The 60,948-nt window shown below is 42.1% G+C and overlaps 3 protein-coding genes across 4 annotated transcripts; 1 reads left to right on the plus strand and 2 right to left on the minus strand.

Moving 5' to 3' along the window:
• The first annotated feature begins 2,661 nt into the window (after positions 1-2,661).
• LOC128695425 (uncharacterized) lies at positions 2,662-11,097 on the plus strand. The gene is made up of 3 exons (XM_053786019.2): positions 2,662-3,181; positions 8,948-9,079; positions 10,262-11,097. The coding sequence occupies exons 1-3, from the start codon at positions 3,130-3,132 to the stop codon at positions 10,510-10,512; spliced, it is 435 nt and encodes a 144-aa protein (XP_053641994.1). The 5' UTR covers positions 2,662-3,129; the 3' UTR covers positions 10,513-11,097.
• Positions 11,098-11,241: 144 nt separating this feature from the next.
• On the minus strand, positions 11,242-30,235 carry LOC128695261 (arylsulfatase B). Its single transcript, XM_070095499.1, has 12 exons — positions 30,096-30,235; positions 26,557-26,782; positions 26,151-26,314; positions 25,332-25,435; positions 24,296-24,483; positions 23,902-23,978; positions 17,273-17,438; positions 15,015-15,112; positions 14,695-14,831; positions 13,962-14,135; positions 12,876-13,540; positions 11,242-11,802 (listed from the first exon to the last, which is right to left on the minus strand). The coding sequence occupies exons 2-12, from the start codon at positions 26,774-26,776 to the stop codon at positions 11,630-11,632; spliced, it is 2,166 nt and encodes a 721-aa protein (XP_069951600.1). The 5' UTR covers positions 26,777-26,782; positions 30,096-30,235; the 3' UTR covers positions 11,242-11,629.
• LOC128695423 (arylsulfatase B) lies at positions 30,111-51,797 on the minus strand. Of its 2 annotated transcripts, none has more exons than XM_053786018.2 (12): positions 51,641-51,797; positions 48,597-48,777; positions 48,193-48,356; positions 47,374-47,477; positions 46,181-46,356; positions 45,808-45,878; positions 44,791-44,956; positions 44,182-44,279; positions 43,862-43,998; positions 43,130-43,303; positions 42,044-42,708; positions 30,111-30,248 (listed from the first exon to the last, which is right to left on the minus strand). In XM_053786018.2, the coding sequence occupies exons 2-12, from the start codon at positions 48,769-48,771 to the stop codon at positions 30,235-30,237; spliced, it is 1,944 nt and encodes a 647-aa protein (XP_053641993.2). In that variant the 5' UTR covers positions 48,772-48,777; positions 51,641-51,797; the 3' UTR covers positions 30,111-30,234. The 2 variants fall into 2 exon arrangements, with proteins under 2 accessions (XP_053641993.2, XP_053641992.2); XM_053786017.2 differs by lacking the exon at positions 30,111-30,248 and adding an exon at positions 40,048-40,628.
• Between the last annotated feature and the right edge of the window lie 9,151 nt (positions 51,798-60,948).

Raw genomic sequence — 60,948 nt, forward strand, 5'->3', positions numbered from 1 at the left:
TATGCCTTAGGTTGAAATCACCAAGCAGTAAGATGTTTGGGGATGGAGCTGGAAGGTTTTCCAAACAGTAATCAATTTTCAGTAGCTGTTCCTTGAACTGTTGTGAGGTTGCATCTGGCGGCTTGTATACAACCACAATGACTAGGTTTTGGTTCTCGATCTTTATTGATAGAACTTCAACTACCTCATTTGTGGTGTTCAGCAACTCTGTGCAGATAAGGGACTCTTTGACATACAGGCCAACCCCCCCTTGTTGCCTGTTTTTTCTGTCGCATCTAAAAAGGTTGTAACCACTTATCCATATTTCACTGTCAAAGTGATCTTTTGTGCGAGTCTCTGTGAAGGCTGCAAACATTGCATTAGACTCCTCTAGAAGTCCACTGATAAAAGGTATTTTGTTGTTGGTGGATGGCTTAAGGCCCTGTATATTAGCAAATATGAATGAGGTTGTATTCTGTGTTTGTTGGGGGGATTTTGTTATTGGCATCAGTAGTTGTAATTCTGGAGGGCCATGGGTGGCCACTGGCTGCGCCTCCAGTCCAACAAGGCTCCGAGGTGGTGGACTATTTTTGTTATATCCTTCCATTTTCTTTTTCCGTTTCCTGCCACTAAAAAATCACCTGGAGTTGGGTTGTCGTAGCTACTATTGTTTGTCTTGTGGGGTCTGTGCCTCCTGGTCCCTTTTAGATAGTATGCAGGGCAGTCGATGTTGCAACACTGCTTCTGGAGGACCGAGGAGTGGCACATTTTTGGGTGAAAGAAAGTACAGGAAGAAGAACGACACACTCCTTTAGACAGGAGGTCACTACATTTTTTGGGATGCTCAAAGTTGCATGTCCCATTTTTTTCCTGTTATTCCATGCTTACAGATGCCCCAAGCATAATATTTGCACAAATTCACCTTTGGTTGAGAATTGTTGGGAGGTGTGTTGTCAATTTCTGCAGGTTCTGGGACTGCACTATAATCCTCAGTATCCAAGCCAGGGCCACCCCGTCCTGGTTTCCATCTACTTTCCCCAGTAGAGGAAGAAGGAGGAGACTCCTCTCCAACATCTGTACTGTGGGCCACGGTCTTGTGCAATGATGGTTGTATATTTACGGTTCTAGATGGTTGTATATTTACTGTTTTTGTGGTGGTTTTGGTAGTGTCCCTAGGAGAGTCTGGGCTGGCAGTAAGGCTGGGGGCTGGGTCTGGGTCAGCACTGGGGCTGGGGGCTGAGCCTGGGCCAGCACCAGCACTGTGGGTATTAGTGCTATGACTGGGGGAGCCTGGGCCAGCACCAGCACTGTGGGTATTAGTGCTATGACTGGGGGATGGATCTGGCTTAGCACCATGTGGGTGACTAGATAGTTTCGAGTCATCTGTTGTGGTATGGACATTCTGCATTTTTTGATACACTATCTCTTGCTCCCATGTTTTATATATTTTTGGTAGACTATCCAAGAGGTCATCCTTGTTTTCTTGATTATTTTTTATCATTTATTACTCTCCTTAGTACCTTTCTGATAGCTGCCCAAAGTTCTACATCTTTATTGCACAACCAGAAGCACCTTGCTAGTTCGAGGTCATTTTTTGAGGCTGTATTTAGTCTAGTACAAGAGATATGGTGTTTGGAAGAGCATAGATTGCATGTGATTCTGGATTTCCTTCCAAGGATTTTTTTACATGTCCCACAGATATGCTGTGCTGACATCCTGTCTGTATCCTACTACACTGTATGCCACGGAAGAAAACTGATTTCCACTTTACCTTTCTCTTGCTGGTGCCAGTAATATGCAAGATGTATTTATACGAACTAAGTTTGCAGTATGTGGGTGGTGGGTGTAGGGTGGGTGGTGGGTGTAGGGTGGGTGGTGGTGTAGGGTGGGTGGTGGGTGTAGGGTGGTTGGTGGTGTCGGGTGGGTGGTGGGTGTAGGGTGGGTGGTGGGTGTAGGGTGGGTGGTGGGTGTTGGGTGGGTGGTTGTGTTGGGTGGGTGGTGGTGTAGGGTGGGTTGTGGGTGTTGGTTGGGTGGTGGTGAAGGGTGGGTGGTGGGTGTAGGGTGGGTGTGAGCCGGGCAGGACTTACCCACACTAAGTAAGTAAGTAAGTAAGTAAGTTTATTCAGGTAAACACAAATACAGTTACATAGAATTATCATACATAGCAGCATATGTGTAGGGAACCTAGGATAACCCAAAAAAGTCAGACAGTGACTTATTTCCATTGGGGTCCTTTATTTCCATTGCCACACTTCACTATTATTTTTATTATTATTATTATTATTATTATTTAAATTCCTTTTATGTAGTGCTGTACACTGTTTATCTCAAGGATATACACTGTATTCTTTCAAAATACACTTTTCACCGCGCTATACTGAGATCATTGTTTTATTATTTACACAGCAGCTAGGCCTACGCTAACTTTCCCCTACGCTTCTAAGGAAAAGATTATTTCCTGTTTAGTAGAGGTAACGGTTGTATGATCAATTTATGTATGCTGTGATTCCCTGCACCTCAATGCTACCACCACTCGTTTCATATCTTATGACTGTAGTAGTTACTTATCCGTTATTAACACTAACTCTAGTTGCTATAATACCTATCTAAGGAAGTGACAACAAGGGTAGCTACAGTCCTGCTTGTGTAATCTTGCCTGAGGGGAAGAAAAGAGGAAGGAGAGAGAGTAAGAGAGAGCGAGGGAAGGGACACAGGAGAGGGAGGAGACGCAGGCGTGGTAGCAGACTACAGCCATGGAGGAAGTGATGCTGTATGAGGAGCAGCAGACCTGTGCCTGCTGTGTGTGTCGTGTGGAGGCCTTGCAGCATTAGCAGTGTTACAAGTTGCAAGCGAACTTGACTGTTGTGACGTGTGTTGCAGCCCCCCGAGGCCACAACACAACATGTAGACTCTATAGCATTGAACCTCAATACATCTGCCACACTGACTATACCACTGCAATATTGTCTGAACTACCACTGCAACATCCAGATTTGATCACAAATAAACAGTCGAGGAAAATTTTGTGCGTAAGGTTTGAAAAAAAAAAAGCACCGGACACTTCTAAAAAATATTAACACCGTAATATTTTTTTTCGTAAATCAGTTCTGGAGCGCTGAAAGAAAAGTGTAAGATCAAGATAAACACACCATGACATTGGCTCTTAAGCTCTGGTGTTTAGGGGCGTGTTTGGCTCTCTCAGGTAAGTTCAGTTATGTTCTTGTGGTTAAGATTTCTCCTCTTGCTCGAGTGGGCAGCCAGACTTAACACAAAATTCTCTTTGTTCTACGATGGGATAAAAAAAAAGATGATCTGGCGTGATTTTAACTCTATTGTTTCTCACATTTAATTGACTTATTAAGTATTTTGCAACGGAAGAACTAGATAGGTTTTCTTAGTTTATAAGAGTCGTAAAGGCTATGGATCCCACTGGGAATATATCAGTGTTTGATTTTGTTGGGTTAAGGTTAAATCTGTATAATATACCATCTGACTGACTCAATGTTATGTTACTGACTGATTCAATGTTAAGTTATACTACTGACTCATTGTTATGTTATACAATTGACTCAGTGTTAGGCTATACTACTGACTCAATGTTATGTTATTGACTGACTCAATGTTATATTATTGACTGACTCAATGTTATATTACTGACTGACTCAATGTTATATTACTGACTGACTCAATGTTATATTACTGACTGACTCAATGTTATATTACTGACTGACTCAATGTTATGTTACTGACTGACTCAATGTTATATTACTGACTGACTCAATGTTATGTTACTGACTAACTCAATGTTATGTTACTGACTGACTCAATGTTATGTTACTGACTGACTCAATGTTATGTTACTGACTGACTCAATGTTATATTACTGACTGACTCAATGTTATGTTACTGACTGACTCAATGTTATGTTACTGACTCATCTCAGTTGCTCTTATGACTATTTCTGCAGTTTGTCCAAGTCCTGATTTTTTTTTCAGTCGTCCTTTATTATCTTCCTTTTCAGTTATATACCTTCCATAAACATTGACTTTTGGGAAACTAGTCCTTCTGATATTAAAATAAATAAGGAAAAATGCGAGTGTCAGGACAACTGTTCAGGGTCCCCGCGTGTTACTCTTGCCCGTCTTGATGTTTCATCATCGTCACTTTACTTCTCGTGTACCAGATTAACCCATCGTCAAACTTTTAACGTTGCCTGGGTTTACCAAGACCCAGCGCTGCCAGACGGGTTAAACTAGTTTCTTGAACTTGGTTTATATGTAGCTGAATAGTTTTTTGGTTTATAGACCCTAAGCTAGCATAACCTAAAATAATTATGTATGTTCATAAACTGATGCTAGGAGTTTAGTAAGAAAACTAACGCTATTGTAATATGTAGATAGACTGTTCAGGTATTATTTTATTCAGTGAACAGCGTCCTTGTCGCCCGCTGAGAGAATCTCCATTCTGTGAATCAGTGTACTGAGAATCACAGGTTTAATGTCTTTATTAGACACCCCATACCCATCCTGTGGGAGGGAAGTCAAAAGATTACAGAGGTACATAAAGGGTCTAGGGACTGTACCTCAACATTATGGAGGCACATAATGGGTCCAAGAACTGTATCTCAACATTACGGAGGCACATAATGGGTACAGGGACTGTACCTCCACATTATGGAGGCACATAGTGGGTCCAAGGACTGTACCTCCATATTACGGAGGCACATAATGGGTCCAAGGACTGTATCTCAACATTACGGAGGCACATAATGGGTCCAGGGACTGTACCTCCACATTACGGAGGCACATAATGGGTCCAAGGACTGTATCTCAACATTACGGAGGCACATAATGGGTCCAAGGACTGTATCTCAACATTACGGAGGCACATAATGGGTCCAGGGACTGTACCTCCACATTACGGAGGCACATAATGGGTCCAGGGACTGGTCTGCAAAGTTTTGATAGCTGAACAAGTTACGGTGGTAGTGAACTATTTACATGTTTATATCTGGTCACAGTCGTAATGAGGACCTGCTCGACTTCCATCAGCCTGTCAGTAAGGTTTAAAAGATTCATAACATAGGCCTCGCTATTTCAAAACCCATGCTTAACAGTTCGCAAACGGGTGAAATTATTTACAAACATTACCTCTCAGTCCACAGCAGGATTCGAATCTACAGACTCTGCATCAATGTATGTAATGGGGATCTGGCCGAGTAGCTTAAGTACTATACGCACTTTGTTGCAGAGTGAAGGTTCAAATTCTGCTGTGGACTGAGAGTTAATGTGTGTTCATAAACCCATGTTGATGCTCTTTTGATGAACTCCGTGTTCTACAATTTCCTATAAATCTCTGTGCAATAACCTAATCCAGTGCGTGTAAGAGATTGTGATATTTTTACAGCCGTCATACACTGACAGCTCTAAAAACAATCGCTATCTGGGTACAACGTAGGCTGTTTTAACTGTTAGGTAAAAGGACACATGTGGAATTAATGCGACATTTTTATTGTGCCAACGTTTCGCTCTCCAGGAGCTTTGTCAAACCACAATAAAGTATAGCATTAGTTGCACTTGTGTCTTTTACCTAACATATTGTCGGTAATTCTACCAACATTATTACAATTTTTCTTTCAAGTGTCTGTTATTAGCTATCCATGGTATTTTGTTTATCATTGTTAGTATATTGAAGTACAGGTATACTCCAGGATCCCTGGTCTCTTGTCTCAATGTCTTCATCAAGTGCCTCGTATCTTCTCCTTCCCCGTCCTCAGAAAGAGCTGAGAAAGGGAGGGAGGTGTGAGGAAGAATAGGGAGAGTGAGAGAGAGAGAGAGAGAGAGAGAGAGAGAGAGAGAGAGAGAGAGAGAGAGAGAGAGAGAGAGAGAGAGAGAGAGAGAGAGAGAGAGAGAGAGAGAGAGAGAGAGAGAGAGAGAGAAACATCAAGAGGAGCTATCACCTACACTAGGCAGGTGAGCGCGATATTCAAGGTGACTGTTGCATCCCCGAGTTAAAGAGGCCGTCTTACCCTTTCTCCCTCTTATACTCTGTTTTGATGTTGACCTTCCACGTCCTACACACACCATCATATATACTCCCACACCATATATACTCCTACACCATCATATATATATATATATATATATATATATATATATATATATATATATATATATATATATATATATATATATATATATATATTATATATATATATATATATATATATATATATATATATATATATATATATATATATATATATATATATATATATATATATATATATTTTCAACAAGTCGGTCGTCTCCCACCGAGGCAGGGTGACCCAAAAAAGAAAGAAAATCCCCAAAAAGAAAATACTTTCATCATCATTCAACACTTTCACCAAACTCACATATTATCACTGCTTTTGCACATGTGCTCAGAATACAACAGTTTAGAAGCATATACGTATAAAGATACACAACATATCCCTCCAAACTGCCAATATCCCAAACCACTCCTTTAAAGTGCAGGCATTGTACTTCCCATTTCCAGGACTCAAGTCCGACTATATGAAAATAACCGGTTTCCCTGAAACCCTTCACTAAATATTACCCTGCTCACACTCCAACAGATCGTCAGGTCCCAAGTATCATTCGTCTCCATTCACTCCTATCTAACACGCTCATGCACGCTTGCTGGAAGTCCAAGCCCCTCGCCCACAAAACCTCCTTTACCCCCTCTTTCCAACCCTTTCGAGGACGACCCCTACCCCTCTTTCCTTCCCCTATAGATTTATATGCTTTCCATGTCATTCTACTTTGATCCATTCTCTCTAAATGACCAAACCACCTCAACAACCCCTCTTCTGCCCTCTGACTAATGCTTTTATTAACTCCACACCTTCTCCTAATTTCCACACTCCGAATTTTCTGCATAATATTTACACCACATATTGCCCTTAGACAGGACATCTCCACTGCCTCCAACCGTCTCGCTGCTGCATTTACCACCCAAGCTTCACATCCATATAAGAGTGTTGGTACTACTATACTTTCATACATTCCTTTCTTTGCCTCCACAGATAACGTTTTTTGACTCCACATATACCTCAACGCACCACTCACCTTTTTTCCCTCATCAATTCTATGATTAACCTCATCCTTCATAAATCCATCCGCCGACACGTCAACTCCCAAGTATCTGAAAACATTCACTTCTTCCATACACCTCCTCCCCAATTTGATATCCAATTTTTCTTTATCTAAATCATTTGATACCCTCATCACCTTACTCTTTTCTATGTTCACTTTCAGCTTTCTACCTTTACACACATTCTCAAACTCATCCATTAACCTTTGCAATTTTTCTTTAGAATCTCCCATAAGCACAGTATCATCAGCAAAAAGTAACTGTGTCAATACCCATTTTGAATTTGATTCCCCATAATTTAATCCCACCCCTCTCCCGAACACCCTAGCATTTACTTCTTTTACAACCCCATCTATAAATATATTAAACAACCATGGTGACATTACACATCCCTGTCTAAGACCTACTTTTACCGGGAAGTATTCTCCCTCTCTTCTACACACCCTAACCTGAGCCTCACTATCCTCATAAAAGCTCTTTACAGCATTTAGTAACTTACCACCTATTCCATAAACTTGCAACATCTGCCACATTGCTCCTCTATCCACTCTATCATATGCCTTTTCTAAATCCATAAATGCAATAAAAACTTCCCTACCTTTATCTAAATACTGTTCACATATATGCTTCAATGTAAACACTTGATCTACACATCCCCTACCCACTCTGAAGCCTCCTTGATCATCCGCAATTCTACATTCTGTCTTACCTCTAATTCTTTCAATTATAACCCTACCGTATACTTTTCCTGGTATACTCAGTAAACTTATTCCTCTATAATTTTTACAATCTCTTTTGTCCCCTTTCCCTTTATATAAAGGGACTATACATGCTCTCCGCCAATCCCTAGGTACCTTCCCCTCTTTCATACATTTATTAAACAAAAGTACCAACCACTCCAACACTATATCCCCCCTGCTTTTAACATTTCTGTCATGATCCCATCAGTTCCAGCTGCTTTACCCCCTTTCATTCTACGTAATGCCTCACGTACCTCCACCACACTTACATTCTGCTCTTCTTCACTCCTAAAAGATGGTATACCTCCCTGGCCAGTGCATGAAATTACCGCCTCCCTTTCTTCCTCAACATTTAAAAGTTCCTCAAAATATTCTCGCCATCTACCTAATACCTCCCTCTCCCCATCTACTAACTCCCCTACTCTGTTTTTAACGGACAAATCCATACTTTCCCTAGGCTTTCTTAACTTGTTTAACTCACTCCAAATTTTTTTCTTATTTTCATTAAAATTTCTTGACAGTGCCTCTCCCACTCTTTCGTCTGCTCTCCTTATATATATAATATATATACGATATATATATAATATATATATATATATATATATATTATATATATATTATATATATATATAATGTTGCAGTTTAAAAACTGTAGTGTAAAGCACCCTTCTGGCAAGACAGTGATGGAGTGAATGATGGTGAAAGTTTTTCTTTTTCGGGCCACCCTGCCTTGGTGGGAATCGGCCGGTGTGATAATAAAATAAAAAAATATATTATATATATATTATATATATATATTATATATATATATATATATATATATATATATACCCTAACACCGTTATATATATTCCCACGCCATCAGAATGTTAATAAGAAATTATAAAAGATATATTTAATATGGTAGCGAGGTTGGGTGAGGGTGCCACGCACAGATCATGGTAGAACGTCCACACTTTCTCTGATTTAAATAACCTAAACATTTACCATTCATTAAAATTCCACATCTGTATGACCCCTACGAGCTAAGCGCTTTTCCATGAATAAATTAATTAACTCTGACCGTCCGTCTCTCTCTGCGTCTCCGTCAGAGTGCCTGAAGAACGAGCTGTCGTGTTACCAGTGTAACGTCAGCGATAACGTAGCTTGCAGTGACGAATATCTTCTACCATGCCCCAACAAGCAAGCTTATGACAGATGCGAGACCCGAGAGAGGAAGACAGGTAGGTCTGTTAGACAGTGATGGTCACTCCTTATGATATACACAGTTACTGTCACTCTAATTAGTGACGGTCCAGGGGAGTATATTTTGGGTGTACTAGGTAAGTGCTGCACACCCATCAAAGACGGTCAGTTCATCGTAATGGGTAACTAACATTTCTGTCCCTTATTATGAAATATTGTGGCAGTTTGTATGTTTATTTTTGAGTAATGCCAGAGTGGGAGGGGAGAGAGGTTGTACTCAAGTGGGACTTGCACTTGAGTTAATAAGGTTATCAAAGCTTATTCCATGGGTAACATTAATAATGGGTTGGGCGAATATTTTTTAGTGGGTTTGGATTTGACAAGAACCTGCCATGTATGGGTAGTCGACCTGCTGCAGTGTTCCTCCTTGTGTTCTTATGTCTGGCCGTCACCCCCATTTCACCGACATGTCCTTCCCCCAGACATGTCTCTTTTACCCTTGCTTGCCTCTCTTACATCTCTCTCATGTAAAAAATGAATTAAATCCTGATGAAACCTAATTATTACACTGTTACTGACGTTATTCACCTGAATTACAGGTGAATAACTATAGTAATCTGCTAGAATTAATATTACTCTGCTAGAATTAATATTACTTTCCTAGAATTAATATTACTCTGGTAGAATTAATATTACTCTGCTAGAATTAATATTACTCTGTTAGAATTAATATTAATCTTCTAGAATTAATATTACTCTGCAGTTTCCAAGTCTCAGTAACCTCCGTCACTTCTAAGTGGTCAGGGGTTCTTGCAGGCTTCCTTCTTATTATCCTATTCAGTTATTATACCTTGTATGAAGCAGTAAATCCATGTGGAGCATTCATCACAAGGTATGGAGCTCGGTTGGTAGTGCACTCAGCTCACATATTGACTCCGTGGTTCGGTATCCGGTACGGGTGGAAATATTGGGGAGTGTTTCATTAAGACACCTACTGTCCCTGTTCATCTTAGCAGTAAGTAGGTATCTGGGTGTTAGCCGACTGGTGTGGGTCGCATCTTGGGGCCAAAATTAACCAAAGTTGCCCAAAACGCACTACGTACCCAAGGGGTTTCTATACAGTAGGTCAGTGATGTCAGCTGTGGTCTGTATTATGTATTAGTAGAAATAAAGATGATTATTATTATTATTATTGTTATTAATCTGAGTGATTGTTTCAGCTGACGGTCGACGCTGGGTGGAGAAGGGCTGTGCTCTCTCACCCTGTCATCTGCGGCCTGAGGAAGAAGCGTCACTGGGTCTGCTCTGTGACTACTCTGCCCCGAGCTATGACTGTGTCTTCTGCTGCAAGGAGAGTGGTTGTAACAGCAGCGGCAGAGTCGCCGTCAGCCTGTTTATCTTGTCAGTGGTGGTGATGTTAGCATCACTGGCGCCTCTGCTCATGTCCCTGATAATGCTCCGCCATCCCTAGACTCTATAGCCTCTTCTCCAGGACGACTACCTTCTCGCCCTCCTCACAACTCCACCGACATGGCTTATTCTACCACTGCTTGACACTTCACTACCATTATCTCTACTGTAACCGATTTTGTATCTCTTGTTACCTGTTTCCTGTTAAATCATTAATCTGATATCATTTTAACCTGTTTTCTTACATCTACTGCCTTCCACCCTTTATGTTTCACATATTTTTTCCATTTCGTTTGTCCTTTCCCATCTCTAATCTTCACAGCAGCTTCCATCATCTCCATGTATAGCTTCTTATCACCCACCTTTCATCTTCCATCCCCCATATTCTCTATCAGTGCATTTTACAGCATAATATTCTCATCATGAGTTAGCTAGAAGCTTCGTAGAAAGAAAAAAAAACATATGTAGACTGTAAATATATTGTTTATTTCTCAGAATCTCCAGGAAATTCGAGTAATCTATCTATTTGATCCATGTTTTTGATACAACTTTACGTCTTAAAGATCTTTCATAGCATAGTTGTCGGTTCTTTAGTTTGTCAAGCCTGATATTTATTTTGTCCATCTCCTGTCAATATCTGAGGCGTCATCAGGGAGAAAATTTTTTTTAAATTAAATCCACTTAATATAAGAAAATAATTTAGTTATTAATAATACAAGTCGTGAAAAAAGCATTTTAATCCACCCTTTCTGAATTTTATTTTGATAAGAGAGGCATGAAAATCCAGACGCAGAATAAATTTTTTATTTTTAGCCAGTAAAACACAACGCACAATTAAGATTTTAAAATTATACCAAACAAGTTTTAGAAATACAGAGAAGCCAGACCCGAGGTCTACTAGCAACATTCTGGAGCTACTAGAACTATTCTGCAGGCACTAGTCTCACCCTGGGGTTACTGAGAGATTTTGCAGAGGTAACTGCGCTAGTCTGGAGCCACTAACAACTTCTCAGAGGTATTAGCACCATCCTGGAGGCACTAGCACCATCACGGTGGTACTAGCACCATCCTAGAGGAAATAGCACCATCCTAGAGGCAACAGCACCATCCTAGAGGCAACAGCACCATCCTAGAGGCAACAGCACCATTCTAGAGGCAATAACACCATCCTAGAGGAACTAGCACCATCCTGGAGACCAGACACCGTCGAAGTTATCAGGATTGGCTTCGGGCACCTCAGGTAGGATGTGTGCAGGCACGTACCGTGGTAACTCCTCCAAGAGGTACTGAAGAAGCTCCTCCACAACCTCCATGTGCACCGACACGAGGTCTACTCGTTCCTCCGGGTCCTCTGATGGGGGAGGAACAGGTCATAGGCGGCTGAATATGTTAATATGCAGATATTTCTTTATTAATATGATCCACCTAACATTATCTTCATTGAACTTCTACTTCCTTCAAAACCGTTTCAAACTGTACACGCAAAAATAGTTGCATGAATTTATAGAAATCTAAACTGCTTTTTCAAACCGGCGAATTTTACAAGCTAAAATCTGCTATCCCAACGCAGCTCACTTCAAAGCTCACAACAGCTGGCTGGAGGGCCTACGTACCTGTTCACTGCCATGTGAACAAAATCAAGAGATAAACGGAAACATACCTCATTGTCGACCCACCCAGGATTGAACTCGATTCCTTCGCTTGTAAGTCGAATGTGTTACCACTGAGCTATGAACTGTTTGAAGCTATCAACATTTTCTTGTAATAAAGTCTTTGGAAAAGAGGAGAAGGAGAAATTAATCAGCTCTGGCAAAACGACCTTGCGAAATTTACCTTCTTCTTTCAGAAAGAGGTAAGGAGGAAATGAAATCTGCCCATATCGTCCTACTAACATATATAATAATAATTAAATCGTAAAAAATAACAACAACTTTTAAATTATTTTTCCAGAATCTGTTATGTATATCAAATTACTTTCGTCACGTGAAATATTGAGTGTGAGTGATGCAAAGTAGCCACCACCTCCTCCTCTCAGGGATGAAGAGGCATTTGTTGTCACGAGTGACACAAGTAAACCTAATACTTACCCACGAGGATGTATAGTCATTGATGGTTGTGAGAGAGGTACTAGAGACCTCGGAAAATAGCAAAAAGGCACAATACCGTGACTGGAACAATACACAATTAACCCACACATGTGAGATGGGAGCTTACGACGACGTTTCGGTCCGACTTGGACCGACTTTGTAAATGATCCAAGTCGGACCGAAACGTCGTCGTAAGCTCCTCTCTCTTATGTGCCGGTTATTTGTGTAGAGAGCTCGGTGCTTAGCCACGAGGATGTATAGTCACTGATAGTCATGAAAGAGGTACATGAGAACCCGGCACTTACCTGCAAGGATCTAAGTCATTGATGGTACTTACCCTCAACATTGTAGAGTCTAATCTCTGTGTCGTTCTTTTTAGTAACTTGCAGCAACAACTCCTGTATGGCAACGTCCAACTCTTGCGTCCATACGTTATCGCTTATAGTTTTTCTTTTAACATCTCTTTCGCCTTCTCTAGCGTCTTTAGTGTCCCTTCCATTACTTTGTGCACTCTCGATGTGTTTGCCTTTATTATCTTGCAGTGAAAGTATGTCTGCTGCGTCAATATCGGCGTCAATGTCTATAGATAATGAATTGCTGGCACGAGACTTTGGAACGGTGGATATAAACACGAATGGGCCCGCATCCATTCTCTTCGTAGAGATCAAGTGCCTGTGGCTGGATTTCCTGATTTTACTGGAGCTGTTGGCTTGATGGTAATTTAATGCTCGGTCCTCTAGAGATGATTTAACACCTTTCCGCCTGACACTATCAGAGGAACTTAATACATCATAATCTTTCTCCAACTGACCATCTTTAGGATCCTCTGTCTCAGTTGGAAGTAAAACCTGAGGTAGTACAGGACCCTGGCCAGGATGTCTCGATGGCGGAGACTCATTTGGTTGGCCCAGAGGGGCGTCAACAGTGTTAAGTCTGAGTTCTGGAGGGGGTGTCCATTCTCCTTTGCCAGGGAATCCTACCAGAAGCTTGTACTTGCCAATCCTGCATAAAGAAAACCAACCAATGTTAAATTATCTTAAAATAAGAGAGGCACTGCAACTAATTGCAAATATTTTTGAAAAATAAACTGCGATGGTTTGCAACTGACAAAGCTGAATATGATGACAGTCTTGCATACATTTAGTACAGTTTTCAGGAAGATATGACGAAAATATTCAACTTAAAATTATTTAGCCAAAACCTCATCATTTTATAAGTGTTAAAAATAGTATAAAATACCTACTGCCTCTGTATTTGACTGAAGAAGCCTGCTGTGCAGGCGAGACGTTTCAATAATAAAAATATCCAACTATTGCACATGTGTCTTAATCATCACATTATAATTACCTATATGAATTTGCCGGAGGTGAGCTGCACTTCTTGTATATAAGTATCAATGTCAAACGAAGAACACAAGTCTCACCTGACGGCAGCTTTAAATTGTGTAGTGTTGTCTATGTTGTATATCATGTGTGTCCTGGGCGGGGGAGCCGAGTCCACGAAGGAGGACCATTGATCCACACCGTCAATGTCCTCCGGAGCCTCACCCTTGGCCAGGCCCACCAGCGTCTTGTACCAGTCAGTGACGTGCACCAGCCTGGTCATACATACGTGGTCAACTCAGGTCGAGGTGTAGCGAGAAAAAATACATAGGAATTGAAGCCATGTGGCCAAAAGCGGCAAATATTTTTTACTGAATCCATAAAATTGGGATTTAGATCCTGACTGGCTTAGACAAAACTTTGATAATTAAATAATTAATAGTAACATATCCGGCTAATTTAAGCTATGCAGGGGAAACTAAAAGCGATCAGGGCTCAAAAAAAAAAAACAACTAAAATTATTATAGTCTTTTAGAGAGTAACTGAGAGTAAATATTGACTAGTAAAATAACGTTCTAAAAGATATTAGGCAATAAATATCATTCTCAAAGATATTCATCTAGATACCACTGCTGTTTCTTGATTTATGACTCAAACCAGACGATGACCTCAAACCAAAATCACAGAAACTACAATTAATTTTTGGGGGGATACCTAGAAGAAAAATTCTTGCCAAAAATGGGACGTTGTGAGTTTTTGTGAGGAAAAAAATTGGGACGTTGTAAGTGGGTTCTTGTGAGGAAAAAAATCTTTGAGTCCACAGGTGTTACTGACTGGTGACTGATGGTGCCGGGGTTGGGGAGGATCGGTGAGTGTATGAAGGCCACACCCCGGGTGCCACCTTCCCACAGGTTAGCCTTGTGTCCCCGAAGAGGCCAGTTGTTGGCACCGTGGATGGTCGGTCCACCGTTCTGGTACATTGAAATTTCTGTTAAATTCACGTCCATCGTGCGTGAATTAAGCTTCAACTAATTAAACCTTTCAACTTATACGTGAATTACATAATACAGTGTTGAATTAAAGCTATCCTTTATCCCATATCAGTATAGATATACATATATCTATAGTTATACATAAGATACTTTAAAACTAACATCAGTAGTGAAGATGATGACGGAGTTGTCGTAGTGCCCAGTGATCTTGAGTGCCTCCACCACCCGTCCCACTGCCTCATCCATGGCACTTACCATGCCTGCAACACACACAACTGTCACCTGGTACTCTGATACACACACCCACACATGCATAGTGGCAGGGCCAATATCTATACATAGTTTTAAGAAGAGGTATGACAGGGCTCACGAAGACAGAAGAGTGAATCCAATAAGGGTCATTAGAAGAGGTAGGACCGAGAGCAATGACTCGACCTCTGCAAGCAAAATGGGTGGGTGCAAATAGCTGAAATCAGGCGGACGTAAGACATAAATGATGATGTAACGATGGCTGTACCAGTGTTGGTGGGGGTTGTACTAGCGTAGGTGTTGGTTGTAGTAGTGTTGGTGTGGGTTGTACTAGTGTTGGTGGAGGTTGTACTAGTGTTGGTGGGGGTTGTACTAGTGTTGGTGTGGGTTGTACTAGTGTTGGTGGAGGTTGTACTAGTGTTGGTGGGGGTTGTACTAACGTTGGTGTGGGTTGTACTCTTGTTGGTGAGGGTTGTACTAGTGTTGGTGGGGGTTGTACTAGTGTTGGTGAAGGTTGTACTAGTGTTGGTGAGAGTTGTACTAGTGTTGGTGAGGGTTGTAATAGTGTTGGTAGGGGATGTACTAGTGTTGGTGAGGGTTGTACTAGTGTTAGTGAGGGTTGTACTAGTGTTGGTGGGGGTTGTACTAGTGTTGGTGAGGGTTGTACTAGTGTTGGTGGGGGTTGTACTAGTGTTGGTGAGGGTTGTACTAGTGTTGGTGGGGGTTGTACTAGTGTTGGTGAGGGTTGTACTAGTGGTGGTGGGGTTGTACTAGTATTGGTGAGGGTTGTACGAGTGTTGATGAGGGTTGTACTAGTTTTGGTGAGGGTTATACTAGTGTTGATGAGGGTTGTACTAGTGTTGGTGAGGGTTGTACTAGTGTTGGTGGGGGTTGTACTAGTGTTGGTGAGGGTTGTACTAGTGTTGGTAGGGGTTGTACTAGTGTTGGTGAGGGTTGTACTAGTGCTGGTGAGGATTGTACTAGTGTTGGTGGCAGTTGTACTAGTGTTGGTAGGGGTTGTACTAGTGTTGGTGAGGGTTGTACTAGTGCTGGTGAGGATTGTACTAGTGTTGGTGGGGGTTGTACTGTCATGTGGGTTTTCGATACGTGGATGGGTAAAAATACTCACGTAGGCTGGTAGTACGTATAATATATGTCAGAAAGTATGGGAAGCGCCAACAGCCGACCTGCCTCTAGCAACCAGTTACCAGTAACCAGTGTACCAGTAGATGACTCACTACCAACCGTCTGTGTGAATCATTGACTGTATTCATATTGATGCTGACCATAGCAGGATTTCAAACACCCTCACCCGTAGGCACTATGGGTCAGTCGTAGATAGGCAGCAGAGAGAGGCAGGTCGGCTGTTGGCGCTTCCCATACTTCCCGATATATATTATATTATACGTACTACCAGCCTACGTGAGTATTTTTACCCATCCACGTATCGAAAACCCACATGACAGTACTAGTGTTGGTGGGGGTTGTACTAGAGTTGGTGAGGGCTGTACTAGTGTTGGTAGGGGTTGTACTAGTGTTGGTGAGGGTTGTACTAGTGTTGGTGAGGGTTGTACTAGTGTTGGTGGGGGTTGTACTAGTGTTGGTGAGGGTTGTACTAGTGTTGGTAGGGATTGTACTAGTGTTGGTGAGGGTTGTACTATCATGTGGGAGTTGTGAGTCAACTGGCACAGTGGTTACTGGTAACTGGTTACTACTACTGAGAGTACTAGTGTTGGTGAGGGTTGTACTAGTGTTGGTAGAGGTTGTACTAGTGTTGGTGAGGGTTGTACTAGTGTTGGCAGCGATTGTACTAGTGTTGGTGAGGGTTGTACTAGTGTTGGTGAGGGTTGTACTAGTGTTGGTAGAGGTTGTACTAGTGTTGGTGAGGGTTGTACTAGTGTTGGTAGAGATTGTACTAGTGTTGGTGAGGGTTGTACTAGTGTTGGTAGGGATTGTACTAGTGTTGGTGAGGGTTGTACTAGTGTTGGTGGAGGTTGTACTAGTGTTGGTAGAGGTTGTACTAGTGTTGGTGAGGGTTGTACTAGTGTTGGTAGGGATTGTACTAGTGTTGGTGAGGGTTGTACTAGTGTTGGTGAGGGTTGTACTAGTGTTGGTGAGGGTTGTACTAGTGTTGGTGGTATAGAAGGAAGTTGGGATGACTAACAACTCACCCAGGTAGGTGCGTCGGTCGGCGTCATTGATGTAGACATAGGGTTCTGTGTACTTCTCAGGTACCATGAGAGGGGCGTGCACACTCTGGAAAGGCACGTACAGGAACATGGGATCCTCAGGGTTTCTGGTCCTCAGTAGATCCTCAATGTATGACGCGAACATATACTGTGGGAGGCATGCAGCGCAGGTACGTAAGTATGTGAGAGGGAGGCAGTGGGTGGAAGGGACGAAGTGGAAGGGAGAAGGAGAGGGAGTGGGCGATGGGGAAAGCAGGAAAATTAGAGGAGAAAATGAGTAAGTGATAGGAAAAGTAGTGAATAAAAAGAAGGTGTATGAATAAAGACGTGAAACATGAAGAAAGAGATGATAATATATTAGGAAGGATGCATAAGAAGTAAATAATGCAGATATTAACACAGCAGTGACACAGCAGATAGTGACACAGCAGACAGTGACACAGCAGGCAGTGACACAGCAGACAGTGACACAGCAGACAGTGACACAGCAGACAGCGACACAGCAGACAGTGACACAGCAGACAGTGACACAGCAGTGACACAGCAGACAGTGACACAGCAGACAGTGACACAGCAGATAGTGACACAGCAGACAGCGACACAGCAGTGACACAGCAGACAGTGACACAGCAGACAGTGACACAGCGGACAGTGACACAGCACATAGTGACACAGCAGACAGTGACACAGCAGACAGTGACACAGCAGACAGCGACACAGCAGACAGTGACACAGCAGACAGTGACACAGCAGACAGTGACACAGCAGACAGTGACACAGCAGACAGCGACACAGCAGACAGTGACACAGCAGACAGTGACACAGCAGTGACACAGCAGTGACACAGCAGACAGTGACACAGCAGTGACACAGCAGATAGTGACAGCAGACAGCGACACAGCAGTGACACAGCAGACAGTGACACAGCAGACAGCGACACAGCAGACAGTGACACAGCAGTGACACAGCAGATAGTGACACAGCAGACAGAGACACAGCAGACAGTGACACAGCAGACAGTGACACAGCAGATAGTGACACAGCAGACAGTGACACAGCAGTGACACAGCAGATAGTGACACAGCAGACAGTGACACAGCAGACAGTGACACAGCAGACAGCGACACAGCACACAGTGACACAGCAGATAGTGACACAGCAGACAGTGACACAGCAGTGACAGAGCAGATAGTGACACAGCAGACAGTGACACAGCAGTGACAGAGCAGATAGTGACACAGCAGACAGTGACACAGCAGACAGTGACACAGCAGACAGTGACACAGCAGACAGCGACACAGCAGACAGTGACACAGCAGTGACACAGCAGACAGTGACACAGCAGATAGTGACACAGCAGACAGTGACACAGCAGACAGTGACACAGCAGACAGTGACACAGCAGACAGTGACACAGCAGGCAGTGACACAGCAGACAGTGACACAGCAGACAGCGACACAGCAGACAGTGATACAGCAGTGACACAGCAGACAGTGACACAGCAGACAGCGACACAGCAGACAGCGACACAGCAGACAGTGACACAACAGACAGTGACACAGCAGACAGTGACACAGCAGATAGTGACACAGCAGACAGTGACACAGCAGACAGTGACACAGCAGACAGTGACACAGCAGACAGTGACACAGCAGATAGTGACACAGCAGATAGTGACACAGCAGACAGTGACACAGCAGACAGCGACACAGCAGACAGTGACACAGCAGACAGCGACACAGCAGACAGTGACACAGCAGACAGTGACACAGCAGACAGTGACACAGCAGACAGTGACACAGCAGACAGTGACACAGCAGTGACACAGCAGACAGTGACACAGCAGACAGCGACACAGCAGACAGTGATACAGCAGTGACACAGCAGACAGTGACACAGCAGACAGTGACACAGCAGACAGTGACACAGCAGACAGTGACACAGCAGATAGTGACACAGCAGACAGTGACACAGCAGACAGTGACACAGCAGACAGCGACACAGCAGACAGTGACACAGCAGACAGTGACACAGGAAGTCAGTGACGAGCAAGTTTTAACACAGAAGACATCGACACAGACACATCAATTTAGATGGTAACAGGTTGCCAAGAAATATCAAATTTACACGATGCAAAAAACGACCACTTCACAATTAATATAAAATATTTAGAGATAACTTAAGAACACATAATATAATTTCATTTAGGCAGTATTATTAAAATATAAACTAAATGTCTACGAAGACTCCGTAGGACCTTATATATATATATATATATATATATATATATATATATATATATATATATATATATATATATATATATATATATATATATATATATATATATATATATATATATATATATATATATATATATATATATATATATATATATATATATATATATATATATATATATATATATATATATATATATATATATATATATATATATATATATATATATATATATATATATATATATATATATATATATATATATATATATATATATGCAAAACAACCACTCTGAAAGAATAGAGAAATTCCAAGCGCTTTCGTGACTACTCACATTATCAAGGAACTATGAAAGTAAAGCATCCAAGGAAGGTATATAAGGGGGTCTGGCCAACACCTCACTATCAGATCCCACAACGGTTAAACACCTGATGCGCGCCGGCCCAACTGGACAGGTCCTTTGCACAACTCACCAACAAACTATTCTACCCAAGAAAATTTTTAAAATTATTATTTGTCCAGTGTATTATTAAATTCTTCCCAAATTCTATTAATTATAAATGGATCTAATTTATATAAACCAAAGGAAATATTCATATTATTGTCAAAACTGCTTTTTATGAAACAAGATTCAATTATATTCCTGTCGACCATGGACTTGCTTGATACTACTTTCTCAACTTTTTTGAAAATCAATTGGATGGTTAAAATCTCTTATATGAATAAATAGAGCATTGGAATCTTGTCCAGTTCTAATGCTATATTTATGTTGTTTTAATCTTAGTTCGCGATTTTTACCAGTTTGACCGTAATAAACTTTATCGCAAATTTTACAAGGAATCTTATAGACACATCCATCAGCATTTTGGGGGGAATTCTTTATCAAAAGTTTTTTTTACTGTATCAAGATTTTTGAATACAACTTTAATATTAAAAGTCTTAAGAAGAGAAGGCATATCAACCAAGTTTTCATGGTAAGGGAGAACCAACATATTTTTAGTTGAATAAGGCTGGTTGTCCCTTTTTTTTATTGTAAAAAGTATTTTTAGCAACTTTAAAAGATTTATCAATTACATTTCTTGGGTATTTTAAATCATTACCTATTTCATAAATTTTGGATATTTCCTCATCTATGAACTCAGGACTACAAATTCGTAAAGCTGTCAAAAACATTGATGAGAAAACAGACAGTTTGACTCTATCTTGATGCGAAGAATAATAGTGGACATAGGAACAGTTATTTGTAGGTTTTCTGTAAATTTTAAATTTGAATTCATTATTACCCTTAATAATTAAAACATCTAGAAAAGGTATTGAGTTATTTTCTTCAAACTCAACAGTAAAGTTTATGGAATGGGCTAAGCTATTTAATTTTCCAAGGAAATGTTGTGCAAAGGACCTGTCCAGTTGGGTCGGCGCGCATCAGGTGTTTAACCGTTGTGGGATCTGATAGTGAGGTGTTGGCCAGACCCCCTTATATACCTTCCTTGGATGCTTTACTTTCATAGTTCCTTGATAATGTGAGTAGTCACGAAAGCGCTTGGAATTTCTCTATTCTTTCAGAGTGGTTGTTTTGCATATTCTGAAATCACCTGTTTACTGTGATCTTATTGCATATATATATATATATATATATATATATATATATATATATATATATATATATATATATATATATATATATATATATATATATATATATATATTTTCCTTTTTTTATTAACACACTGGCCGATTCCCACCAAGGCAGGGTGGCCCGAAAAAGAAAAACTTTCACCATCATTCACTCCATTTCTGTCTTGCCAGAAGGGTGCTTTACACTACAGTTTTTAAACTGCAACATTAACACCCCTCCTTCAGAGTGTAGACACTGTACTTCCCATCTCCAGGACTCAAGTCCGGCCTGCCGGTTCCCCTGAACCCCTTCATAAATGTTACTTTGCTCACACTCCAAAAGCACGTCAAGTATTAAAAACTATTTGTCTCCATTCACTCCTATCAAACACGCTCACGCATGCCCGCTGGAAGTCCAAGCCCCTCGCACACAAAACTTCCTTTACCCCCTCCCTCCAACTTTTCCTAGGCCGACCCCTACCCCGCCTTCCTTCCACTACAGACTCATACACTCTTGAAGTCATTCTGTTTCGCTCCATTCTCTCTACATGTCCGAACCACCTCAACAACCCTTCCTCAGCCCTCTGGACAACAGTTTTGGCAGTCCCGCACCTCCTCCTAACTTCCAAACTACGAATTCTCTGCATTATATTCACACCACACATTGCCCTCAGACATGACATCTCCACTGCCTCCAGCCTTCTCCTCGCTGCAACATTCATCACCCATGCTTCATACCCATACAGGAGCGTTAGTAAAACTATACTCTCATACATTCCCCTCTTTGCTTCCAAGGACAAAGTTCTTTGTCTCCACAGACTCCTAAGTGCACCGCTCACCCTTTTCCCCTCATCAGTTCTATGATTCACCTCATCTTTCATAGACCCATCCGCTGACACGTCCACTCCCAAATATCTGAATACATTCACCTCCTCCATACTCTCTCCCTCCAATCTGGTATCCAATCTTTCATTACCTAATCTTTTTGTTATCCTCATAACCTTACTCTTTCCTGTATTTATTTTCAATTTTCTTCTTTTACATACCCTACCAAATGCATCCACCAACCTCTGCAACTTCTCTTCAGAATCACCCAAGAGCACAGTGTCATCAGCAAAGAGCAACTGTGACAACTCCCACTTTATGTGTGATTCTTTATCTTTTAACTCCACACCTCTTGCCAAGACCCTCGCATTTACTTCTCTTACAACCCCATCTATAAATATATTGAACAACCACGGTGACATCACACATCCTTGTCTAAGGCCTACTTTTACTGGGAAATAATCTCCCTCTTTCCTACATACTCTAACTTGAGCCTCACTATCCTCGTAAAAACTCTTCACTGCTTTCAGTACCCTACCTCCTATACCATACATCTGCAACATCTGCCACATTGCCCCCCTATCCACCCTGTCACACGCCTTTTCCAAATCCATAAACGCCACAAAGACCTCTTTAGCCTTATATAAATACTGTTCACTTACATGTTTCACTGTAAACACCTAGTCCACACACCCCCTACCTTTCCTAAAGCCTCCTTGTTCATCTGCTATCCTATTCTCCGTCTTACTCTCAATTCTTTTAATAATAACTCTACTATACACTTTACCAGGTATACTCAACAGACTTATCCCCCTATAATTTTTCCACTCTCTTTTGTCCCCTTAGCCTTTATACAAAGGAACTATGCATGCTCTCTGCCAATCCCTAGGTACCTTACCCTCTTCCATACATTTATTAAATAATAGCCCAACCACTCCAAAACTATATCCCCACCTGCTTTTAACATTTCTAACTTTATCCCATCAATCCCAACTGCCTTATATACACACACACACACACACACACATATATATATATATATATATATATATATATATATATATATATATATATATATATATATATATATATATATATATATATATATATATATACACATATATATACCCTGCCTCGGTGGGAGACGGCCGACTTGTTGAAAATATATATATATATATATATATATATATATATATATATATATATATATATATATATATATATATATATATATATATATACCCCTTCTCCTGTATATATTACTAAATTTAAAAGAAGAACCTTTTCTTTTTTTCTTTTGGGCCTCCCCGCCTCGGTGGGATACTGCTGGTACGTTGAAAGAAAGATATATATATATATATATATATATATATATATATATATATATATATATATATATATATGTTGTGCCGAATATGTAAAACTGGTCAATTAGCAAGAACTCATTTAAAATTAAGTCCTTTCTAAAATTTTCTCTTATACGTTTAAAGATATATTTTTTTCATTAATGTTGATGTTAAAAATTATAATTTTGCACCAAAAGGAACTTAGGATACTTACCTAACCTTATTATAACAAGCGCAATTTATTTTAGCCTAACCCTACTAAATATATTTTAGATTTTTTTACAATAATTTAATACTAAAAAAACACAATCATATATATATTTTTTCGTTAGGTTCAGAATGATTTTGGCAAAATTATTGCATACACAAATTTTCACTTGTCCTATATGGCAAGATGAACGTTGCTATTTAAGCCAAGATCGCAAGTTCTGCCTATTCGGCACGACATATATATATATATATATATATATATTTATATATATATATATATATATATATATATATATATATATATATATATATATATATATATATATATATATATATATATATATACACTCTTTAAGGTATTGTGTATAATTTACCGTAGAGTAGACACCATCCTGGCTACTGTCCGGGGTTGTGTTGTTCCTCAAGTCCAGCCAGTTATGTCCTTCCTTACCTAGGTGAAAGAGATGCGTTAATGGTGATATATTTATCTTTCTCTTTCTATCTCTGTTTATTGCTCTATCTCTGTCTCTACAGCTCCTGGGACATTTGTTTCATATCACTTCTTTTCGTGTCCAAAACTTTCCTACTTCCATTCCCATCCACTCTGTGACTCTCTCCCCTTTCACTCCTTTCTAGAGAATCCTAATCTCCCTAACCCCTCTTTTTGCACCTATTTCTCCATTTTATTTGTCTACCTCCATTCCTTCTGCCTCGTATACATATTTCCATCACCTTACTTCTGGGCCTCTACTTTCTCCATCACCTCACCTCCGGGAGCGTCGTCCAAGTCGCTGCAGTAGTCCACATCAGAATCATTACAGGAGTTCATTTTAGAGTCAAAGACATGAGAGCGATAGTGAGTGTAGTAGTGCTCGGAACCGGTGTAGTAGCCATAGAAGGTGTCGAAACCCCTCATGGTGGGGGTGTAGTCCCATGAGCAGAACCCAAGATGCCATCTGTCGTGATGAAGATGAGAAAGGGTAAACCCTTCTACAGACACTTCCTCCCACCAATACCTCCCACTTAAATAATTTCTCACTAATAACTCCTGAAAGTAAAATGCCCTCCCACTAACAAGCCCCCTTTTATGTAAATTTCCCTCCCTAGGGCATCGCCCTCCTCTGTGTATTATTACTCTGAGGACTAATCTTGGATGAGTGGCGTCTGAGGGCACTTGCCTTTCTCCTCAACGCTTTTTTCCCTCCCACTTTAGGACCTGAGGATATTCCTTAGGGTTGGTTAGCCAGCCCTCATCTATCCATTTGCTGCCTGAGGTAGGTAGGTGTGTGGGTGTGCATGTATGTCTATATTCGTATATGTGTATGTGTGTGGGGGTAACGGGGGTGTCCTTTATGGCTCTAACGAGGGGATGGGACACAGGACTGATCCTACTCGTCCCATACATACTCAGTTCTAACTTACTTTTCGCAAATCAAACAAGTGCTCCTGTTGTAGAGAAGGAAGGAATATGAGTCTTAAGAATCATTGGAAGAGTACGAGAGGGTGAAATGAAGGTATCATCTCATCAGGTGAAAAACAGTTGAAGGAGGAACACAGGTGTCCCTCTGATAAAGTAGATAAGATAGTTATCTCTGTAAAGTAAAGAGCTGGGAAGGGGAAAAATTATGAAAGAGATTTTAGAGATATTGAGAAGGGTAAACTTTATCGACCGACAGATTATTTATGTTGGTATATATGTCGTGCTTTTTAAACAGAACTTATAATATTGGTTAATTAAAACAATGATTGTTATGAACCTGTGTGTTTGCGTAAGGTCACTAACAAATACATTATGAACACTCACTTGCCGACGGCGTGAGTTTGGTAACCAACATCCTTCAGCGCCTGCGGGAGGAGCTTCAACTGCAGGTCAAGACCCACGGGTTCTGCAGGCTGCAGGACGCTGTGCTGAAGGAGAGAACCTAGAATCGTCATGTAATTCCTCCACCTATGTGTTTCTATGTATACTTCAGTTTACTGGAGTAAGAGATATGGGAAGAAGTGCAAGATAAGCCCAGTGAAAAGCAGGGGCGCAGTGAGCACAATAAGGGAACATATTATCAACATTCGTAGTCCCAAATTATTCAACATGTTACCAGAAGATGTCAGAAACACTGCTGAGACTAGTATAGAAGCCTTCAAGAGGAAACTGAACAAGTATCTTCACCAGGTGCCAAATTAACCAGGCTGTGATAAATACATGGTTCTGCGGGCCGTAAACGGCAAACAGTTGACCAGGCAAACACCAGACGAACCTGGTCCATGGCCGAGCTCCGGGAGTAGAAAAACTGTCAACAGAAGGGATTGGATCCCAATGTTTTGGCGACAGTATTATAGACAACACACTTTGCAGAAAACTTTTACTGGGACAATGCTTCGCTTTGTGTAGAACTTTATCAATTTAAGTGAAATATTGTCCCAGTAATAGCTTAGTCTGCAACTGTTCTTCCGACAGAAAATGATGTAATGATCCACTGCTTGCTGACAGTGGAAGGTTAGTGATCCCGGGTCCCTCTACCTGCCACTGGTCAAGGAAATAGTGACCCCTTCACCCGACAGTGAAGATAAGTGGCCCTAGACGTACCTGCCTACTGATAGTGAAGGAAAGTGGCCCCAGACGCACCTGCCTACCGATAGTGAAGGGGTAGCGACCGGAGAGGAGAGCGGAGCGGGTGGGGGTGCAGACAGGCTGGACGTAGGACTGCTCCAATATGATACCACCTCGGGCAAGGGACTCCAGGTGTGGCGTCAACACCTGGGGGTTGTGCCACGACACGTCGTTCCAACCTGCCCAAGGTCACACTAGGTCACAACACATGTCGCTCAAGGTAAACTCAAGGTTACTGGGTGTAAGCTGACGCTAATCTGGCTAGTGACTTGGCATTAGCCTGGGTTACCTAACACTTAACACAAAGTCACGCTATCTATAACAATAACATTATGCATAACATTATTCCAGTAATATTATGTTAAAATAACAGTTGAAATGTTTTTTATGAGAGAGAAAGATCCTATGTATTCCAGCTCACCAAGGTCGTCGGCAACCATGAAGATAATATGAGGTGGTACTGGCGGCGGTGTTCCTGGCGAAGCTGATGGTGTTGGTGACGACGCTGTCGGCGGTGCTCCTGGCGACGTTGGAGGTGGTGGTGGTGATGATGAAGAGGGTGTTAAGGGGGTAGCGGCAGTGTATGTTATGACCATCACCACCACCCAGACGATTCTTCTCAGATTCATGCTCCAAGCCATGTTGGACTTAAAGAAGGTAGATGTAAGCCATGTGTGTGTGTGTATATATATATATATATATATATATATATATATATATATATATATATATATAAATATAAACAGCTCCGGGGAGAACCTTGAGGTTTCCCTGAGGTACGTTTATTGTCTTCTCTGAGGATGAGGGTCCCCATTCCAGCTATAAAGGTGGTACCTCCCTATATATTTTTTCAGAATATATATATATATATATATATATATATATATATATATATATATATATATATATATATATATATATATATATATATATATATATATATATATATATAAGCTCAATATTTCAGATATTTTATTATTAACGGTGAATCAATTTGTCATTTCCTGTATTCAATTCAATTCAATTCAAAGTTTATTCTCTGTAAGGATTACAATGCTGAGTTTATAGAATTTGGTTATTGTGTGGTTTACATGTAGTAAAATAATGATTACAGAGTGTACCACTAGAACACCTAGCATGGCTAGGCATTTCGGGCAGACTTAGTTTAAATCTTAATTTTAAAATATTTCAAATTATGAGTTAAGTTGGTATTATGGCTAAGTGAGTTTTGTGAGTTTAGCTTTTGTTTTGGCACAGTACATAGTTTCAGTAATGGAGTATCACAGGATTCATTATTTTAATATTGAGATTAATATTTCTGTTTATGGTCAAATGAGTGAGTGAGTGTAAGTGTGAACCACCAGGTGGTATTCGTGTAGTTAGTTGACGGGGTGTATCAGGGAGATAAGATGTTTTCTAATGGTAGTTTTGAAGGTGATAAATGTGTCTGCAGTTCTAGAGTTCTCAGGTAGGGTGTTCCAGATTTTAGGGCCTTTGACATACACTGTATTTTTGTAAAGGTTTAGTCGGACACGGGGAATGTCGTAGAGATGTTTGTTAGGACGTGTTTCTAAGTGACTGAATATTTGAACACCAAGATATAATGTACTAGTGTACAACTCTCTCTCTGTCCACACACTTTACATTATTAAATTATGGGCATCGCCGTATCTCCCTACAAATTGTACTGCCAGACATGCTAAGATCAACCAGCATTGCTAGTTGGGTTATCGTGGCTATCAGGTTTTCTCTGGCATCCAACCCCTTTAGTTAGGGTATGTGGAAGGGGTATAGCATTTTTTTTTTATTTAGCAAAATCGAATATATCAGCAATGTGCTGCTATCCGATTCTCTATGATAGTGAGAACAGCTTTCTATATTTCCCTGTTATGTTTTATCACACAGGATGCGATGCATACATAATGTTAAAATCTGTCAGCTTGAGCTGAAAGACTTCAGTAGGACCTGGAGTTTACCTGGAGAGGGTTTCGGGGGTCAACGCCCCCGCGGCCCGGTCTGAGACCAGACCAGGACTGATCAACCAGGCTGTTACTGCTGGCCGAGGATATCTTAAAGTATTCCACCAAAGGCTCCTCAATAACGGGAGCTTCAAGGATATCGTTCCAATAAAGCAGGAGTTTCTATTACTAAGGAATTACTGTTCCTCAAGATAGCCTACCATCCATTCAAGGGAGGTTCCTTGACGCTGGTGAGGGGCTCTTGATCTAAGGAATTGTATTTGTGCTCCAGTTCTCTGAATTGAGCCTGGATATCTTCCATCCCTCTTACAGGCGCTGTATAATCCCTACGGGTTTACTGTTCCCCCATGATTATAATAATAATCAAGATAGCCTATCCCATACATAGGAAAAATATTTTTCCGACTTTTTTTTGGGTTATCTTAGGTAATTTTACACTATGCATGATAATTGTAACTATGTGCCTAAATAAACTTATATCTTCAGTGGGTGAAGGTTAGGGCAAAAGGAATAGGGAGCAACGTCCTGTGGTTTGGATGTCTGCCCGGACGAGATGTGGTGAGGCAATTTGGTTGATGGGGAGAAGCCAGTTATACAACGCTCAGGTGCCTCGTCGTGAATTTATCTGTGACTGATTAAGACCAGCTCTACCTGGAGCTCATTACCTTTGTAAATTCTCATGATTAATGTGTTTATGATTCATTACCTTTGCAATTATTCATGAGTGACCAGCTCTACCTGGAGCTCATTACCTTTGTAACTTGGTCATGATTATGACCAGATCTAGTTCATTACCATTGTAACTTGCTCAGCTATCAAAACTTTGGAGTCCAGTCCCTGGACCAATTATGTACCTCTGTAATCTTTTGACTACCGCCCACAGGATGGGTATGGGGTGCATAATAAACATATTAAACTAACTAAACTAACTGATTAAAATAACAATGGTATAAGCTCGCAGTGTGCATATTGCAGAAGAGGAGGTTATATACATTGGTGTATTGTGAGCGGTATGCATATTAAATTCAATACTGTGCAATCTCCCTCTGGCGAGTGTGAGGCAAGAAAGTTTATTCAGGTATACACAAATACAGTTACATAGATTATCATACATAGCAGCATGTGTAGAGAACCTGGGATAACCCAAGAAAGTTAGATCACTATACGCGTCTATTCACTACCTCAAACATGTACTATAGTATAGAGCTTCTGAACTCTGGCATACGTTTGTCACCATTGTAAGATCTCATAATGCATGTTGTAGAAAATGAAGATATGTGCAGTGATGTCTTCCGGGCAGCAGCACAGTATTTACTGTTAGTCTGAGCCCCAGGCATGGGATCACAACGGCATTTTGTTCATCAGAAATCAGTACGATGTTTTGTGATTCCGTTACATGGTTAAACATCTGTTGGCCAATCTTAGATAAGTTTTGAGTCCATTCAGAAAAAAAGGCTTGTTATATAGTATTTTTTTTAAGATGCTTCCGGAAAGCACATTAGTGGGGAGTGAATTTCCCGTACAGTGACACTGACTACATTCATCGCAATGTTTAGACTTGCCAGTACTTACTCAGTAACAAATAAGAATGTGAGACTGGAGCCTTGACCCTCAAGTATCTGCCATGGGTATATTAGCAAGCATGTCTCCCTTCCAGTGCGTACATTCCAAATGTCTCCCCTCCAGAGCGTACATTCCAAATGTCTCCCTTCCAGAGCGTAAATTCCAAATGCTTGGAACATTTTCCAGCACTTTAAATCTTTTATTGGCTCTTTATCCGGGGAAATCTTCGCGTATTTTAAACTAGTACATATCTGTACAATAATTCTCATGGATGTTTTAGACACAAAATTAATGCATTATGTAAGTTTAAAATAAGATAATAAAATCAAGCATCGTGGCTTATTGCAATTGGTATCATGTTACCATTCTAGTTTACCTTAACGTCTATTAAAATCTAGTTAATGAAAGGTAGAAATACCTGATATGGTTGGTGGTTTAGCTGAAAATTCCTCTTTAGAGGGACGGACAGACAACTGCTGCTTCAGCAGCTGCTGCACGACTAGCGGATGGTTGCTGCTTCACCAACAGATGCAACACGACTGTCTTCATAGCGAGCTTCAGCGCCCTCCGCCTATGGGGGAGAGGCCCGAGATTAAAATGAGGGAGGTCACTTCTGAGGTCATTGTGGCCAGCACACTTATTGTCTCCAGCACGTCTACTGTGACCAACACGCCTATTGTGTCTCCAGGACACCTACTGTGACCAACGTATACTGTGACCAGCACGCCTATTGTGATTCCAGCACGGCTACTCTGACCAACACGACTGTGGAAAATTGCATTTATCTGAATGTATCATTATATACATAACAGTAAATGAAAAGATAATTATTATTTATCAGTTAGACATGTAGGAATTTGGGACACCTAGGTCGCAAGCAGCAGATCCTGGCGCAACCTGCTGCTGTTTGCAATGGCTGTCTGGCTGTCGTACCGAGGAAGGACAGGCACCTAGCAACATCTGTTGTTGGGGCAATGATGCATTCCCTAGAATGTTCGTTAATTGCTCATTACTCTGTAATTTGTAGCCACGTATGGACGTGTTTATGATTCATTTCCTTTGTAACTTATCATGATTGTGACCAGATCTAGTTCATTACCTTTCTAACTTGGTCATGATTGTGACCAGATCTAGTTCATTACCTTTGTAACTTGTCATTAGTGTGATCAGCTCTACCTGTAGCTCATTACCTTTGTAACTTATTCATCTATCAAAACTTTGGAGCCCATTCCCTGGACCCATTATGTACCTCTAATCTTTTGACTACCGCCCACAGGGTGGGTATGAGGATGCAGAATAAAGATATTAAACTAACTAAAAACTAACTTCACACGGTGATGTCCGGGTTCAATTTCCGGCGAAGGGGTGGAAATAACGGACGTCTTTCCTTATACCGGTTGTCTATGTTCACCCATCAATAAAATGGGTACCTGGGTGTTAGTCGACTGGTGTGGGTCGCATCCTGGGACAAAACTGACGTAATTTTCCCGAAATGCTCAGCATAACAAGGGGATTTCTACATGGTATTATGTCACTGATGTCAGCTAGGCCTGTATACCTTGTACGTGTACCTGTAGTTAATAAAGATATAATATGATACGGCTGTTTAGGGCAGTGTGGCCAGGACACCATACTGCTACTTAGGGCAGTGTGACCAGGACACCATACTGCTACTTAGGGCAGTGTGACCAGGACACCATACTGCTATTTAGGGCATTGTGACCAAGACACCATACTGCTCTGCAAGGAACTTGCAATCCCATTCATTGACAACTGGAACAACTTTTATGGCAAACATGATAAGTATGCAAGGGATGGGGTACATCTCTCTGGGGCAGGGGTGGTAGCACTTGCAGACTCGATTGAGAAGGCCATTGGTGAAATGCCTATGATTTTAAACTGATGGAAGATAGAGGTATGGGTGTGTGTGGGAAACAAGCAGGTTGCAACACTAGGGTTGGAAACAGTAAATGTATAAAAGGCATTCAGCATGAAGTTATAAATAAAGACAATAGAACAGGCCAGCAAACAAAGGGGGACAGCAGAGGGCAGCAAGGGACTAGCTCCCTTAAGGTTTACTATACTAATAGCAGGAGTGTTAGAAATAAGATAGATGAGCTAAGATTAATTGCAAGTGCAGGAAACATAGATATTATTGCTATAACAGAGACCTGGCTCAATCTGAAAGATAGAGAGATGCCCTCTGAATGTCACATACAAGGCTATAAATTATTCCACACTGACAGGGTCAACAGGAAAGGTGGTGGAGTAGCGATGTATGTCAGAGACAATTTAAATTGTTGTGTTAGACAAGATATTAAATTAGAAGCGTCAGCCACTGAATCTGTTTGGTTACAGCTTCTCGAGGGCCGAGAAAAACTAATTTTGGGTGTGATTTACAGGGCCCCAAATCTTGATAGGGAGTGCAGTAAACTTCTATGGGACGAAATTCGTAAGGCATCTACATACGAAAATGTTGTGCTAATGGGAGATTTCAACTATAGACAGATTGACTGGAGCAATTTGACAGGAAATTTAGAGTCGGGTGACTTTCTTGATACGATCCAGGATTGTTTTTTAAAACAGTTTGTGACAGAGCCAACTAGGGGAAATAACCTCCTTGACTTGGTTCTTGCCAGTAGGGAAACACTAATTAATAATCTTGAGGTTAATGATGAGCTTGGGGAGAGTGATCACAAATCACTCAGTTTTAATATATCATGGAATTCCCCTAATAATGGCAATCAAGTCTCCGTCCCTGACTTTCGCTTCGCTGATTTCATAGGACTGAAAAATTACTTAGGTGGGCTGAACTGGAATGACCTGACTAAGGGTCAGGTAGGTGGTGATGGTTGCCGATATGATGCTTTCCAGGGCATAGTTCTAGCTGCTCAGTCAAATTATGTTCCAAATAGGGAAATCAGATCAAACAAAAATGATCCTAAATGGATGAACAATAGATTAAAATATCTGATTGGTCAAAAGAGAGGCATATATAGGCAAATCAAAAGAGGAGAGGCACAATTAAGAAATCGATATATTCAGTTAAAGAGAGAAATAAAAAAGGGAATTAGAAAAGCAAAAAGAGATTATGAGGTTAAAGTTGCAAAAGAATCGAAGACTAACCCAAAAGGATTCTTTCAGGTATACAGAAGTAAGATCAGGGACAAGATAGGCCCACTCAAAAGTTCCTCGGGTCAGCTCACTGACAGTGATAAGGAAATGTGTAGAAGTTTTAACACATACTTCCTCTCAGTTTTTACACAGGAGGATACCAGCGATATTCCAGTAATGATAAATTATGTAGAACAGGACGATAATAAACTGTGCACTATTAGGGTCACAAGTGACATGGTCCTTAGGCAAATAGATAAATTAAAACCTAACAAATCCCCAGGCCCTGATGAACTGTATGCAAGGGGTCTAAAGGAATGTAAAGAGGAGCTTAGCACATTTGGCTAATCTTTTCAACATATCACTACAAACTGGCATGGTGCCAGATAAGTGGAAAATGGCAAATGTGATACCTATTTTCAAAACAGGTGACAGGTCCTTAGCTTCGAACTATAGACCAATAAGCCTAACCTCCATAGTGGGAAAATTTATGGAATCAATAATTGCCGAGGCAGTTCGTAGCCATCTTGAAAAGCATAAATTAATCAACGAATCTCAGCATGGTTTTACAAAGGGGCGTTCCTGCCTTACGAATTTATTAACTTTTTTCACTAAGGTATTTGAGGAGGTAGATCATGGTAATGAATATGATATTGTGTATATGGACTTCAGTAAGGCTTTTGACAGGGTCCCACATCAGAGACTATTGAGGAAAATTAAAGCACATGGAATAGGAGGAGAAATTTTTTCCTGGATAGAGGCATGGTTGACAAATAGGCAGCAGAGAGTTTGCATAAATGGGGAGAAATCAGAGTGGGGAAGCGTCACGAGCGGTGTTCCACAGGGGTCAGTGTTGGGCCCCCTGCTGTTCACAATCTACATAAACGACATAGATGAGGGCATAAAGAGCGACATCGGCAAGTTTGCCGATGACACCAAAATAGGCCGTCGAATTCATTCTGACGAGGACATTCGAGCACTCCAGGAAGATTTGAATAGACTGATGCAGTGGTCGGAGAAGTGGCAGATGCAGTTTAATATAGACAAATGCAAAGTTCTAAATGTTGGACAGGACAATAACCATGCCACATATAAACTAAATAATGTAGATCTTAATATTACGGATTGCGAAAAAGATTTAGGAGTTCTGGTTAGCAGTAATCTGAAACCAAGACAACAGTGCATAAGTGTTCGCAATAAAGCTAATAGAATCCTTGGCTTCATATCAAGAAGCATAAATAATAGGAGTCCTCAGGTTGTTCTTCAACTCTATACATCCTTGGTTAGGCCTCATTTAGATTATGCTGCACAGTTTTGGTCACCGTATTACAGAATGGATATAAATTCTCTGGAAAATGTACAAAGGAGGATGACAAAGATGATCCCATGTATCAGAAACCTTCCCTATGAGGATAGACTAAGGGCCCTGAAACTGCACTCTCTAGAAAGACGTAGAATTAGGGGGGATATGATTGAGGTGTATAAATGGAAGACAGGAATAAATAAAGGGGATGTAAATAGTGTGCTGAAAATATCTAGCCTAGACAGGACTCGCAGCAATGGTTTTAAGTTGGAAAAATTCAGATTCAGGAAGGATATAGGAAAGTACTGGTTTGGTAATAGAGTTGTGGATGAGTGGAACAAACTCCCAAGTACCGTTATAGAGGCCAGAACGTTGTGTAGCTTTAAAAATAGGTTGGATAAATACATGAGTAGATGTGGGTGGGTGTGAGTTAGACCTGATAGCTTGTGCTAACAGGTCGGTTGCCGTGTTCCTCCCTTAAGTCAATGTGACCTGACCTGACTAGGTTGGGTGCTTTGGCTTAAGCCGGTAGGAGACTTGGACCTGCCTCGCATGGGCCAGTAGGCCTTCTGCAGTGTTCCTTCGTTCTTATGTTCTTATGTTCTTATGCTCGTGGGAAATGAAGTACCATTATTATAAAGATTTACGCTGTTCTGTGTGTCTCTTTTATTTGTGGGGGAGTTGTCTCTATCACATAATGGCCATAGATTTTACTAGAGGTGTCAAGTGGTCACTGTGTTATAATGAAAGGGCGTAGTCTCCAAGTTGACTTAAACATCAACACTTGTGATCAAAAGGCTGCTTGTTGTTGTTTCACTCTTCAGAAAACAGGAAAGTGTTTCCTGACACGGGTCTTAATCATACTGACGACTCGTTACTTCTTTAAGGGTGGCTCAGAAGCCACGTTATTAATGAGTGAGATGTTGAATGGCTCAGGGAGTCAGGATAAACCAAGAATGTCAAGTTGTTTGGTATATTTCAATTGGGGTTTCCTTTTTCAAGTCCTTCAGGATACAGCCACTCACAACAATCAACTGAATAACTCCTAGGGATCAATTTTCTGCTAGGTACCTAGGAAATCAAGTGTTTAGGAGACCTGACGATAAGTCTCTCCCAGTCTGGATTCGATAGGCTAGGTAAATTAAGTTACTTTGTAGAAATTACATTTTAGTAGCATTTAGTTAAATTGTTAGGTTAGTTTACTTGCAAATTAAAGAAAATCATGTCAAAAGTTTTCATTACTGTGTTCCTTAAGGTAAAGTGTGTAAATCTTAAGGTGATCTTTTAAGGGGAGGCAAGATGTAAGGGTGTTTCCCTGCATCGAATTTCTGCCAGTCTTAAGCTAACAATAGATTGGAACCTGAGAGATAGCCGACCAGTGTTGGTCGTATCTTTCGAATTATTTTTTTTATTTCTCTGCATATTGTACAGTGTGTAATTTACATGTTATAAAATACTGGTAAGCATAAAGAAAGCCACTAGCATGCCAGAGCATTTCGGGCAAACCTAATGACTCCTATTTAAATAAGCCATGCTGCTTAGCTTTCTTGGGTTATTCTGGGTTATTAAATCACCGGGGTTAATTCAGTTGAAGAGAGATCTCGTCTCATCATGTGACTCGCGAAATCGCAATAACACAATTGCCTGTCACTGTCTAAAAATTCGTTTTCTGTGACAGTGACAGAAAATTAATATAAATTAAACGGGTAACCAAAGTAATTTAATATTTTTATTTGTCTCTCCTCAAGGGAAGTTTCTTTATGTTGGTGAAGGGGCACTTGATCTAAGAAATTGCACCTGTGCTTTCCTTCCTTGAATCGAACCTGAGTGCCTCTCATTCCCCAGGTGCTGTATAATTCCTTCAGGCTCAGCCCTCTCCATGAGTCCAATAATAATAATAATAATAATAATAATAATAATAATAATAATAATAATAATAATAATAATAATAATAATAATAATGTGACCTGCATTGCTAATTGAACTCGTGTCTCGCAACCCCATCTTGCGATTTGTAATTTTGCTATAAATATTTTGGTTCCTTTTATTTGTGTCTAAGAGGATAATAGATTTGATATGCTGTTTATAGTGAAGTTTTCATCCATTCTGTATGTGAAATGCCATCCAAAATGTTAACATCATTGTGTCAATATAAACGACAATCCAGCTTTGTTGCGACGAAATCTTTAGAGCTGCAATAGCTGCCGTATCAATAGTAAAATGATTACCTAGGATAACCCCCCAAAAAAGTCAGACAGTGACTTATTTTTACTGGGTTCCTTAGAACGTTCATTCAGTATTCGACATGCCACAAAACCACGATTCTGCGAAAAATTAATGTGTTATTGTCGGCTAGGTTCGGTTACGCTAGCGTAGCGTAACCTAAATTTAACATAATTAACCGATAACAACGAAATATAAGAATAAAATAAAGAAAACGGGCGGTTTATGTCTGGCAGTGTAAAACAATATTTTGGGAGAGTTGATATCTCCACGCACGTTACTTAAGTTGGAGGATAGAATGTTCATGGATCAGGTCAGTGACCATCTATGTATCTAATTTTAATTAAATGAAAACCCTGATTACCTGGAGAGAGTTTCGGGGGTCAACGCCCCCGCGGCCCAGTCTGAAACAAGGCCTCATGGCAGATCAGAGTCTGATCAACCAGGCTGTTACTGCTGGCCGCACGCAAGCTGACGTACGAACCACAGCCCAGTTGGTCAGGTACTGACTTTAGGTGCCTGTCCAGTGCTTTCTTGAAGACAGCCAGGGGTCTATTGGTAATCCAAAATAATGCTTACCTGGAGAAGGGTGTACCTAGAGGGTGTTCCGGGGGTCAAAGCCCCCGCGGCCCGGTCCATGACCAGTCTTAGAGAGCAAGCTAGGTTTAGTAATACGTTGGAACGACAATTTCAAGACAATGACTGCATAAATATCCCTGACACCATCACTGATACGTTGAATAATAATTTCCTTTCGCAGGTCAAGTTTTTTGTAGTTCATGAACTTACAAGAGTGATTCTTATTTCTTCATTTTGTACTTTGTCAAGCTCTCCAAATACCGCGTCAGGCAACAGAACAGGCAGGAGGTGCGGCATAGTGAAATTAATGGTACCATCAGTGTGACGGTGTGAAGGAAAATGGTGATGATGGGGGTAGGGAGGCGTCCGCTGGAGATAAGGATGGTGGAGGGAGTATAGTGATGGGAGAGGGGAAGAGAGGAACGAGTATGATGAAAAGAGGGAGAGGTAGGGATGGATTGGGGAACGGAGGGAGGACGATGGAGGAGGGAGCGAGCTGATGTATGAAGGATACATAATTCGTCGGTTTATCATTTGTCCCTATTCTTTATATGCACCCTTTCACAGCTCTCATCCTCTGCACTCTGTGTTCTGAGCGTCTACACTCTCTGCATTTAATTCTGCACTCTTAGTGCTTTCAGCGTCTGCACTCTACAGTCATCCCCTGCACTCTTAAGTGTTCTCAGCGTCTACACTCTCAGTACACTCAGTCCCTGCACTCTTAAGTGTTCTCAGCGTCTACACTCTCAGTACACTCAGTCCCTGCACTCTTAGTGTTCTCAGCGTCTACACTCTCAGTACACTCAGCCCCTGCACTCTTAGTGTTCTCAGCGTCTACACTCTCAGTACACTCAGCCCCTGCACTCTTAGTGTTCTCAGCGTCTACACTCTCAGTACACTCAGCCCCTGCACTCTTAGTGTTCTCAGCGTCTACACTCTCAGTACACTCAGCCCCTGCACTCTTAGTGTTCTTAGCGTCAGATTATTATTATTAAAGATTCGCCGGTATTCTCCCGGCCCAGGCCTTTTCCAAGTGGTGGCCCGGCCTTGGCTCCCTCTTTAGGGACTGTCTGAGACCTAAGTCTCCCATGGGAGGAGGCACAAGTACCTCCTCATCTTTGGGACCAACTGTCCCCAGGCCTAGCCACAAGCTAGGCCTCTCTGGTCTGTCATCCCCGCCACAAGGGGGCTAATGGGAATGACAGTCTTGTGAGCTGTAAGCTCGGGCTCAGGCACCTACCCTACCCTAGAAGGGTTAGGCATGGTGTCGATCTCAGCGTCAGAGCCGTGTATACAGTACATATTACATAATATGTTCTCTAAATAACGTAGGAAGATTAATATGAAACTGTATGACAGGAGAACCATTTTTGGTGATAGGTGTGTTTAGGTATAGTGCTTTTTTTTATATATATAACCTTATAAAATGTTACAGAAATTAGAGTAGATGCAATAACGTAACCAAATATAAACATGTAAATAGAGCGCAGTCTCTGCATCCGTTTATGTACCCCTGTAATCTTTTGACTACTCCCTACACCATGAATATAGGGTAATAAGGTTATCAAAATAGCTAACAATGAGGTGTATTTAATTTTGACAATATGGAAGTTCTGCAGTGTATCATACGAACTCTTGATTGTTTCAGCTGACGGTCGACGCGGGGTGGAAAAGGGCTGTGCTCTCTCACCCTGCCATCTTGTGTGGCCTGGTGGCTAAAGCTCCCGCTTCTCACACGAAGGGCCCGGGTTCGATTCCCGGCGGTTGGAAACATTTCGGCGCGTTTCCTTACACCTGTTGTCCTGTTCACCCAGCAGCAAATAGGTACCTGGGTGTTAGTCGACTGGTGTAGGTCACATCCTGGGGGACAAAATTAAGGGCCCCAATGGAAATAAGTTAGACAGTTCTGGATGACGCACTGACTTTCTTGGGTTATCCTGGGTGGCTAACCCTCCGGGGTTAAAAATCCGAAGAAAATCTTATCTGCGGCCTGAGGAAGAAGCGTCACTAGGTCTGCTCTGTGAATACTCTGCCCAGAGCTATGACTGTGTCTTCTGCTGCAAGGAGAGTGGTTGTAACAGCGGCAGAGTCGCCGTCAGCCTGTTTATCTTGTCAGTGGTGGTGATGTTAGCATCACTGGCGCCTCTGCTCATGTCCCTGATAATGCTCCGCCATCCCTAGACTCTATAGCCTCTTCTCCAGGACGACTACCTTCTCGCCCTCCTCACAACTCTACCGACATGGCTCATTATACCACTGCCTGACACTTCACTACCATTATCTCTACTGTAACCCATTTGGCACATTCGTTTTCTGTTACTAACCGATTTTGTATCTCTTGTTACCTGTTTCCTGTTAAATCATTAATTTTATCTCATTTTAACCTCTGCTCTTTCATCTACTGCCTTCCACTCTATGTTTCACATATTTTTTTTTTTAATTTTCGTTTGTCTTTTCCCATCTCTAATCTTCACAGCAGCTTCCATCATCTCCATGTATAGCTTATCACCCACCTTTCATCCTCCATCCCCCATATCAACTTTATCATGAAGGAGTAATCCAATGTGTGATGGGATCCATAGCAATTGTACATCAATTCCTTTGTCCCTGATTTTTGAGTATCTATAACTGGCTTCTAGGATGAGCATGTTGGAGTCATTATATGAATTAAGAGCATTCAGTGATGACATAGAATCAGTAATGATGATAGAGTCAAGATCAGTGTCATAAGTTAGCTTTAGCCCCATATTCTCTATCAGTGCATTTTACAGCATAATATTCTTATATCATGAGTTATCTAGAAGCTTCGTAGAAAAAAAAAAACTACGTAGACTGTGAATATATTGTTTATTTCTCAGAATCTTCAGGAAATTCGAGTAATCTATTTGATCCATGTTTTTGATACAACTTTACGTCTTAAAGATCTTTCATAGCATAGTTGTCGGTTCTTTAGTTTGTCAAGCCTGATATTTATTTTGTCCATCTGTCAATATCTGAGGCGTCATCAGGGAGAAATTTTTTTTTAAATTAAATCCACTTAATATAAGAAAATAATTTAGTTATTAATAATACAAGTCGTGAAAAAAAGCGTTTTAATCCACCCTTTCTGAATTTTATTTTGTCTAATAAGAGAGGCATGAAAATCCAGACGCAGAATAAATTTTTTATTTTTAGCCAGTAAAACACAACGCACAATTAAGATTTTAAAATTATACCAAACAAGTTTTAGAAATACAGAGAAGCCAGATCCGAGGTCTACTAGCAACATTCTGGAGCTACTAGAACTATTCTGCAGGCACTAGTCTCACCCTGGGGTTACTGAGAGATTTTGCAGAGGTAACTGCGCTAGTCTGGAGCCACTAACAACTTCTCAGCGGTACTAGCACCATCCTGGAGGCACTAGCACCATCTCGTAGGTACTAGCACCATCCTGGAGGCACTAGCACCATCCTACAGGCAATAGCACCATCCTAGAGACAATAACACCATCCTAGAGACACTAGCATCATCCTAGAGATACTAGCACCATCCTAGAGGAACTAGCACCGTTCTAGAGGAACTAGCACCATCCTGGAGACCAGACACCGTCGAAGTTATCAGGATTGGCTTCGGGCACCTCAGGTAGTGTGTGTGCAGGCACGTACCGTGGTAACTCCTCCACGAGGTACTGAAGAAGCTTCTTCACCACCTCCATGTGCACCGACACGAGGTCCACTCGTTCCTCCGGGTCCTCTGATGGGGGAGGAACACGTCATAGGCGGCTGAGACTGTTTATGAGGAAGCGTTAACATTGTAGGGGGTCAGGCAGCGCCTGGAGAATGGGGAGGCATTCAGATTTGACTTGAGAAGAAGGGCAGCTCCAATTTCTTGGATCTCGAGCCCTTCACGGGCATCAAGGCGCTTTTCCCTCATATCCTGAAGGGTTAAGATGGTAGTGATACCTAATACCGGTACAACCTGTGGCTCGTTCCTCATACCTAATACTAGTACACGTATCGTTCAGGAAGTAGATACGATATCAATGTTTTAATAAACAATATTATTTAAAAAGTTTGATTATTAAAATTCATCTCAGTCTACGAGGAACAATTCTTACTCTTGTGACTCAACAACTGGAGAGTAAGTTAATATGCAGATATTTCTTTATTAATATGATCCAGCTAGCATTATCTTCATTGAACTTCTATTTCCTTCAAAACCGTTTCAAACTGTACACGCAAAAATAGTTGCATGAATTTATAGAAATCTAAACTGCTTTTTCAAACCGGTGAATTTTACAAGCTAAAATCTGCTATCCCACCGCAGCTCACTTCAAAGCTCACAACAGCTGGCTGGAGGGCCTACGTACCTGTTGATTGTCAAGTGAACAGGTACAACAGGTGTACAGACACATACCTGAGTGTCGACCCATTCGGGGCTGAACCCGATTCCTCACTTGTAAGTCGAATATGTTACCACTGAGCTATGAACTGTTTGAAGCTATCAACATTTTCTTGTAATAAAGTCTTTGGAAAAGAGGAGAAGGAGAAATCAATCAGCTTTGGCAAAACGACCTTGCGAGATTTACTTTATTTCAGAAAGAGGTAAGGAGCAAATGAAATCTGCCCATATCGTCCTACTAACATATATAATAATTAAATCGTAAGAAGTAACAACAACTTTTAAAATATTTTTCTCAGAATTTGTTATGTATATCAAATTACTTTCGTCACGTGAATTACTGAGTGTGAGTGATACAAAGTAGCCACCACCTCCTCCTCTCAGGGATGAAGAGACATTTGTTGTCGCGAGTGGCACAAGTAAACGTAATACTTACCCACGAGGATGTATAGTCATTGATGGTTGTGAGAGAGGTACTAGAGACCTCGGAAAATAGCAAAAAGGCACAATACCGTGACTGGAACAATACACAATTAACCCACACATGTGAGAGGGGAGCTTACGACGACGTTTCGGTCCGACTTTGTAAATGATCCAAGTCGGACCGAAACGTCGTCGTAAGCTCCTCTCTCTTATATGCCGGTTATTTGTGTAGAGAGCTCGGTGCTTAGCCACGAGGATGTATAGTCATTGATAATCATGAAAGAGGTACATGAGAGCCCGGCACTTACCTGCAAGGATGTAAGTCCAATATTGATGGTACTTACCCTCAACATTGTAGAGTCTAATCTTTGCGTCGTTCTTTTTAGTAATTTGCAGCAACAACTCCTGTATGGCAACGTCCAACTCTTGCGTCCACACGTTATCGCTTATAGTTTTTCTTTTAACAACTCCTTCGCCTTCTCTAGCGTCTTTAGTGTCCCTTCCATTACTTTGTGCACTCTCGATGTGTTTGCCTTTATTATCTTGCAGTGAAAGTATGTCTGCTGCGTCGATATCGGCGTCAATGTCTACAGATAATGAACTGCTGGCACGAGACTTTGGAACGGTGGATATAAACACGAATGGGCCCGCATCCGTTCTCTTCGTAGAGATCAAGTGCCTGTGGCTGGATTTCCTGATTTTACTGGAGCTGTTGGCTTGATGGTAATTTAATGCTCGGTCCTCTAGAGATGATTTAACACCTTTCCGCCTGACACTATCAGAGGAACTTAATACATCATAATCTTTCTCCAACTGACCATCTTTAGGATCCTCTGTCTCAGTTGGAAGTAAAACCTGAGGTAGTACAGGACCCTGGCCAGGATGTCTCGATGGCGGAGACTCATTTGGTTGGCCCAGAGGGGCGTCAACAGTGTTAAGTCTGAGTTCTGGAGGGGGTGTCCATTCTCCTTTGCCAGGGAATCCTACCAGAAGCTTGTACTTACCAATCCTGCATAAAGAAAACCGACCAATGTTAGATTATCTTAAAATAAGAGAGGCACTGCAACTAATTGCAAATATTTTTGAAAAATAAACTGCGATGGTTTGCAACTGACAAAGCTGAATATGATGACAGTCTTGCATACATTTAGTACAGTTTTCAGGAAGATATGACGAAAATATTCAACTTAAAATTATTTAGCCAAAACCTCATCATTTTATAAGTGTTAAAAATAGTATAAAATACCTACTGCCTCTGTATTTGACTGAAGAAGCCTGCTGTGCAGGCGAGACGTTTCAATAATAAAAATATCCAACTATTGCACATGTGTCTTAATCATTACATTATAATTACCTATATGAATTTGCCGGAGGTGAGCTGCACTTCTTGTATATAAGTATCAATGTCAAACGAAGAACACAAGTCTCACCTGACGGCAGCTTTAAATTGTGTAGTGTTGTCTATGTTGTATATCATGTGTGTCCTGGGCGGGGGAGCCGAGTCCACGAAGGAGGACCATTGATCCACACCGTCAATGTCCTCCGGAGCCTCACCCTTGGCCAGGCCCACCAGCGTCTTGTACCAGTCAGTGACGTGCACCAGCCTGGTCATACATACGTGGTCAACTCAGGTCGAGGTGTAGCGAGAAAAAATACATAGGAATTGAAGCCATGTGGCCAAAAGCGGCAAATATTTTTTACTGAATCCATAAAATTGGGATTTAGATCCTGACTGGCTTAGACAAAACTTTGATAATTAAATAATTAATAGTAACATATCCGGCTAATTTAAGCTATGTAGGGGAAACTAAAAGCGATCAGGGCTCAAAAAAAAAAAAAACTAAAATTATTATAGTCTTTTAGAGAGTAACTGGGAGTAAATATTGACTAGTAAAATAACGTTCTAAAAGATATTAGGCAGTAAATATCATTCTCAAAGATATTCATCTAGATACCACTGCTGTTTCTTGATTTATGACTCAAACCAGACGATGACCTCAAACCAAAAGCACAGAAACTGCAATTGATTTTTTGGGGGACACCTAGAAGAAAAATTCTTGCCAAAAATGGGACGTTGTGAGTTTTTGTGAGGAAAAAAATTGGGACGTTGTAAGTGGGTTCTTGTGAGGAAAAAAATCTTTGAGTCCACAGGTGTTACTGACTGGTGACTGATGGTGCCGGGGTTGGGGAGGATCGGTGAGTGTATGAAGGCCACACCCCGGGTGCCACCTTCCCACAGGGTTCCCTTGCGTCCCCGTAGAGGCCAGTTGTTGGCACCGTGGATGGTCTGTCCACCGTTCTGGTACATCGAAATTTCTGTTAAATTCACGTCCATCGTGCGTGAATTAAGCTTCAACTAATTAAACCTTTCAACTTATACGTGAATTACATAATACAGTGTTGAATTAAAGCTATCCTTTATTCCATATCAGTATAGATATACATATATCTATAGTTATACATAAGATACTTTAAAACTAACATCAGTAGTGAAGATGATGACGGAGTTGTCGTAGTGCCCAGTGATCTTGAGTGCCTCCACCACCCGTCCCACTGCCTCATCCATGGCACTTACCATGCCTGCAACACACACAACTGTCACCTGGTACTCTGATACACACACCCACACATGCATAGTGGCAGGGCCAATATCTATACATAGCTTTAAGAAGAGGTATGGCAGGGCTCACGAAGACAGAAGAGTGAATCCAATAAGGGTCATTAGAAGAGGCAGGACCGAGAGCAATGACTCGACCTCTGCAGGCAAAATGGGTGGCTGCAAATAGCTGAAATCAGGCGGACGTAAGTAATAAATGATGATGTAACGATGGCTGTACCAGTGTTGGTGGGGGTTGTACTAGCGTAGGTGTTGGTTGTACTAGTGTTGGTGTGGGTTGTACTAGTGTTGGTGGAGGTTGTACTAGTGTTGGTGGGGGTTGTACTAACGTTGGTGTGGGTTGTACTCTTGTTGGTGGGTGTTGTACTAGTGTTGGTGAGGGTTGTACTAGTGTTGGTGGGGGTTGTACTAGTGTTGGTGGGGTTGTTCTAGTGTTGGTGGTATAGAAGGCAGTTAGGGTGACTAACAACTCACCCAGGTAGGTGCGTCGGTAGGAGTTTTTGATGTGTACGAAGGGTTCTGTGTACTTCTCAGGTACCATGAGAGGGGCGTGCACACTCTGGAAAGGCACGTACAGGAACATGGGATCCTCAGGGTTTCTGGTCCTCAGTAGATCCTCAATGTATGACGCGAACATATACTGTGGGAGGCATGCAGCGCAGGTACGTAAGTATGTGAGAGGGAGGCAGTGGGTGGAAGGGAAGAAGTGGAAGGGAGAAGGAGAGGGAGTGGGCGATGGGGAAAGCAGGAAAATTAGAGGAGAAAATGAATAAGTGATAGAATAAGTATTGAATAAAAAGGTGCATGAATAAAGACGTGAAACATGAAGAAAGAGATGATAATATATTAGGAAGGATGCATAAGAAGTAAATAATGCAGATAGTAACACAGCAGTGACACAGCAGATAGTGACACAGCAGACAGTGACACAGCAGACAGTAACACAGCAGACAGCGACACAGCAGACAGTGACACAGCAGACAGTGACACTGCAAGTCAGTGACGCAGCAAGTTTTAACACAGAAGGCATCGACACAGACACATCAATTTAGATGGTAACAGGTTGCCAAGAAACATCAAATTTACACGATGCAAAAACGACCACGTCACAATTAATATAAAATATTTAGAGATAACTTAAGAACACGTAATATAATTTCATTTAGGCAGTATTATTAAAATATAAACTAAATGTCTACGAAGACTCCGTAGGACCATATATATATATATATATATATATATATATATATATATATATATATATATATATATATATATATATATATATATATATATATATATATATATATTATATATATTATATATATAATATATATATATTATATATATACATTTTATATATATATATATATATATTTATATATATATAATATATATATATATATATATATATATATATATATATATATATATATATATATATATATATATATATATATATTACTCTTTAAGGTATTGTTTATAAGTTACCGTAGAGTAGACACCATCTTGGCTTCTGTCCGGGGTTTTGTTGTTCCTCAAGTCCAGCCATTCTTTCTTACCTGGGTGAAAGAGATGGGTTTATGGTCATATATTTCTCTATCTCTATTTATTGCTCTATCTCTGTCTCTACAGCTCACGGGACAATTCTTTCAAATCACTTCTTTCCGTGTCTAAAACTTCCTTACCCTCATTCGCGTCCACTCCGAGACTGTCTCCCCTTTCACTCCCATCTAGAGAATCCTTATGTCCCTAACTCCTCTCCCCCCTTTCTCCATTTTATTCTTCTACCTCCATTCCTTCTCCCTCGTATACACCTTCCCATCACCTTCTTTCTGGGCCTTTACCTTCTCTATCACCTCACCTCCAGGAGCGTCGTCCAAGTCGCTGCAGTGGTCCACATTAGAAGTATTACATGACTCAAAGACGTGAGACCTATGGTGAGTGTTGTAGTCCTCGGAACCGGTGTAGTAGCCATAGAAGGTGTCGAAACCCCTCATGGTGGGGGTGTAGTCCCATGAGCAGAAGCCAAGGTGCCATCTGTGGTGATGAAGATGAGAAAGGGTAAACCCAAGAAGTCACCTGATTAGAGATTGAGAAGATCGTAGGGAAGACCTTATTGATTTGAGTGTGTCCATTAAGTCGAAGTGAGTAGGTGTAAATCCAGTTACTGCAGGGTTGGGGTACCACACCTTCACAAGAACCTTAAAGGAAACTCCTCTCCAACTATTACCTCCCTACTACAGACACTTCCTCCCACCAGTACCTCCCACTGAAATCCTTTCTCACTAATAACTCCTGAAAGTAAAATGCCCTCCCACTAACAAGCCCCCTTTTATGTAAATTTCCCTCCCAAGGACATCGCCCTCCTATATGTAGTATTACTCTGAGGACTTGTCTTGGCTGAGTGGCGTCTGAGGGCACCTGCCTTTCTCCTCAGCGCTTTTTTCTGCTGATAGGAGTAGATTCCCTCCCATTTTAGGACCTTAGGGTTGGTTAGCCAGCCCTCACCTATCCATTTGCTGCCTGAGGTAGGTAGGCGTGTGGGTGTGTATGTATGTCTATATTCGTATATGTGTATGTGTGTGGGGGGAACGGGAGTGTCCTTTACGGCTCTAACGAGATGAAACATAGGACTGATCCTACTCCTCCCATACATACTCAGTTCTAACTTACTTTTCGCAAATCAAACAAGTGCTCCTGTTGTAGAGAAGGAAGGAATGTAAGTCTGAGGTATCATTGGAAGAGTACGAAAGGGTGAACTGAAGGTATCATCTCGTAAGGTGAAAAACAGTTGAAGGAGGAACACAGGTGTCCCTCTGATAAAGTAGATAAGTAAAGAGTAAAGTAAAGAGCTGGGAAGCGGAAAAAATTATGAAAGAAATTTTAGAGATATTGAGAAGGGTAAACTTTATCGACCGGCAGGTTTTTTATGTTGGTATATATGTCGTGCTTTTTAAGCAGAACTTACAATATTGGTTAATTAAAACAATGATTGTTATGAACCTGTGTAAGTGTTTGCGTAAGGTCACTAACAAATACACTATGAACGCTCACTTGCCAACGGCGTGAGTTTGGTAACCAACATCCTTCAGCGCCTGCGGGAGGAGCTTCAACTGCAGGTCAAGACCCACGGGTTCTGCATGCTGCAGGATGCTGTTCTGGAGGAGAGAACCTATAATCGTCATGTAATTCCTTCACCTATGTGTTTCTATGTATACTTCAGTTTACTGGAGTAAGAGATATGGGAAGAAGTGCAAGATAAACCCAGCGAAAAGCAGGGGCGCAGTGAGCACAATAAGGGAACATATTATCAACATTCGTAGTCCAAAATTATTCAACATGTTACCAGAAGATGTCAGAAACACTGCTGAGACAAATATAGAAGCCATCAAGAGGAAACTGAACAAGTATCTTCACCAGGTGCCAAATTAACCGGGCTGTGATAAATACATGGGGCTGCGGGCCGTAAACGGCAAACAGTTGACCAGGCAAACGGCAGACGAACCTGGTCCTTGGCCGAGCTCCGGGAGTAGAAAAACTGTCAACAGAAGGGATTGGATCCCAATGTTTTGGCGACAGTATTATAGACAACACACTTTGCAGAAAACTTTTACTGGGACAATGCTTCGCTTTGTGTAGAATTTTATCAATTTAAGTGAAATATTGTCCCAGTAATAGCTTAGTCTGCAACTGTTCTTCCGACAGAAAATGATGTAATGATCCACTGCTTGCTGACAGTGGAAGGTTAGTGATCCCGGGTCCCTCTACCTGCCACTGGTCAAGGAAATAGTGACCCCTTCACCCGACAGTGAAGGTAAGTGGCCCTAGACGTACCTGCCTACTGATAGTGAAGGAAAGTGGCCCCAGACGCACCTGCCTACCGATAGTGAAGGGGTAGCGACCGGAGAGGAGAGCGGAGCGGGTGGGGGTGCAGATGGGCTGGACGTAGGACTGCTCCAATATGATACCATCTCTGGCAAGGGACTCCAGGTGTGGCATCAACACCTGGGGGTTGTGCCACGACACATCGTTCCAACCTGCCCAAGGTCACACTAGGTCACAACACATGTCGCTCAAGGTAAACTCAAGGTTACTGGGTGTAAGCTGACGCTAATCTGGCTAGTGACTTGGCATTAGCCTGGGTTACCTAACACTTAACACAAAGTCACGATATCTATAACAATAACATTATGCATAACATTATTCCAGTAATATTATATTAAAATAAGAGTCGAAATATTTTATGAGAGAGAAAGATCCCATGTATTCCAGCTCACCAAGGTCGTCGGCAACCATGAAGATAATATGAGGTGGTACTGGCGGCGGTGTTCCTGGCGACGTTGGAGGTGGTGGTGTTGATGATGAAGAGGGTGTTAAGGGGGTAGCGGCAGTGTATGTTATGACCATCACCACCACCCAGACGATTCTTCTCAGATGCATGCTCCAAGCCATGTTGGTCTTAAAGAAGGTAAGAAGGTAGATGTAAGCCATGTGTGTGCGTGTGTGTATATATATATATATATATATATATATATATATATATATATATATATATATATATATATATATATATATATATATATATATATATATATATATATATAGGTGGAAAATGTGGATATAAGTTCAGTATTTCAGATATTTTATTATTAACGGTGAATCAATTTGTCATTTCCTGTATGGTTTGTTATGACGTGTTTCTAAGTGACTGAATATTTGAACACCAAGATATAATGTACTAGTGTATAACTCTCTCTCTGTCCACACACTTTACATTATTAAATTATGGGCATCGCCGCATCTCCCTACAAATTGTACTGCCAGACATTGCTAGCTGGGTTATCGTGGCTATCAGGTTTTCTCTGGCATCCAACCCCTTTAGTTAGGGTATGTGGAAGGGGTATAGCATTTTTTTTTATTTAGCAAAATCGATTATATCAGCAATGTGCTGCTATCCGATTCCATATGATAGTGAGAACAGAAGCTTTCTATATTTCCCTGTTATGTTTTGTCACACAGAATGCGATGCATACATAATGATAAAATCTGTCAGCTTCAGTTGAAAGACTTCAGTAGGACCTGGAGTTACCTGGAGTTTACCTGGAGAGGGTTTCGTGGGTCAACGCCCCCGCGGCCCGGTCTGAGACCAGGCCTCATGGTGGATCAGGGTCTGATTAACCAGGCTGTTACTGCTGGCCAAAGATATCGTAAACTATTCCGCCAAAGGCTCCTCAATAACGGGAGCTTCAAGGATATCGTTCCAATAAAGCAGGAGTTTCTATTAGGAATTACTGTTCTTCAAGAAAGCCTACCATTCAAGGGAGGTTCCTTGACGCTGGTGAGGGGCTCTTGATCTAAGGAATTGGATTTGTGCTCCGGTTTCCTGAACTGAGCCTGAATACCTTCCATCCCCCCCTACAGGCGCTGTATAATCCCTACGGGTTTACTGTTCCCCCAGGATTATAATAATAATCAAGATAGCCTATCCCATACGTAGGAAAAATATTTTTCCGACTTTTTTTGGGGTTATCTTATGTAATTTTACACTATGCATGATAACTGTAACTATGTGCCTAAATAAACTTATATCTTCAGTGGGTGAAGGTTAGGGCAAAAGGAATAGGGAGCAACGTCCTGTGGTTTGGATGTCTGCCCGGACGAGATGTGGTGAGGCAATTTGGTTGATGGAGAGAAGCCGGTTATAATAAGCTCAGGTGCCTCGTCATGAATTTATCTGTGACTGATTAAAATCACAGTGGTATAAACTCGCAGTGTGCATATCTCAGAACAGGAGGTTATATACATTGGTGTATTGTGAGCGGTATGCATATTAAATCCTATACCGTACAACCATTCATTACCTTTCCCCCCCCCCCCACCTCTCTGCTTTCTGGCGAGTGTGAGGCAGGTCACTGCATGCCCTGTCCACTACCTCAAACTTGTACTACGGTATAGAGCTTCTGAACTCTGGCATACGTTTGTCACCATTGTAAAATCTCATAATGCATATTGTAGAAATGAGGATATGTGCAGTGATGTCTTCCGGACAGCAACACGGTAAATACCTCCCTATGTCTCAGGAATATTGTTGTAGAAAGCACACTAACCATTTACTGTTAGTCTGAGCCCCAGGCATGGGATCACAACGGTATTTTGTTCAACAGGAATCAGTACGATGTTTTGTGATTCCGTTACATGGTTAAGCCTCTGTTGCCCAATCGGAGCTATGTTTTGAGTCCATTCAGAAAAAACAAAGGCTTCCTATATAGCATTTCTTTTAAGATGCTTCCGAATAGCACCTTAGTGGGGAGTGAATTTCCCGTACACTGACACTGACTACATTCATCGCAATGTTTAGACTTGCCAGTACTTACTCAGTAACAAATAAGAGTGTAAAACTGGAGCCTTGACCCTCAAGTATCTGCCATGGGTATATTACCAAGCATGTGTCTTACAGAGCGTACATTCCAAATGTTTCCTTTCCAGAGCGTACATTCTGTCTCCCTTCCAGAGCGTACATGCCAAATGTCTCCCTTCCAGAGCGTACATTCCAAATGTCTCCCAGAGCGTACATTCCAAATGTCTCCCTTCCAGAGCGTACATTCCAAATGTCTCCCTTCCAGAGCGTACATTCCAAATGTCTCCCAGAGCGTACATTACAAATGTGTCCCTTCCAGAGCGTACATTCCAAATGTGTCCCTTCCAGAGCGTACATTCCAAATGTCTCCCTTCCAGAGCATACATTCCAAATGTCTCCCTTCTAGAGCGTACATTCCAAATGTCTCCCTTCCAGAGCGTACATTCCAAATGTCTCCCTTCCAGAGCGTACATTCCAAATGTCTCCCAGAGAGTACATTACAAATGTGTCCCTTCCAGAGCGTACATTCCAAATGTGTCCCTTCCAGAGCGTACATTCCAAATGTCTCCCTTCCAGAGCATACATTCCAAATGTCTCCCTTCTAGAGCGTACATTCCAAATGTCTCCCTTCCAGAGCGTTCATTCCAGATGTGTCCCTTTCAGAGCGTACATTCCAAATGTCTCCCTTCCAGAGCGTAAATTCCAAATGCTTGGAACATTTTCCAGCACTTTAAATCTTTTATTGGCTCTTTATCCGGGGAAATCTTCGCGTATTTTACAGACTAGTACATATCTGTACAATAATTCTCATGGATGTTTTAGACAAAAAATTAATGCATTATGTAAGTTTAAAATAAGATAACAATAAAATCAAGCATCGTGGCTTATTGCAATTGGTATCATGTTACCATTCTAGTTTACCTTAACGTCTATTAAAATCTAGTTAATGAAAGGCAGAAATACCTGATATGGTTGGTGGTTTAGCTGAAAATTCCTCTTTAGAGGGACGGACAGACAACTGCTGCTGCACGACTAGCGGATGGTTGCTGCTTCACCAGCAGATGCAACACGACTGTCTTCATAGCGAGCATCAGCGCCCTCCGCCTGTGGGGGAGAGGCCAGAGATTAAGATGAGGGAGGTCACTTCTGAGGTCATTGTGGTCAGCACACTTAGTCGCCAGCACGCCTACTGTGACCAACACGCCTACTGTGACCAACACGCCTACTGTGACCAACACTACTGTATCTCCAGCACACCTATTGTCTCCGGCACGCCTACTGTGACCAACACTACTGTACCTCCAACACGCCTACTGTTACCAACACGACTACTGTATCTCCAGCACGCCTACCGTGACCAACACGATTACTGTATCTCCAGCACGCCTACTGTGATCAGCACGCCTATTGTTTCTCCAGCACGCCTACTGTAACCAACACGATTTCTGTATTTCCAGCACGCCTACTGTGACCAACACGATTACTGTATCTTCAGCACGCCTATTGTGTCTCCAGCACGCCTACTGTGACCAACATAATTTCTGTATTTCCAGCACGCCTGTGACTAACACGAGTACTGTATCGCCAGCACGCCTACTGCGACCAACACGTCTGCTGTGACCAGCATGCCTGTTATGTCTCCAGCACGCCTACTGTATCTTCAGCACGCCTACTGCGACCAACACGTCTGCTGTGACCAGCATGTCTGTTGTCTCCAGCACGCCTACTGTATCTTCAGCACGCCTACTGTGACCAACACGACTACTGTATCTCCAGTCGCGCCAACTGTGACCACGATTTCTGTATTTCCAGCACACCTACTGTGGCCAACGCGACTACTGTATCTCCTGCACGCCTACTGTGACCAGCACGCCTATTGTCTCCAGCACGCCTACTGTGACTAACACGACTGTATCTCCACGCCTACTGTGACCAACACTACTGTATCTCCATCACGCCTACTGCGACCAACACGTCTACTGCGACCAGCATGCCTGTTATGTCTGCAGCACGCCTACTGTGACCCACAGCACGCCTACTGTGACCAACACGATTTCTGTATTTCCAGCACGCCTACTGTGACCAGCATGCCTGTTTCCAGCACGCCTACTGTGACCAACACGTCTACTGTGACCAGCACGCCTATTGTCTCCAACACGGCTACTGTGGCCAACACGGCTACTGTGACCAACACGGCTACTGTGACCAACACGACTACTGTGACCAACACGACTACTGTGACCAACACAACTACTGTGACCAATACGGCTACTGTGACCAACACGACTACTGTGACCAACACGACTGTGACCAACACGGCTACTGTGACCAACACAACTGCTGCACAGGTAACAACTGCTGCACAGGTAACAACTGCTGCACAGGTAACAACTGCTGCACAGGTAACAACTGCTGCACAGGTAACAACTGCTGCACAGGTAACAACTGCTGCACAGGTAACAACTGCTGCACCTGCTGGGAGGGGCCAGTGAAAGCACCAAAAAAAATTTTTTTTTGGTCCAATTTCAATGAGATTTTGACAAGATTAAGCAGCATAAAAAACATATAGACTGTGTTTGTTTTGACTGTAAACCGTCAAGTTAGGTAAAAAAAAAAAATTATGCAGAATTTCATGCGTCTTACGACTTTCCTCTTTCTACTAAATTCTGACCCCTCAAGGAAGGTTCCTTGATGTTGGTGAGGGGCTCTTGATTTAGGGAATTGGATCTGTGCTCCAGTTCCCCGAATTAAGCCTGAATGCCTTCCACATCCCCCCCCCAGGAGCTGTATAATCCTCCGGGTTTAGCGCTTCCCCCTTGATTATAATAATAATAATAATACTAAATTCTGAAGATGTACAATTTTGTAGTTACCATCAGATGCAAGATAAAAGCTAGATTATTGTTGACCCAGAGAGTTTCACCGATAATGTCAGTAGATTCCATAAAAAAAAACGTATTTTTTTTTTTTGTGGAAAAAAAAATCATTAACAAAAAGCTGTACACAATATGGCAAACCCTCCCTGGGTGTTTGTAGAACCATCATTCCTCAATAACGTCTGCAAAAAGCATGACAATCCAATGAATACTTATCGCAGGTTAGGGATTACAATATCGACAACTTATTACCTAATTTTTTTTTTTGTTTGGTGTAAAACTCTATGGAATTGGCGCGCCAGCTCTCATCGTGGCAAATTCCACCGACCTTCTTGACAGCCTCCAGGCTACTGAGAGACTCGCTGCTCTTCACACACTAGCCACCACACAAGTTCCCATGTACAGTATTTACAATGAAATACTCATAAAAATCGTAATTTTTGGAGGAAAAAAAACTGCTAATTGCCAACATGTATTTCCGCTGACAGCAAGAACAAAAATAATACATTTAATGAAAAACATACTTAGAAATATGAAAGAAGCTGATTACATCAAAATGTTGCCAGAATTTTGCACTATTTTTCAGTAAGAAAACATTTTTTTCCCATAATTTTTCAATCTTAATATCCTGATCACTGAAAAATGCTCGCCCCTCCCTTCACCTTTACAGAAAGTCTGGGATCTGCAATCAAATTGGCGTCCACCAGGACGTTGACACGTCCCAAGGGCAGCTCTACCTCGGGCTGCTAGCGGAGTAGCTGATCTTGGACCTGTTGGGGAGGGTCGATGGTGCTCCTGCAAGCAGCAGATCCTGGCGCAACCTGCTGCTGTTTGCAATGGCTGTCTGGCTGTCGTACCGAGGAAGGACAGGCACCTAGCAACATCTGTTGTTGGGGCAATGATGCATTCCCTAGAATGTTCGTTAATTGCTCATTACTCTGTAATTTGTAGCCACGTATGGACGTGTTTATGATTCATTTCCTTTGTAACTTATCATGATTGTGACCAGATCTAGTTCATTACCTTTGTAACTTGTCACGAGTGTGACCAGCTCTACCTGTAGTTCATTACCTTTCTAACTTGGTCATGATTGTGACCAGATCTAGTTCATTACTTTTGTAACTTGTCATGAGTGTGACCAGCTCTACCTGTAGCTCATTACCTTTGTAACTTCGTCATGGTTGTGACCAGATCTAGTTCATTACCTTTGTAACTTGTCATGAGTGTGACTAGCTCTACCTGTAGCTCATTACCTTTGTAACTTCGTCATGGTTATGACCAGATCTAGTTCATTACCTTTGTAACTTGTCATTAGTGTGATCAGCTCTACCTGTAGCTCATTACCTTTGTAACTTATTCATCTATCAAAACTTTGGAGCCCAGTCCCTGGACCCATTATGTACCTCTAATCTTTTGACTACCGCCCACAGGGTGGGTATGAGGATGCAGAATAAAGATATTAAACTAACTAAAAACTAACTTCACACGGTGATGTCCGGGTTCAATTTCCGGCGAAGGGGTGGAAATAACGGACGTCTTTCCTTATACCGGTTGTCTATGTTCACCCATCAATAAAATGGGTACCTGGGTGTTAGTCGACTGGTGTGGGTCGCATCCTGGGACAAAACTGACGTAATTTTCCCGAAATGCTAGCATAACAAGGGGATTTCTACATGGTATTATGCCACTGATGTCAGCTAGGCCTGTATACCTTGTACGTGTACCTGTAGTTAATAAAGATATAATATGATACGGCTGTTTAGGGCAGTGTGGCCAGGACACCATACTGCTACTTAGGGCAGTGTGATCAGGACACCATACTGCTATTTAGGGCAGTGTGACCAGGACACCATACTGCTATTTAGGGCATTGTGACCAAGACACCACACTGCTCGTGGGAAATGAAGTACCATTATTATAAAGATTTACGCTGTTCTGTGTGTCTCTTTTATTTGTGGGGGAGTTGTCTCTATCACATAATGGCCATAGATTTTACTAGAGGTGTCAAGTGGTCACTGTGTTATAATGAAAGGGCGTAGTCTCCAAGTTGACTTAAACATCAACACTTGTGATCAAAAGGCTGCTTGTTGTTGTTTCACTCTTCAGAAAACAGGAAAGTGTTTCCTGACACGGGTCTTAATCATACTGATGACTTGTTACTTCTTTAAGGGTGGCTCAGAAGCCACGTTATTAATGAGTGAGATGTTGAATGGCTCAGGGAGTCAGGATAAACCAAGAATGTCAAGTTGTTTGGTATATTTCAATTGGGGTTTCCTTTTTCAAGTCCTTCAGGATACAGCCACTCACAACAATCAACTGAATAACTCCTAGGGATCAATTTTCTGCTAGGCACCTGGGAAATCAAGTGTTTAGGAGCCCTGGCGATAAATCTCTTCCAGCCTGAACCTCTTCAACGGGGGCTCCTTGGCGTGGTGAAGAGGCTCTTGGTCTGAGGAATTAGCCCTGTCGGTCTTCTTCCTCAGACCGAACCTAATTACCCCCCATTCTCCCCTCCCCTATCCCATCCTCCCCATCCTCTCCTTTTTCCATTCCTCTTCCTCCTCCTCACCCCTCCCTTTTGCCCTTCCTCTTTTTGGCCTTTGGGATTTCTCCCACAGGCGCGCTAGTTCCTAGGTAGGGGAAAGGACACCGGGGTCCATCCCATTCCTTTGAGGTTCTTGGTGGTGGCATAGTTTGCCGTGGAATCTGGATTGCCTGGGGATGTCCCGATCCCTCTCCGGTATCCCGGAGTAGCTTTGGGTGTCTTTCGGGCGACGGGTGTATCTCTGGAAGCCACCTTTCAGATTCCGGGGGTGGTGGCCGAAGGAGGTATGCTTTGTGGCGGATATCCGGCCGCCCTCTCTTTTGCCCACCGAGGTAGCTCGGCAGATGTGAGGTTGCTATCCCGGATTGCTGGTTTACTGGCATGAAGGGTAGGGTATGGCACGGGTTCCATGCTGCATCTGCGCTACTAGCGGTGTTGAGGTCCTCTTGGGCGCGGAGGGAGATTTCCGGCCCTTTCATTCCTCCTGGGAACTATTCCTCCCTGCTCCCCCCTTTTTTTATTCTTTTTTTTTATTTTTATTTTCTTTTCTTCTTTCTTTTTTTTTTAAAAACAAAAAAGCAAAGGAGTAACCTAACCATGGCAGCCCTAGTCCATGAACCCACTAGCCCCGGACCCCTTCTTGATACCGCACCCCATTCTGACCCTGCCTTGTGTTTAGACCACTCTTCGGACACTCCTGATGCCCCTGTACCTCTTGCTGGTGCTGTTTCCTCACCCGCTTCAGGTACCGGGGCTTCGACTGACTCCTTCGATTTGTCTGAACTCCGCTCTCCTTTGACTATGCTTCCGGCTTCTCCCTCTACGGTACGGCAATTTTCGAATCGCCCGCCCATTTCACGCCGGACCAACTCCGGTCCTACTCCTAAACTCCAACGTCAATCTCCTGATGATGCTCCTTCGTTACCTTCCCATTCTACTCGGAAAAGACCGACACGTCAAGCACTCCCTCTCCACGCTCAGTTTCGGACCACACAATGGACTAAATTCTTTACTTTAAGATCGACTTCTCCTTCTGCCTACCTTTCTGACCATAGTATTGGCAAAGCGCTCCTGCATCATGTTGGTAGAGATATTTCATTTCATGCTCTCAAGAGTGGTATGCGCATCGTCACTGTCCAGAATGCTGCCCAAGCTCATGATCTTTCTCTCCTTTCGAATATCGATACTACTCCTATCACTATTGAAAAACATCTTTCTCTCAATTCTTGTAGTGGTACTGTCATTCTGCCCCATACCATAGTCCAACAGAATTTCCAGTCATGTGGCAATGACATTTTTGAACAGCTGGAACTCCAGGATCTCCCAATCCTCAAAGTAGACACTTATGTCCTTCCTGCCCGGGGGCAGAGACGTTTAACTTTTGACAGCCGAGAACTCCCGTCCTCTGTATATGTCGTGGGACATCAGTTACAAGTTCGAAAGGTGATACCTACACCGCAACAATGTAGAAATTGCTGGCGTTTTGGTCACCCAGCGAAATATTGCAGATCTATGGCCGAATGCCCAGTCTGTGGTGCCGACGACCATTCTAATACATCTTGCAGTCAACCTCCATCTTGCCTTAATTGTAATGAAGCTCACCCTTCATACTCCCGCCGTTGCCAGGTCTACTTAAATGAACGTGAAATCCGTTGCCTCAAAGAGGCAGAAGGTCTCCCTTATGCTATGGCAGTTACTCATCTCTGCCTCCAAGGGAGACTACCCCGTGTTTCTTATTCTCGTGTTTCCAAACATCCCCCCACTTCTGGGGTCCCATCTTCTGCAGCCTCCTCTGTTGTTACCCCTCCCATAGCCACTACGGCATCTAATACTTTTGCTGTCCTTGGCTCTGACGTCCCGACTACAACTCAGTCTGTTCTCACATCTTCGCGTCCTTCCTCACAAGCCCCAGTATCGACAAGACCTCGTACGACACCTAATACCAATTGCCCCTCTACTCAGAAGTCCAAAAAATCCACATTGCTCAAATCTTCTTTGCCCCTTCCTTCCCTTCTTCCACCTCCACACGTTACCTTTCCAGTCTCTGTACCTAGTTCTTCCCCTCTCTCTGGCTCTATTACAAGTGTGGAGATTCACCCTCCTCCTCGTACTATGCCTTCCACCCCCGTCCCCTCCCAAGTTTCTCCCTCTTCTACCACCTCCCAGGTTTCTGCCTCTTCTGTCCTCCCCCCACACTTCATCTCCAGTCCCTTACACTCTTCCCTCCCCCTCTACTTTGGTATAGTCCATTACTGTCCCAATCTTTACTCACCCTCCTCCTTCTATCTCCAATATGGTCTCCCATACATCTTTGAATTCAGAAACACTTGAAGCCATTTCAGAATATATTGCAGAGACTAAACCTTCAATGGACACTGATTCCCTTCCTGTTCCTTCTCTTCCCTCTCCTCCATCTTCACAATCCCATTCTTCGCAACGCTCCGTTCCTTCGCTACTTGAACGTCTTCCAATGCCACCACACGTTGACTTTTCTAACCCCTCTAGTCCGTAGGTGCCTTTACCTACAGATTCCTGATATTTTCTTCATCGCCAATCATGGCCTATTTACAGTGGAATATCCGCGGCCTCAGGGGTAATCAGGGTGAGCTTCAGATGTTGCTTTCCAGTTTTTCCCCTGTTGGTGCTTGCTTACAAGAACCAAAATTACACTCGGCTGTTTTCCAACCTATCTCAGGCTATAATTTATTGTATTCTTCAGATCCTTTCTCAGATGGGACCTTTAATGAAAGTGCCCTTCTTCTACACAATGATATTCCGTACTGTCAACTATTTGTCCATACCTCGCTGCATTACACTGCAGCCCGTATCCACTTGAATAAGTGGTTTACAATATGTTCTTTATATCTCTCTCCTTCTCGAGCATTTTCTATCCCAGACTTTGCCTTTCTTGTTTCATCCTTACCACCACCACTTCTGTTACTTGGTGATTTTAATGCCCACCATTTCCTCTGGGGGGGGTCTCATTGTGACTCACATGGCATCCAGTTGGAGGCTTTTCTCGCCTCTCACCCCCTCCATGTTTTAAATACGGGTACTCCCACCCATTTTGATCCTCGTACTCATACTCTCTCTTGCATCGATCTATCAGTCTGCTCTTCCTCCACTGCACTAGACTTCACCTGGTCTGTTCTACCAGACTTACATGACAGCGATCATTTTCCGATCATTCTTACTTCTCCTTCCTATTCACCACCTTTCCGTAGCCCTCGCTGGCAATTTGATCAGGCAAATTGGGATCTTTACTCACACCTCACTGCTTTTAGTGAGGTTCCTTCTTCATCCTCCATTGATGAGCTCCTACACATCTTCTCGACGTCAGTTTATACTGCAGCTTCTCATTCTATACCCCAAACCTCAGGCAGGCATTCTCAGAAGTGCGTGCCTTGGTGGTCTCCTGCTTGTGCTCGTGCAGTACGTTTGAAACGTGCTGCATGGGGCAGGTACCGGTGCAATAGAACTGCTGAGAGACTTCTTGATTTTAAGCAGAAGCGTGCGATCGCTCGCCATGTCATCTGTGAAGCTAAACGCACTTGTTGGCGAGACTATGTTTCCACCATCACCTCTGCTTCTTCTATGAGTGCAGTCTGGAAAAAAGTGAGGAAATTGAGTAGTAAATATTCTCCTGATCCGGCTCCTGTTCTACGGGTCGCTGGCGTTGATGTAGCAAACCCTCTCGACGTTGCCATTGAACTTGGCACACATCTGGTCCGTATTTCCCGAGGGCTCCATCTATGCCCCTCATTTCTTTCCTCAAAGTCTGCCAGAGAGTTAGTACCCTTGGACTTTTCTTCTCTCAGAGAAGAACAGTATGATGTGCCTTTTACACTTCAAGAACTGGAGGCAACGCTCTCAGCTTGCCGATCATCGGCAGCTGGGCCTGGCGACATTCATATTCGTATGTTACAACATTTACATTGGTCAGCCCTTGTAGTCCTCTTAAACCTCTTCAATCTTATTTGGGCACAAGGAGTTCTTCCCCAGCTGTGGAAATCTGCCATTGTTCTCCCTTTCTGCAAACCGGGTACTACAGGACATGATGCCTCCCACTATCGCCTCATCGCTCTTACTAGTGCAGTTTGCAAAGTGATGGAACGTCTCGTAAATCGACGTTTAATGTGGTATTTAGAGACACACAACAGTCTCTCCGCTAGTCAATATGGCTTTCGTAAGGGTCGTTCTACCATAGACCCCTTACTACGCTTGGATACGTATGTTCGTAATGCCTTTGCGAATAATCACTCAGTTATTGCCATATTTTTTGACCTTGAGAAGGCATATGACACAACTTGGAGGTATAATATTTTGGCCCAGGCCCATTCCTTAGGCCTCCGAGGCAATCTACCATCCTTCCTTAAGAACTTTTAACTGACAGACATTTCCGTGTTCGAGTCAATAATGTTCTTTCCCCGGACTTCATCCAAGCTGAAGGTGTCCCTCAGGGATGTGTTCTAAGCACAACACTGTTTCTCCTTGCTATAAATGATTTGGCCTCTGTTCTTCCACCCAATATTTGGTCATCACTCTATGTTGATGACTTCGCTATTGCTTGTGCAGGCGCTGACTGTCATCTTATTGCAGTTTCTCTCCAGCATGCGGTCGACCGTGTTTCCACTTGGGCCACCACGCATGGGTACCAAAACTCACCAAATTACTTTCACTAGACGCTCTGTTATCTCCGATCATCCTTTGTATCTCTATGGCTCCCGTATCCCCGAACGTGATCCAGTTAGGTTTCTAGGCCTTCTCTTTGACCGTAGGTTATCCTGGAAACCTCACATTACCTCTCTGAAGGCAACTTGTCACAGCCGGCTAAACCTTCTTAAAACCCT

Source organism: Cherax quadricarinatus, chromosome 50, assembly GCF_038502225.1.
Source record: "Cherax quadricarinatus isolate ZL_2023a chromosome 50, ASM3850222v1, whole genome shotgun sequence".
Lineage (NCBI taxonomy): Eukaryota > Metazoa > Arthropoda > Malacostraca > Decapoda > Parastacidae > Cherax > Cherax quadricarinatus.

Coding starts and splice junctions, on each gene's coding strand:
- LOC128695425 (XM_053786019.2), top strand. CDS start 3,130: ATGACATTGGCTCTTAAGCTCTGGTGTTTAGGGGCGTGTTTGGCTCTC. Junction 3,182..8,947: donor GGCGTGTTTGGCTCTCTCAG/GTAAGTTCAGTT, acceptor CGTCTCCGTCAG/AGTGCCTGAAGAACGAGCTG. Junction 9,080..10,261: donor GACCCGAGAGAGGAAGACAG/GTAGGTCTGTTA, acceptor TGATTGTTTCAG/CTGACGGTCGACGCTGGGTG.
- LOC128695261 (XM_070095499.1), bottom strand. CDS start 26,776: ATGGCTTGGAGCATGAATCTGAGAAGAATCGTCTGGGTGGTGGTGATG. Junction 24,484..25,331: donor CAAACTCACGCCGTCGGCAA/GTGAGTGTTCAT, acceptor TCATCACGACAG/ATGGCATCTTGGGTTCTGCT. Junction 14,832..15,014: donor TCATCATCTTCACTACTGAT/GTTAGTTTTAAA, acceptor TCAATGTACCAG/AACGGTGGACCGACCATCCA.
- LOC128695423 (XM_053786017.2), bottom strand. CDS start 48,771: ATGGCTTGGAGCATGCATCTGAGAAGAATCGTCTGGGTGGTGGTGATG. Junction 45,879..46,180: donor CTTGGACGACGCTCCTGGAG/GTGAGGTGATAG, acceptor TCTTTCACCCAG/GTAAGAAAGAATGGCTGGAC. Junction 44,957..45,807: donor AAGATGGTGTCTACTCTACG/GTAACTTATAAA, acceptor TGCCTCCCACAG/TATATGTTCGCGTCATACAT.